General features: G+C 53.3%; 3 protein-coding genes across 3 annotated transcripts; 1 reads left to right on the forward strand and 2 right to left on the reverse strand.

Annotated features, from left to right (window-relative positions):
* Positions 1 to 461: 461 nt before the first annotated feature.
* Positions 462 to 26,613, forward strand: CDHR2 (cadherin related family member 2). The gene is made up of 31 exons (XM_065873749.1): positions 462 to 513; positions 748 to 819; positions 4,598 to 4,737; positions 4,849 to 4,886; positions 6,892 to 6,994; positions 8,847 to 8,936; positions 9,574 to 9,699; positions 9,776 to 9,922; positions 10,003 to 10,078; positions 10,178 to 10,293; positions 10,415 to 10,648; positions 11,577 to 11,732; positions 11,816 to 11,977; positions 12,264 to 12,325; positions 12,596 to 12,839; positions 15,208 to 15,447; positions 17,178 to 17,247; positions 17,377 to 17,982; positions 18,781 to 18,852; positions 19,280 to 19,329; positions 20,699 to 20,850; positions 21,000 to 21,108; positions 21,200 to 21,288; positions 21,908 to 21,976; positions 22,088 to 22,165; positions 22,266 to 22,326; positions 22,415 to 22,539; positions 23,076 to 23,189; positions 23,271 to 23,351; positions 23,739 to 23,796; positions 26,473 to 26,613. The coding sequence occupies exons 1-31, from the start codon at positions 462 to 464 to the stop codon at positions 26,611 to 26,613; spliced, it is 3,933 nt and encodes a 1,310-aa protein (XP_065729821.1).
* Positions 26,614 to 27,731: 1,118 nt separating this feature from the next.
* GPRIN1 (G protein regulated inducer of neurite outgrowth 1) lies at positions 27,732 to 36,864 on the reverse strand. Its single transcript, XM_065873750.1, is given in 4 exon segments — positions 27,732 to 30,460; positions 30,463 to 30,661; positions 31,634 to 31,701; positions 36,693 to 36,864. Coding segments are annotated over 4 exon segments (3,168 nt in total).
* A 10,291-nt stretch (positions 36,865 to 47,155) lies between these two features.
* SNCB (synuclein beta) lies at positions 47,156 to 56,326 on the reverse strand. The gene is made up of 6 exons (XM_065874030.1): positions 56,066 to 56,326; positions 55,314 to 55,443; positions 52,449 to 52,490; positions 52,120 to 52,238; positions 48,146 to 48,235; positions 47,156 to 47,796 (listed from the first exon to the last, which is right to left on the reverse strand). The coding sequence occupies exons 2-6, from the start codon at positions 55,432 to 55,434 to the stop codon at positions 47,764 to 47,766; spliced, it is 405 nt and encodes a 134-aa protein (XP_065730102.1). The 5' UTR covers positions 55,435 to 55,443; positions 56,066 to 56,326; the 3' UTR covers positions 47,156 to 47,763.
* Positions 56,327 to 65,742: the final 9,416 nt, after the last annotated feature.

Below are 65,742 nucleotides of genomic sequence, written 5' to 3' on the forward strand. Positions count from 1 at the left end.
CTATTAGCTTGGACTCTAAACAGGCAGGTTAGTGCAGTGGTTGAGGGAATGAATTCTGGAGTTCAAAAGACCTGTTTTGAGAGCATGGGCTTGCCATTGACTCTCTGTGTGGCCTCAGGCAAGCCCGTTAGCAGCCACCTAGTTGTAAGAATAAAGAGATTATGCACGTAATATACTTGGATCCGTGCCTGCTACACAGTGGGCACTGAACCCTGGGGTCAAGTTCAGGGTCAGTCTCAGGCTGGGGCTCTAGATCAGGCTCAGCTACCCTGCCCCTCCCTGCCATGCCTCCCAACTCCCTATCCCCTGGAACATCTGGCAAATGGGCAGAATTTTTTTTTGTGTGACGGAGGTGAGTTGGCCGGGTTCAGACCCGACTGATCAGGGTCCACCAGAGGAGGGAGGCCTGGGTTCATGTGCCCCTCCCCTGATGCCTCTTCCCCCAGGTCCCTCCAGACGTGATGGTGTGGCCGTGGCTGTCCTGCCTCTTGCTTCCTGCCCTCATGGTGTCTGGTGGGTACCTCCCCTCCCCCACCAGGGCAACACTAACCTGGGGATCCTCAGCAGAACCCTATGGCCCAGCCCCGGGCTTGGCTGCTCTGGGGAGGCCTGGAGAGGAATCCAGTCCTGGGCCGGTGAGCTGGACTGAAAGTTGGCCAGTGGGACTGGTGTGGGCTCCCACAGGGGCAGATGGGGGTCAGTCTTTATGGAGGTGTCCAGATGTTCCAACACTCTGTGTCCCTACAGTGTCAGCCAACGTGGCCCCAAAATTCCTGTCCAACATGTCGTTAGTGAACCTGCCCGAGGACCTACCAGTGGGTGAGTAACTGTCCCTGTGCCCAGACTGCACCAAACGCTTACCCACAAGAGGGCCCCAGGGGCTCCCCTGTGGGCTTGCTCGCCATCCCTGCAGCTCCATGGCTTGTCATGGGGCAAAGGTGGCCTGAAGGAAGTTTGTTCCAGAAGTTTGTTTTCTCCTTTGCAGCTTTTGGGTCGAGGGCCCTCACACAGCACCAAATAATCAAGACTCACCCCAAGAGAACATTCCTCCCATTTCCCATCTCTTTCAGTCTTTCTGATTTCCCAAGGGAGAAAGCATCCATTTGGTACCATTATTTCTCTTCTACCTCTCTCACGTGCTCATCTCTCTTCCTCCTCTGCTATTTTTTTTTTTCAGACAGAAAGAGAGCAGGCTTTAGGCTCAGAGCCTTTCATGCACACATCTCACCAGAAATTGATACTTTTGTTGTCTTCGTTTGTAGAGTTACCTTCCCTCTATGGCGAGTGAGATGAGTTTTCTACGTCCAGTAGCCATCTAGTTTGTTTTTAAAATAAATGTATTTACGTGAAGCAGTAAGTCACTTAAAAGGAGGGTCATAAACAATGAGACGTGGGTGTGGTAATGATCTTGGCAGTGTACAGGAGTGAATGATGTTCATGAAACATTGTTTTGGATGAAGCCACAGGGACTGGATGCCAAATTTCCAGCAGGCAGGATGGGGGTTGAAGAAGCTGAAATGATAGATGACTGTATTCATTGGGATACAGGGTCAGCTGCACATAACAGACCCCAAATAACAGAGCTGTAAACAAGGTGAAAGTTTCCTATTCTCTTACATAGTCATCTAGAGCAGTGAGCCCAGGGCTGTCAGAGGCTCTGTTCCATCAGGCTGTTCCGTGCCCTATGCTTCTGGCATCAGGGACCCTCCTTCCATTTCCAGGTTCTGCCTCCCCTAGGGCCTGGCCCTCATCCACATGGTCCTAGATGGCTCATGTCACGCCCTATTCCAGTGAGAGCTGGGGGCAAGAAAGGGCCAAGAGGGCCCATTTCTTTCTCCTAGGGACAGGGCTTCAGGTTTTACACATGTTACTTCTGCTCACATCTCATTAGCCAGAACTTAGCCACATGCCCTAACTGCAAAGGAACTGGAGAAATGACAGAACTTAGCCACATGCCCTAGCTGCAAAGGAACTGGAGAAATGACAGAACTTAGCCACATGCCCTAGCTGCAAAGGAACTGGAGAAATGACAGAACTTAGCCACATGCCCTAGCTGCAAAGGAACTGGAGAAATGATAGAACTTAGCCACATGCCCTAGCTGCAAAGGAACTGGAGAAATGACAGAACTTAGCCACATGCCCTAGCTGCAAAGGAACTGGAGAAATGACAGAACTTAGCCACATGCCCTAGCTGCAAAGGAACTGGAGAAATGACAGAACTTAGCCACATGCCCTAGCTGCAAAGGAACTGGAGAAATGAGGTCTTTATTTTATTTAGCCATGTGCACAGCTCGAAATCTGGGGTTCTAATTAGTCTGAGAGAAAGAGGGCTGTGAATACTGGGGGACAATTTACAGTCTTTGTTGCAGTGTCAGAATTGGGTCCCCAAATATCTAAATCTACTAGATGAAGCAAGAGACTGCATCAAAGGTGAAATCCAAAGTCTGCCTTGGAATCCAGAAACCCAGGTCTAGATACACGAAGAAAGGTTGTGCGATGGGCTTCAGAGCCACGAAAGCCACATCCATTTGCATGTGGTTGCCAGGACAGCAAAATCTACTAAGGGCTATATTAATAAAGGTTTAGATCCCAGGATGAGGGAGGTGATAGTCTCATTACATTCTGAGTTGGCACAATCCTCCCTGGAGGACTGGGCTGAGGTCAAACTATTTGATATCTGTGAATACAACAGAGAAGTAGTATATACACGTTAATGATATTTTATGTATATTTTCATAGCTGTTTGGTCGTGGATAAACACACACACACCTCCAAACAAATGTTACAAACATATGTAACCCAAATGTCCTCAAGATCTCCATTCTCTTGGGTGACCCTTTAATGTCAAGTCTGATCTCAGGCAGACCAAATGAGAGTCTTTTCTTTGATAACCACAGGGCCCCTCTCTGGGCTTTCTTAATCCGAAGAGCAATTTCTTCCTTTCTGAGATGAATTGTATGGCTCTCTTGGGATGAGAAAGCATTTTCAGTCAGGTTTTTAAAAAATGTTGTTTAGACCTTTTATTTTGAGGTATAATATATATACATGGAAGCACACCGACCCCCTCTCTGCCCTTCTAGTCACTCCCTGTCCTTTCTCTCCTGCAGAAGACCTGTTTTCTTGACACTCACACTGTATAATAGTTTAGTTTTGTCAGGAAGACGTTTTAAAATACGTCAGATTTGAGTTTAAAGACAGACACCTAATATATGTCTTTTATTTCTGTAGCTCTTATTGATTTATTTGTTACAGTTAATTCTTTTTCAGGCAGACTTTTCAAAAAGCTTTTTCTCCCTGATCCTTCTTTCTGTGTCCATGAACACATGTTTACAGAGGATTTACACATCCCCACTCACTTCCCATGGGTATGGGTATAAGGGCCATATCAGTTTACATTTTGACATTTTTGAATCAGGATGTGTCTTATATTTGAGATAGTCAGTTAACACAGAGTGACTCCCCACCCCAGCAGTCATTAAATTGACAGTGTGTCTCACAACAGAGGAAACATACTGTAGATACTAACAGCTTTCTAGCCCGATGGTCTTCCTGGAGGAGGGGGCCTGGGTGGGAAGGGACCAAGCTTTCTAAGGAGTTTCTGGAGGACCCAGAACTATTTGGTCAAAGAAGAGCAGACTCCAGATGTGCTGCCCAGACTGTCCCTGCAAGGCTGTCGTGGGCAAGGGTGGGGGCACGCTGGTTCTCTGAGACTCTTGGGCTGGGTGCTGGGCCCCACCACCATGTCACTGTTCTGGCACTTCTGTTTTTGTAGGCCTCTCCCTCCAGAAAAATACATTAAAAATATACTTTAATATACTGCATTGGCATAAAGACAAATATCCTGAGGGCTAGATTATAATCATTTATTCCTTTTGATTTTTTTTTTTTACCGTTTGAAAAAATGAGGTATAATTGACATACAATATTATATTAGTTTCAGGTGTACAACATAATGATATATTTGTATATATTTCAAAATGATCACCACAGTAAGTCTATTTAACATATGTTACCACACATAGTTACAGATGGCTTTTTTTTTTCCCTTGGGATGAGAGCTTTTAAGACCTAATCTCTTAATAATTTTCAAATACCCAATACAGTATTGTTAACTCTAGTCACCATGCTGTACATTACATCCCCAGGACTTATTTATTTTATAACTGGATATGTGTACCTTTTGACCCTCTTCACCCATTTCTCAGTCCCCCGCACCCCACCTCTGGCAACCACCGATCTTCTCTGTATCTATGATCTTGGTTTTTTGTTTTTAGATTCCACATGTGTAAGTGAGATCATACAGTATTTGTTTTCCTTTGACTTATTTCTCTTAGCAGAATTCCCTCTAGGTCCATCCATGTTGTCACAAATGGAAAGATTTCATTCTTTTTTTAAGGCTGAAAATATTCCATTGTACATGTATACCACATCTTCTTTACCCATTCATCCATTGATAGACATTTAGGTTGTTTCCATGTCTTGGCCCTTCTAATTTTAAAAGAAGTTTGACATTCTTGTGGGCCTCGTGGGCAGCTTGGCCAGGCCAGCATTGAACTAGGTGGCCGTGGACCCTGTGCATTCCCTGTCCCGTCTGCAGGTACTGAGGTCTTCTGGCTGATAGCTCAGGACCCGGACAATGACCCTCTGACCTATAGGATTAGTGGCTCATATGCCTACTTCTTCAATGTCACCCCGAATACTGGGGAAGTGAAGCTGGCCAACCTTCTGGACTATGAGGTAAAGGGAAGCAATCTGAGAAGGCCTCGTGCGGGATTGGGGAGGTAGGGAGGGCTCTGGTGGGCACCCGAACAGGGCTTACCTTGTTTCCCTTCTCTCTGCCCACTGCAGACACTCTACTGGTTTTCCATCAACATCTCTGTGAGCGACGGTCACAATAATCCAGTGAGTCAGAAGTGGGGAGGGAAGGGAGGTCCAGGGATTAGAGAGCAGGGGACTGAGGGCCCACCACTAATTGCCCACCGCAAATAAGCAGAGAGAGCCCCAGCTAACAAAAAATGAATTGAATGTTTATTTTTATTGAAATTATACTTCTCCATTTTTCGTCATACAATATTAACCAAGATTTTAGTATTTATTATAATTTATATTAATTTATACAAATATATTGTTTATCTTTTGTGTATTTTGTATATCTATTGTATATCATTAATTACATTATTATTTTTTAAAAGATTTATGTACTATTTTTTATTTATTTTATTTACTTTTGACTGTGTTGGGTGTTAGTTGCAGCACACAGGATCTTCACTGAGGCATGCGAGCTATTCGTTGTGACGTGTGGGCCTCTCTCTAGTTGTGGCGCATGGGTTACAGAGCACATGTGCGCTGTAGTTTGCAGCAGGCGGGCTCTAGTCGAGGTGCGAGCTCAGTAGTTGTGGCGCATGGGCTTAGTTGCCCCGTGGCATGCGGGATCTTAGTTCCCTGACCAGGGATTGAACCCGCGTCCCCTGCATTGTAAGGCGGATTCTTTACCACTGGGCCACCAGGGAAGTTCCAATTACATTATTAACTTGTATTAATATACTTATTAATAAAAAAACAAGTGCCAAATACCTCCCTACCCTCTCTCCACTGAGGTCATCACTTTCAGCCCCTATGGCTGATGGGTTGGTCTCAGTGTTCATGTTTCTCAGTAACACACTTATACAGCTGTGTCTTGTGTCTGTGAAAGTTGGGGGTTTTGTCTTTATAACCTATTCCCCAAACCCTATCCATTTAAAAAATCATTTTAATGACTTGGATATTCATAAATATTTTCTCTTTGTAAACAGTTTTAAAAGTGCAGATAGAGCTCAAGTCCCCCTGGGCAACCCTTCCCAGCCCACTCCCACCTGAAGTGTCTGCCATCACCGTGTTCTTTTCTATCCATCGCTAAACACTGACATGCATATATGCATCCACGGAAGAGAGATGGTAGTTTTGGGTGCGTTTTCTGAAATCCGAGTGGGATCCTACTGCATATATGGTCTTGAACTGCCTTGATGACTCGACAATCAGCTTTGGAAGACTTCCCTGGTGGTCCAGTGGTTAAGACTCTGTGCTTCCGCTACAGGGAGCCCGGATTTGATCCCTGGTCAGGGACGTTCCGCATGCCACGGGGTGCAGCCAGAAAACAACAATCGGCTTTGGGGTCCCTTCTGTGTCTGCACATGAGTCTTCTGTTTCCTGTATGTCTATAGCCCAGTGTGGGGACTATAAGCTCCATGGCGCTTAGCTGGTCTCCTCAACACTTAGGTTGTTCACAGCTTTACGCTATGGCTAACAAAGCTAAAAGGAACATTCTTGTAATAGGACATTTTAGATTTTTTTTTAATGACCTAATGATTTCTACAACATACTCTCCAAATGGTTCAGTAAATCTGTGGAGAGAAAAACTAAATAAGGGGTAAATCTGGATAAAGAGTATCAGGAATTCTTTGTACCATACTTGCAACTTTTCTGGCCTTTGAAATGGTATCAGATAAACACAGAGGGGAGAGGGGGAAGCTGGGGCAAAGTGAGAGTAGCATCAACATATATACATTACCAAATGTGACATAGATAACTAGTGGGAAGCTGCTGCATAGCACAGGGAGATCAGCTCGGTGCGTTGCGACGACCTAGAAGGGTGGGATAGGGAGGGTGGGAGGGAGGCTCAAGAGAGAGGGGATATGGGAATATATGTCTTCATATGGCTGATTCACTTTGTTGTACAACAGAAACTAACACAGCATTGTGAAGCAATTATACTTCAATAAAGATGTATAAAAAAAAGTTACCCCAGACACCACCTGATTGTTCTCCTGAGAAGCTATACCAACTTGCACTCCCGTCCTGATACTCCTGAATTTGTTTTCTCAAGCTCCCACATTTTCTGGGCTCACCTGGGCTTTCTCACTTGCAGGTGCGGAAGGAAATGGTGGTGATCGTGGAGGACAGAAATGACAACGCACCCATTTTCCAGAACACAGACTTCTCCATCAGAATCAATGAGGTAACATCTGCCTTAACGGGGTGTGTGTGTAGGATGCAGACATCCCACAGATCTGCTCAGAGTGGGAAGGACCAGAGATAGACAGCAGGGCATCCAAGATTGGGAAGTGCACCTCCTAGAAAGGGCAGCTTGATGAACCAAATTCAGGGGGTTGCGTGTAACCCCATGTACCATAGTTACAGCAACATTTTGCAATCTAAATGCAATCTAAGTCTAAAGATTGGAATTCTTTAAGTATGATAGTCAGGGGTGGGGGGGGGAGGAATTGATTTTCTCATGTTTCTGAAAAATTTAACAGTATATCTGACTTCAGGCATGGCTGGATCCAGGTACTCAAGCCATGTCATCAAGAAGAGATCTCTCTCTACCTAGAAGCTCTGCTTCTCGTGTTGCCATCATCCTGGGGTGGGGCGAGCAGTTCCCCCTTATGGTGATAAAAGTGTCCCCCAGCAGCTCCAGGCTCACATCCCACCGGCTTTGCAATTGCAACACAGACTGTCTCTTTCTCAATGGTCCCAGCCAAACCCCCAGGACTGACTCTCATTGGCCCATTTTGGGTCAGGTGCCCATCAGTTGAGGAGTACGGAATGCTCCAGTTGTCTAGATCTGCGTCACGTGCTTTCCCTTCTAGCAAGAGGAGCAGCCCCACTTCAACTGCATAGGCAGGGAGGAGGTTTCCCAGTGGTCCCAGGGCAGCAAACACAACAACACTCCTGAATCTTCATTACCACGTGGCTTCAAAGTCCTGACAGGTGTGGGTCCCCCTCCCCCAGGCCAGACTTGAGGCTGGTGAGGTTCAGACAGCCCTTCAACAGGCTCTGATTGAGCGCCTACTGTGTGTCTGGCACTGTCCTTGGTGCTGAGGATATCCAGTGAAGACAGACTTGGTCGCCACCCTCGCTAGCTCACATTGTAGTGAAGAGCACAGACAACAAAACATTTAATCAACAAAGTATTAAACAAACAGGATTATTTCAGATGGTGATGAGCTCTAGGAAGAGCATAAAACATGACTGGGGAGGGACCTGCTTTAAGTTGAGCCAGTCAGGAAAATCTTCTCTGGGTAGGTGACATCTGAGCAGAACTAAATGTTGAGGAGCCAGCATGGGCTGCTCCAGGAAAAGGATATTCCAGGCAGGGAACGGCAGCTGCAAAGGCTCTGAGGTGGGAATCAGCCTGGAGTGCTGTAGGCATAGCCAGGAAGCTCATGTGTGTGGGGGGAGGAGGCTGAGGAGAAGGTGAGGTCAGAGAATTGGGCAGTGGCCTGAACCTGGAGGGCCATGGAGGCAGTCTGGACCGTATTCTAGGCAGAATGGGGGAACCACTTGTTGGTTTTGAACACGAGACTGATGTGGTCTGGTTCAGGATTTTCAAAGATCTTTCTGGCCACCGTGAAGAAACAGTGAGGGTGTGGACAGGTCCTAGAGGAAAAGCCTCCCAAAAGAAGCTTCCAGCTCTGTGAGGTGCTGTGTGGAACCTATTGCTGGATGCTACAGAGAACACACAGGGCTGTCTAAGCAGAGGAGTGGCACAACCTGAGTTCTGGAATGGTCACTCATGGTGGTCCTGAGGGGCGCTGCAAATCAGAAGCCAACTCAGGTTTCAGGGAGGCTGTGTGGGGAGAGGAGAAGGGGGAACTCTGCTCCCTGCCTCCATCCAGATGCCCCCAGAAGCCCAGCCCAGGTGGGAAGGAAAGGGGGACATCTGTGGAATGCTGGGTTTCAGGTTCTGGAAGGTCCATCGCTATCCCCGTGGTACAGTTGGGGGCACTGAAACTCCAGGAGGGGGCATGATGTGCTTGGGCATGGAGGAGATGTGTTGGAGCTCAGAGGTGACAAAACCCTTGTTACAGACCTTGCCGGTTGGCTCCCTGTTGCTCTCTGTGCTGGCCAAGGACAAAGACACGGGGTCCGGAGGCGCCGTGGTGTACTCCATAGAGAAGGTAAGTGTGTGCGGGTCCACGTGGGAGTGTGGGCGCCACCTCTCCTCATGGCCGCCAGGGGGCAGCATCTCCCACACAACCTGCAGGGACCTTGTGGAGCAGGGGCTCTGCGACGGCCTAGCCCTGGTCCCCACGCCTTCCTCTGGCCCCCCCCCCCCCCCGCCCCCGGACCTCATTTGGCCCAGCCGCCTAAGGAGGGTGCCTGCTGCAGACCGGACGCTCCTTCCCACCGTCTCGCCTGGGGCACTGTCTGTGTCTTTGCGCGGTTAGCGTCACACCACCTGGTGGCTGCGGCAATCCTGGCTTCAAAGAAGAGGAAATCAAGGCTCAGAGAGGTCCAGGGTCTTGTCCAAGGTCACACAGACAGTGGCGGGTGTGACCCCAGTTTCACGAAGACACATTGGCTAGCCACGGCCCCCATCATTGAGCGCCCACTACGTGCCTGGAACCTACCTTATCTCACTTGACCCTGTTTTCGTCCCACTGAGGCGATATCTAGCCCATTTCCCAGGCTCAGAGAGGTTAAGTGACCTGGTGAGGTTGAGAGCAGGGCCAGGATTCGACCCCAGGTCTCTCAGAGCAGGTCCTGGGGGCAGGGCTGTCTGGGTGAGCCTGGCCTGACTGTGCTCTGCCTCAGGTCATCCCTAGCACGGACAGCAGTGAGTACCTCTTTGGGATCCTGCCCAACGGCTCCATCATCCTCAACGGCAGCCTCAGCTACAACAACAAGAGTGCCTTCTATCAGCTGGAGCTGAAGGCCTGTGTGAGTGCAGGCGCAGGCAGGGTCGGGGGCATCGGGACCCGAACCCCCGGCTTCACGGAGACCCATCTCCCGGCAGGACTCAGGCGGCGAGTACAGCAACAGCATCGTCGTCCAGTGCTCCTCGCCTGTCTTCGTGTCCATCTCTGTAATCGATCAGCCGGACCTGGACCCCCAGTTTGTCAGGGAGTTTTACTCGGCCTCTGTGCCTGAGGGTGCACCCCAGGTGTGCCAGGGAACTGGAGGGGTCTGGGTGGAGACAAGAGGTGGGGAAAGGGTCTGGCCACTGACCATGCCTTCTTGCAGGGAACCTCGGTGCTGAAGGTGGAGGCCATGGATGGCGACAGAGGCATCAATGACCCTGTGATCTACAGCATCTCCAGTGAGAATCGGGTGTCTCCAGGCTGGGGCTGAGGCAAGGGAAGGGGTGGGGGCTCCGTCAGAGCCACTGGAAGTAGCTGCTCCTGCTGTCTTTTCCCAGACTCCACAAGGCCTGGCTGGTTCGACATTGGGCCAGACGGGGTGATCAGGGTCAACGGTTCCCTGGACAGAGAGCAGCTGCTGGAGGAGGATGAGGAGGTGCAGGTGCAGGTCACGGTGAGTGAGAGGGCCACTGCCCACTTTGTACCCTGACTTTCTAAACTCTGACCTTTGATCTCAGCTCTCTCTGAATTCTGGTTTTCTGATCTCTGCCTCTCGGCCTCCGCTCTGCTCTCAGGCCACCGAGATGCACCCCAACATCTATGGGCAGGAGGCCAAGGTGAGCATATGGGTCATGTTGAGAGTGACAGACGTCAATGACCACAAACCTGAGTTTTACAGCTGCAGCCTCCCAACCTGCACCTTCACCCCCCAAGAGGCTCAAGTCAACTTCACTGGCTACGTGGACGAGCACGCCTCCACCCGCATCCCCATCGATGACCTCACCATGGTGGTCTACGACCCAGACAAGGCAGGGGCACCCAGACCATGCGCGACAGGGGTTGAAGTGATGGTTGGGAGATCGCGTTGGGGGAGGGAAGTGGGGAGTGACCAGCAGAGTGTGGTACCACAGTGCTCGGTGGGGCCGTGGGCAACAGTGGTGCTGACCATGAGTGGTGGTCAGAGTTGTTGGGTGACGCTTGGAACTGCTGAGTGATGCTGAGCTGGCTGGTAGTCTTGTGTTCAGGGTGGTGCTACGTGGCGGGGAACAGAAAGGCAGCACTGAGTGGAGGTTGGTCCTGGATGCTGGGCAATGTTGAGTGGAATGTAATTTTTGGTGGTGTTGAGTAGAGGGGGTAGTGATGTGTGGATGGTGAAGTTGCGGGGTGCTGGGATAGTACTGGGTATTGGGGGATGTGGGCAGTTTTGAGCACAGTGTGGTCTGGGTGGCTGTCAAGTTGGAGAGTATTCCTAGGTGAAGGTTGATCCTGAGTGGTGGGTGATTTGGGTAGTATCGAACGCTGAATAACTATGGATGGTGTTTGGTAGTATTTGGTGATAATGAGTTGGTACAAAATGTCGACTGGAGGGTGATACTGGGTAGTGGTGGATGGGTGGGTGTGTTGAGATGGTGGTTGGCCTTGACTGGAGAGGGGTGTGGAGTAGAGGGGGTGTGGATAATGGACCGATGCTGGACATTGATGATGTTTGGTGTTGGTATGGGTGGTGGAGGGTGGTGCGTGGTGGCTGGTACGGAAGACTCAAAGGGAGTGAGGGGTGTGTGTCCAGGCGCTGCAGCCCAGGCTGGGGCCTCAGGGAGGTCTTCTTCTGATGAGCTCACATTGACAGGGACTAGTGACTAGCCTATCCTCCTGGGACCTGTGGCCAGGGATTGGGAGAAAGATGCAGGTGGGTACATTGCAGGAGTGGGGTCCCTAATATACAGCCCACGTCTACAGGGCAGCAACGGCACCTTCCTGCTATCCCTCCGGGGCCCTAATGTTGAAGCCTTCAGCGTCTCCCCGGAGCGGGCGGCGGGCTCAGTGGATGTGCAGGTGCTGGTGAGAGCACCGTCGCTGGTGGACTACGAGACACAAACGGTGATGCTGGTGCAGGTGAGGGGTACTCTGGGGCACCACGGAGAGCGGGCCATGGGGTGCTCCAGTCCCAATGTCGCTGCCTCTTCCCCTGTCCTCAGGTCGTGGCCACTGACTCGGTCAGCAGAAGCTCCTCGGTAGCCTTGGTGACCATCCACCTTAGAGACGTTAATGATCACAGGCCCACATTCCCCCACAACCTGTACAACCTCAGTGTCTTCGAGCACAGTGCGGTCGGCTATGTGGTCACCAACAGCATCCAAGTGAGTGATGGGGGACAGGGCTGGGCAGGGCTGGGAGAGATGCGGAGATGGGCAGGCCTGGGGCTGTGGCCCTGCTGGAGTCCCTGTATCATCTGATGTCAGCGGGGGCCAGCAGGTGTGTATGCGCATGCGCATGTGTGTGATGTCTACGTGTCAGTCTGAGTGTGTCAGGGGCTGCTCCCTCTGGGTCAGGGAGCAGGACGGCCCTGTCCTCGTCAACTGCACGGTTGACAGTGCAGGTATGGCTTCTGCTCAGTGTCGCATTATCTATCTCTCTGCCTCACAGGCCTCCGACCCAGACACGGGTGAGGAGGGCCGCATCACCTACAGCCTGCTTCCGGGGAATGGGTAAGTTACCCGGGTGGGCAGCGGGCAGGTGGGTGAGGGGGACCCAGGCTCACCTCTCTGCCTCACAGCAGGGCTAGAGGAGTCAGATAAAATATAGGGTACCCAGTTACATTTCAACTTCAGATAAACGATGAATGGGTTTTCTTTTAGTATAAGTAGGTTGCAAATATTCCATGGGATGTCCTGAAATATTTTTCATTGTTTATCTGAAATGCAAATTGAAGTGGGCATCCTGTATCTTTATTTGCTCCATCTGGCCACCCTGCACAGGGTGGACATCTTTGCGGTGGATCCAGGCTCGGGGACAGTGACGGTGAGAAACAGTGAGCTGCTGGATCAGGAGAAGCAGGCCGTGTACTACCTCACGCTGGTGGCCACGGACGGCGGGAACCTGTCGTCCTCCACCATGCTGCAGATCGTTGTGCTGGACATCAATGACAACAAGCCCGTGGTCAGCGGCTCCTACAACATCTTTGTCCAGGAAGAGGAGGGCAATGTCTCTGTGACCATCCAGGTGTGAGCCGGCCTGTAGCTGATGGGTGGGAGGGGCACAAGGCATCAGGCCTGCCTCTGTAGTCATGCTGGTCCTGGGTTGGAATCTGGGCTCTGCTGTGTAGTCCTGAGAAAGTCACTCAGTCTCTCTGGGCCTCCGTTTCTTCTTTGGGAAATGAAGACCATCTCAGTACTTATTCCCTGGGTCATAACGGATGTAAAGTGCTCGGCACAAGGCCTAGCACAGAGCAAGCCCTCAGAAACATATTGCTCTTTTAAATTCAGACGCCTGCCTCATTCCAAAAAGGATTTGAGGTGGCTTAGATTTAAAAGTGTGATAAAAGAAATAAGGGAAAAGAGAAAATAAGGACGGTATTTTTTTAAAGTGCACGAAGGTAGAAGCCATACAATTGCTAAGAGTGGGCTGAATACTCAGTTCTGAGCTTCCTAATGGCCAAAGCAAAAATGGAAATGAGATCAGTGGTCAGGTTCACAGACTCTGTGAGATAAAAACGCACTACTGGCTCCAGAGGAACACTGGAAAGAAGCTTCTCCCCTGATTCTGAGGCCTTCAGAAGCTTCTCCACTGAGTCATCTGTAAGGGGATCTTGTGAGAATTGAGAAACCAGGTCCTCGGAATGACAATCACATGGCCGTGGAGCCCTCCCGTCTTTCTGGGGCTTGTGGTTTCCGGAGTACATTCCCATCCCTGATCTCTTGACAAACTTATGAAGTAGGTGCTCTAATGCTCCCCATTTCACGGAAGGAGAAAACCGAGGCTCAAAGAGGTTAAGTGACTTTTCTGTGGTTATACGGCCAGTCAGTGGCAGTGCTGAAACCTGGGCCTTCCTTCATGCACCTCAGTGCTCCTCACCCTGGTCTGTGAGCTCTTTGGGGCAGGAGCATTTCAGATCTGCTGCCAGAACCGTGGTGCCCAGTGTGAGCCCTGAGAAGTGCTTGGTGAATTAACCAGCCTGAGTTCAGAGTGCCAAGGAATGAACAGACAGAGTTTTTCATTTCATAAACACGATCCCAACAGATCTGAAACAAGAACCTGAAGGTGGCAGTGGGCAGAGAAGAGGGGAAAGAATTGGATCCAAGTGGGACTAGCCTAGCTCTGTATTCAAAGCCATGTTTGCTGAGCACCTACTATGCACCAGGCCCTTTGCTGGGCCCTGGGTCCTCCGAGATGAACCCACCATAATTCCTGCCTTCAGGAAGGGTGGCGGACCATCATCCAAGGGTGTCACTTGTGCTGTACTGAAGGTAGCACAGGGGTTGTGGAGGACCAGGGGAGGCACCAATCTGACCTGGAGTCAAGCAGACAAGGTGTAGAGGGCATTCATGTGCATGTGCAAAGGCCTGGTGGCAGGGAAGAGCATCTTGTGCTCTCCATGCTGGATCACCCCAAAAGCACACATGTGTTCACGACCTTGGTAGGACAGAAACACACACACACACACACACACACACACACACACAGATTGGATGAAGAATTTCAGCTATTTAAAAAATATAGCACTGAAGTAGTCATCACGGGAAAGTCAGAATCTTGTTGGACTTCACACTTATTTATTTATTTGGCTGTGCCGCATGGCTTGTGGGATTTCAGTTCTCCAACCAGGGCTTGAACCCGGGCTACAGCAGTGTAAGCCCAGAATCCTAACCACTAGGCCACCAGGGAATTCCCCCACACTTTTTTTTTTTTTTTTTTAAATTTATGGCTGCGTTGGGTCTTCACTGCTGCGTGAAGTTTTTCTGTAATTGCGTTGAGCGGGGGCTACTCTTCGCTGCGATGAGCGAGTGGCTTCTCTTGCTGCGGAGCACAGGCTCTAGGCGCGCGGGCTTCAGTAGTTGTGGCTCGCAGGTTCCAGAGCACAAGCTCAGTAGTTGTGGCGCACGGGCTTAGTTGCTCCGTGGCATGTGGGATCTTCCCAGACCGGGGCTCGTACCCGTGTCCCCCGCATTGGCAGGCGGATTCTTAACCACTGCGCCACTAGGGAAGTCCACACACATACACTTATTTGTGTTTATTTTAAACTTCGACTGTCTATATGATACTGCCCCCACTCCTCCCTTGCCATAAGGGAACTGTCTTGATCGTGGCTCTATTCCCAGTACCTAGAACAGGGCTGAGCATGTAGTAGGTAAACATTTGTGGGATGAATGAGTGACCTCAAGGTTTCAGACCTCAAAAGCTCTTGCAAGCTGTTGGTCTGTCCCTCTCAGATGCAAGACTGAGACTGGGAGATTGGGGAGCATCCCTCTGGCTTTAGGCCCAGTTACTGCCCTCATGGGCCAGCGCTGGAGGGAGAGTCCAGACTGCAGGGCAGGGGCCGGGGCCGAGGAGCACCTGATGGCTGACGTCCCAACCCTGCTTACCTGCACAGGCTCACGACGATGACCAGCCAGGCACCAACCACAGCCTTCTGCGCTTCAGCCTGCTGAGCAGCCCCTACAGCCACAACTTCTCAGTGGACCCCGACAAAGGGATCCTCAGAAATCTGGGGCCCTTGGACCGAGAGGCCATCAACCCCACCCTGGGGGGCCGCATCGTGCTGACCGTGCGCGTATCTGATTGTGGCGAGCCTGCCCTCTGGACTGACGTTAATGTCACCGTCACTGTGGAGGTAAGGTCTGGCTCCGCTGGGGACAGGGTCCAGGATGAGCCCTGTACTGGGGGGCCCCTGAGCAGATGGCCAGCTCCCCGTCCTCCCAACTCAAGTCACATTTCTGCCCTTTGCAGTGTGGTGGGTAAAAGAGTTCTGGAGCCAAGCTGATGGGTCAGAATCCTGGCTCATGTGTTGTGTGGTCTTAGGCAATCGCTCAACTTCCCTGTGTTCTCAAGTTCCTCATCTGTAAAATGGGGATGAAAATAATATAAAACGAGTTAAAAAATGGAAAGTGTTTCAAAGAATGCCTGGCCCAGAGAATACACTCAGTGTATACCTGGTCCTGCAAGGGAGGGATTGTTTAGCACCATTTTATTGATCAAGGGACTAAGGCACACAGAGGTTCTGTAGCCTGCCTCGGGTCACAGAATGGGGTTTTGAATCCAGTCTGTCTGGTTCTAAGGCCGCCACTGGGTCACAGGCACCTTCCTCTATGATGTCCACAATGTGGTTGGTGCCCCCTCGGGTTGTGCAGTGCACAGCCTGAACCACCCCACACAGCAGCCCTGTTTCCCACTGGGTTGGGATGTGCCGCTTTCCCACAAGGATCAGAATGAGACCTCAGGGAAAATAGAGAAACAGAAGTCGGATGAGGACTTGCCAGCTGTCTTTGGGGTGGAAGTAGGCCTCAGAGAAGGAAGAAAGCAAAATTGCATTTCCTGAGCGAGAAGAGTCCTTTCACACCCATGAGCTCTGTAAGTAGGGAGGACTACTCCACTTTGCAGATGAAGATATTGAGGCCCAGAGAGGTCAAAGTCACATGTGAGGAAGAGGTGGAGCTGGACTGAACTCAGAGCTGTGCTCTTAGCCCCTCCTGTGAGTTAGGACGACCTTGAGAGTGCAGCTGGCCATGTGCACGGAGGCAGTAATGCCATCGCTGGGAAACTGCCATCAGAAATTGCATCTAGTTAAGGGGGAGAGGGCTCAGTTTTCAAAGATGTTCTCTCTACCATTATTTAGAAAAAGCTGAAAGCAAAAGCAGACACCTCTGGGCCATCCTGGGGAAGGACTGGGAAAGCCAAGGGCGCCCAGCACGCACCAGCGTCAGGGGAGGAAGCACAGGCAGAGTTGGCCTGATGCTGTGACAACAGGGGCAGCACTCTGTCTGGGCGGGGCGACCAGGGCTGGAGAGGGAAGGCAAGAACAGAACACAGCGGACGTCTCAGGACAGGACCAGGTCAAGCCCTGGCAGGTACCCCCAGCCCAGCCCCACCTGAGCACAGAGTGAGTGTCTTGGGGTTGACCGAGGGCTGGAGGGACAGGAGAAAGGAGGGGACCAGGGAAATCTTGGGCCTTTGTGGGATCATGGTGGTATTGGGGCCAACCCAATAAATCCGAGAGATGGGGAGTCAAGCTGGGCCAGACAGGGACACAGGTGGGGACTCAGAACTATCCCTCCCAAGAGCAGGGTCTAAGAAGGCTCTGAGTGGTGCACAGGGAAACAGAGTGTACACCAAACTTCAGAGTGCCGCCACAGACCTCTGAGCCCCGGGGGTGGGGTCTGGGTGAGTTCTGTCTGCTTGAAGCCTGTTCCATCATCTAGGAAGCGGGCGGTGCTGTCTGAGGAGACCTGGACAGAGAGTCTGGGCCTCGGGCCAGGGGAAGTATGGGCTTCTCAGACTGGCTCTGGGGATGCTGAACCTGGGGTCTCCTGAGTTCCCTGGGCTCAGAACTGCCTCTGTCTGCAGGACATCAATGATAATCTTCCCATCTTCAACCAGTCCAGCTATTCCTTCTCAGTGAGGGAGAGGGACCCAGGTAAGTCCTCCCTCGGCCAGGATATGCAACCCCTTCGAGGGCAGGCCTGAAGCCCCCAAGGGGAGTGAGGACAGAGGATGCCCCCAGTGGCCAGGTCAGGGGTCCCTCCACACTGCCCCTCATTCACAGGCGTGGTGGTGGGCGTGGTGGAGGCCTGGGATGCAGACCAGACGGAAGCCAACAACCGCATCAGCTTCAGCCTATCAGGGGGTGGTGCCAACAACTTCTTGATCCGAGGCTTGGTGCTGGGGTCTGGGCTGGCAGAGGGCCACCTCTGGCTGCCCTTGGACGTGAGCCTGGACTACGAGACACAGGACTTCTTCAATCTGACAGTGAGTGCTGAGAGCCCAGACCCCCAGGGGCGTGACGCCACAGCAAAAGTCCTCGTGAATGTGGAGGACGTGAATGACGTGCCACCCACCCTGGACTCAACCTCGCTCCGGGGCATCCGTGTGGCTGAGAATGGCTCGCAGCATGGTATAGTGGCTGAGGTGGTGGCTCAGGACAGGGACACCATGTCCCAGGTGGAGGTACAGCTTGTGAACGTCATCTGTACCAAGGCCGGGGTCGACGTGGGCAGTCTGTGCCATGGCTGGTTCTCTGTGCTGGCCAACGGCTCTGTGTTCATCCATCAGAGTGAGGTCATCGACTATGAGACCTGTGACCTGGTCACGCTGGTTGTGCGGGCCTATGACCTCACAACGGACCCCCGCTTCCAGGCCTACAGTGACAATGGTGAGGCAGCCTGGCCTGCAGGGCTCAGCAGGCTGTAACATAGGGGCTGTGGGAAAGAACTGGCACCTGCAAGGTCTGGGCTCAAATTGTGGCTCCAGCCCTTACCAGCTGTTCCACTGGGAAAGTCATGACACCTCCCCAAGCTTTAGTAGCCCCATCTATCAAGTGGAGCTGGGTAGTAGGTTGGCTGTGAAGATTAAATGAGAATATATATGTAAAGCATTTCATGCAGTGTTTGGCACATAGTAAGCACTTAATTAATGCTATTACGTTGTGAGACAGCATAAAAGAAAGAGCACACTTCAGAGCCAGATGTGCACTCAGATCCCACCTCTGACACCAAGTAGCAATAACAATCATATATTGAATCCTTACTACAGCCAAGAGCTATGCCAGGTACCTTGCAAGCATTTCTTCATTTTATTCCCACACAATCCATGTGGTAGGTGGTCCCTATCCAATTTTATAGATGAGGAAACTGAGGCAGTTCAATAATCTAGATTACACAGCTAGTAAGTGTCAGAATAATGTTATGGTCAGGTGGGACATACCTGGGTTGGACTCAGTCTTGGCCCACTGCTCTTGCTGTGTGACTTTGGACAAGTTGCTTATCCTTTCTGAGGTCTGGGGAGGATGCTCCCTCCTGCGAAGGCCAGAGGAGACTGAGTCAGGAGCAGGGGAGGGGACTGAGCATGGGTGATGCATGGGAGGGAGGCTGCTAGGAGCAAGACTGAGGATGAGGCTTTCTGGGTCAGGTCTTTGCTTAGATACCAAGGCCAGCCAACATCTCCCCCCTAGGAAGCCTCCCCATCACCATCGAGGATGTGAATGACAATGCACCCTACTTTCTGCCTGAGAATAAGACTTTTGGTAAGCAGCAAGCCCCTCCCTCCCCACCCACACTGTACTCTTCCAGGACTACCTTTGGGCAACTCCCACAGATGCTCCTCAGACCCCAGGTGTGCACTGAGAAAGGGAAGAAGGCCTCCAACCCTGCCTCTCCCTCAGGGTTTCAACAGGAGGGGAGACCTGAGTTTTCACCCCAGCTCTGTCCCAACTCACATCTGACCCTGGGCCAGGCCCTCCTTCTCTGGGCCTCAGTTTCCCCATCTGCACAATGAGAGGTGGAGGACCTGCTAACTTAACGGCTTAGGGGTAGTTGTAATGGGGGTCTCTGGTGGTAGAGAGGTTAAGGGCAGGTTTGGTGGGATGAGCCCTGAGCTGGGCTTACGGTCAGCACTTGGCCAATTGGGCACTGGTCCTGACCCCACTGACCTCTTCCTGTCCACACCTGTAGTGATCATCCCAGAACTTGTGATACCCAACCAGCAGGTGGCTTCTGTCCAGGTAAGTCCTTGGCTCCAAACTTTGTCATTCACATTAGCTCCAGGAGACACAGGGCCTAGGCCTTTAGGTCCTTCAGCTGCCCCCAGAATGTTTTAACACTAGAAAGAAAATCTATTGGCTCCGACCTATGAAAAGAAAACCTCAGAATGGAAATGAACACCTGCTTAATTGATATGATTAAACTCCATTAACTGTTAAATGTAGTATTCATAAAAATTTCATGACCGTAAAAATCACTTGCAGTGGTTTTCTCACTACACCAGAATTCTGGAGTATTACAGAGAAATCATAGTAACTGTAAATTAAACAAGTTCCTCGTATTAAATAATTTTCAGAGCAAAATTGTAAAAATACTTTCAATTTTTATGGCATTGTATGTGTTTATTAGAGGGTGGCAGCTATGACGTGCAGGGGGGGCGGGTGGTGCGGCCTCCCACACAGCCCTGGGGCCTGGGCCTGGCTGGGCCTCTTACTGAGCTGGGGAGCTGCCACACCTTTCTGGAACTCACTTTCCCTCCTGGACAAGGAGCTGTCAGTTCTTTGCAGTAACTCCTTAGGGTTAAGAGATGGGTTATATGTGGGCATCGCGCCCTGTGCTGTGGAAAGGGCACAGGTGTGGAGATGGATGGGCCTGGCCCTCCCCACTTAGAGCTGTGTGTGCCTGTGGGCAGGACAGGGTCTCTCTCAGAACCCCGGCATTCTCCCATAAAAGGGGGATAGTGATTCTCCCTCTCTAGGTTCTTTCTAGGCTTAAACATTCAGTTTTCCGGTCTACAGCCAATTGCATTCTAATGTCATGAGTCTGGCCATGGCTTTGAACAATTTTCTTTAAATGGACTGCTTTTTGAAACATAAACACCAGCTTTGGCCTCATCCTGAAAAGTGACGTCAGTGGACTCACAGCTCTGTGTGTTGGTTATATTCTTCTCTAAAAGGCACTAGAATGAATAAAATTGCTTGTGCCCTCTCCCCCCATCATTTTGTGGTCCACTAGGGGAATTCGTACTCATGTTAGCAAGCACTGAAACGAGGGATCTAAGGGAAGGTGACTGGCACACAGTGGGTGCCCAGGAAATCTGAGTGTCCCTGAGCTTGTGTGTGTGTGTGTGGCAGTGGTGGGGGTGGGGGAGAGCAGGGTGGGATTTCCACACGGGAAGGACTTTGGGCAATGACCTGTTGAGCTGGGGCGCCAGAAGCAGGGACTTGTTCAAACACTGTTTGTTTAAAGCATTTGGTCAGTGGCCTGGGGAAGGCTGATAGAGATCATGGGGACCAGCCTCCCAGGCCACCCTGGCCTCAGACTCCTGCTGGGGATGGAGGGGTGCCTGACCTGGCCTGGTCCGCAGTTGTTGTTCGCCCTTGCTCCTAGGCCAGAGACAATGACTCAGGGAACAATGGGGCCATCCTGTTCTCCATCCTCCAAGTGGATTTCATCGCTAAGGATGGTGCCACGATCCCTTTCCAGGGCTTCTTCCGTGTCTCCACTTCCTTGGAGGCCAGCGTGTTCATTGGCAACATTGAGTAACTGTGGGCAGCCCCTGGATGGGGTGGGGGGAGCCAAGCAGGGCCTCAAGGCAGTGAGTTCCTCGTCCTGGGAGGTGTACCGGGAGGTTCCAAGGAGACTTCAGCTTGGGTTTCAAGACTGAGCTCTGCTCTCCTACCTTCCATAGGCTGGTGACCAACCTTGATTCCACTCTCCAAGGAACTTACCAAGTGACGGTCAAGGCCCAGGACAGGCCATCTGAGAGTCCTGCCCAGGAAGCCAAAATCACCCTAAATGTGAGTGTCGGGTTCTGCCTTCAGTTCCTAGTGCCCTCTGCCAACCCCTGGGTCCCCTGTGCCTCATCTTCCCCCTACCCTCTTTCTGTAGCTCTTCACTGTGGACCAGAGTTACCGTGTGAGGCTGCAGTTCTCCACGAGCAAGGAGGAGGTGGGCGCCAACACGCAAGAGATTAAGGCGTAGGTCTGGGGAGCTGGGAGGGACCTGTGGGGAAAAACACGGCCTGGCAGCCTGGTCCCTGACAGAAACCTGGATGGCATATCTCCTAACCCTGTCCCTGACCCACACTTGACCTTGTCCTTGTCTTTTATTTAAAATTAATTTTTACTGGAGTATGGTTGCTTTACAACGTTGTGTTAGCCTCCACTGCACAACAAAATGAATGAGCCATACACATACAGATGTCCCCTCCCTTTTGGACTCCCCTCTCATTTAGGTTACCACAGTACATTAGGTAGTGTCCTTGTCTTTGACCCTGTACCTGTACTTGCACTTCCTTTCTGCCTGTCCCCAGAAGCCTATGGTTGCCTGGGCAAAGACAGGCCTAAATAGGGCTGCCATGTACAGTTGCAAAGGCTGTGCATCGCACAAGGGCACTCTGCTTGCTAAACTGGAAACCCAGTCCCAGAGGAAGGGGCATCCTTGTCTAATTTGCACAGAAGTGCAACTTGCTTAGCCAATGGAGCTGTCCAGAGGTGGTGCCACTCACACAATCCCTAATTCCACTGGCAGAGCCCTGGCCACAGGCCTGGGTAAGGCCCCTACCCCAGCCCTCTGTGACACCTGCCCCCTTTGCAGGGCTCTTGTCCAGGCGACCAGGACTACTGTCTACATTGTGAACATTCAGGACATAGAATCCATGGCTCGGTGAGTGCCCACAGGACCGGTGGTTGGGGCGAAGAAGAGAGGACCAGCAGTAAGAGGGGCCTGCCTGTCTGGTGGTTCTGCGCTGCTGGCTTCACCTCTGCCCCATTCCAGGGCCCGAGGCCGTTCCTACCTCGATGCCTACTTTGTCTTCTCAAATGGGTCAGCCTTGACCCGTGATCAGCTGAGTGTGTGAGTGGGGCTGCCCTTGGGGTGGGCAGGAGGGTAAGCAGGAAGCCTGGGGGATGGGGATGCCAACGTCCCTCGGGCCTGAGTGGGGCTCTGTGGCCAGGACGATCCGGAATGACAAGGACTCCCTGACCAAGCTGCTGCAGCTGGGGCTGGTGGTGCTGGTGAGTGTCGGCAGGGTGGAGGTAACAGGGGGGTGAGGAGGGGGGTGTTGACCCTACATCCTCCCCCATCACAATCCTTCTTCTCCAGGGCCCCCAGGAGAGCCAGGAGTCAGAGTTGCCGGACACGCTCCATAACGCCGTCATAGGATTGGGAGTGGCTTTGCTGCTGGTCATCGTGATCATGACCACGGTCCTCGTGTGTACCCAGAAGAGGTGCTGCTCCCATCACCCCCTGTGTCTTCAACCTCGCCTCTCCCACCACCCAAGATATCTGAGGGGTAGAAAGACCTGGGGTTTAGGTGTCAGGTACATCTGTATTCAATCCCAGGTGACCCATTATGACCTCTTGGGTATGTTAAACTCCCCTCCCCAAGCCCCAGTTTCCTCATTTGCAGAATGGGCATGACACTAGATTCCTCAAAGCATTCAAGGGAACCATGCGCATTTCATACCGAGCAAGGTGTCTGGCACATACTATACATTTAATAAATGCTGCTTCTTTTCACCTTTCCAATACATATGAAGCCAGTAGCCACATCTGGGTCTGATTCTAGGCTTTGCCACTGGTCAGCTGCGTGTTCTTCAGCAAATCATTTCCCTTCTCTGGTTCTTCCTTGTACCCTCTGTTAAATGGAGCTAACACTCCCACCTGCCAGGGTTGTTGTGAAGTCACACTCTCAGGGCCCGCACTGGGCACACAGTAGGTGTGCAGGGAAAATAGTGATGCCCCCCCGCCATGTTCCCCCCAGCTACCACCGGAAACTTCGGGCTATGAAGGCTTCCAAGGAGGCCCGGAAGACAGCGGCGGGGGTGACGCCCCCAGTCTCTGCCATCCCTGGGACTAACGTGTACAACACTGAGCGGTAAGTGGGGGTCGAAGGATGGGTAAGAGGCCCCATGGGGTGGTTGAGGCCCACGGTCGCTTGACTGGGCCTTCTTTCCAGTGCCAATCCCGTGCTGAACCTCCCCACCAAGGACCTGGGCTTCGAGTCCCAGTCTTCCTCCAGTGACTTGGACCACGTCAGGTGAGCAGTGCTGGTTGTAGTGGTAGTTATGGTGGTGGTAATGGTGATGGTGACAGTGATGGTAGTGATGGTGATGATGGTGATGGCGATGGTGCTGATGGTGATGGTGGTAGTGGTGATGGTGATGGTGGTGGTGGTGATGATGGTGGTGATGGCAGTGGTGGTAATGGTGATGGTGGTAGTGGTGACAGTGATGGTGGTGGTAATGGTGGTGGTGATGATGGTGGTGATGGCAATGGTGGTAATGGTGGTGGTGATGGTAGTGGTGGTGAGGTGGTAGTCGAGGTAGTGATGGTGATGGTGGTGGTGATGGCAGGGGTAGCTGTTGGCCAGAGATAGGGAGGGCTGGGCCTGCCAACTCTCTGAGCTCCATTACCTCCCTTTCAGCCTCAACTCCCTGGATGACAACTCTGTGGATCTGGAAAAGAGCAGGCAGGAAATCAAGGCAAGATGGGGGATGAGCTGGTGCCTGGGGCTTCTGACCTGGGGCTCTTCTCTGAAGGGGTGGGTTTCAGGACAGAGCTCGAGGGACCTCCTGCTGCCATGGGTGTGTCTGCATCCGGCCCTGGGAAACCCCACGGCTTTGGAATGGGGCCTGATCCTTGCTCCCCTACTCATTAACTGTGACCCTGGGTGGGTGAATTCTTCCCTCTGGTTCTCAGTTTTCTCATCTATAAATGGGGATCAGAACACCAAATATGCAGGACTGCTGTGAGGATGAAATAAGAGTGGGTATGAAAACGATCTGGCATACAACGAGTGGTCAGGAATCTGGTTCCCTCCCTTTATATCCTTTATATAAAAGCTGGTGGGGCGGGGGGAGGAGATCCAGAGATGAACATAATCTAGCCAGGGAGCAAAGGTAGGCTCAGATGAACAACAATACCATCATTTATTCAATAGGTTAGTTGGTTCAGTTAGACCAAGCATTTGTGCAGCCTGGGCTGCTGACTAGAATCACGTGGGGAGCTCTTTAGACCTGAGGATGCCAGGTCACAGCTCAGAGATTCTGATCAGATAGCTGGGGTGGGCCTGGGCAGGAAGGTGCTGCTAAAGCTTCTGGGGTTCTAATGTGCAGGCAGGAGTGAGAACCACGAAAGTAGGAGAGTAGGTCAGAGAGCTGAATGGGGGATGGGACGCCAGAACCAGAAGGAACTACCCTCTCCTTCCCACTCTGAAAACCACCACTGGAGTAGAAGCTCTAAGACCCACTGAGCTTTTATAGTCTGCGGTTCTCTCTCTCTGTGTGCGGTTCTCTGTGTGTGTGTGTGTGTGTGTGTGTGTGTGTGTTTGCGCGCACGCGTGCGTAGGGGTGGATATCCACCCACCATTCACCTTATCCACCCTACTTTGGGTCCTGCCCTCAGCCGGGCCCTGCCCTTCCAGGGGGTCCCTTGCTGTTCCTCATGATTCAGGACTTATTTTCCCTTGAGGACCCCTTACTTGGAAAGATTTGGTCAACCAAAGCCTCTCGTGGGTGTTAAAATATCAGAATGCTGCCCAGGGACCTGGCTGTAACATGGAGGCCTCCAAATGGACCCCCAAGGATGGGGGTCATCAATGGTGGTCCAGGCTGCCAGGCAGTGCAGGAGGCCTCTGGGTGGATGGCTCATCTCTGGTTCAAGATGGTTTGGGGCAAAAACTCCAATAAACATATCTGGGGGGAACTGAGGCAGAAAGGAGCAGTCTTGTGGGCTGGAGCTTGTGACCCAGCAGGTAGGCCCTGGTGGAGGCCAAAGCTGACCCCCAGAGGGGAGTGGAGTCAGAGACCCCAGCAGTGGGGCTGGACCTGTGGGCTGAGGAGGTTCAGGGAGCTCTGAGTCTGGAAAGGGAGAGGGGGCCAGGCCGCTAAGAGTCTTCAAAGCCAAGAAAGAGCCAATCCTGCAATGGCAGGGGGTTGTTCAGTTTCTGAGAAGCTGCCCGAGGCTCCACCCCAACTCCTGCAGTGGTAGGTGGGCCTTGGGGTCTCTGGGTGGGGAACGCAGGTGGGGCTTCCTTCCACAGATCCCTTGGTGCCCTGACTCACCTACGACTTCCGTAAATGTTTGTGTGGAAGGTCTGTGAGATCTGAGGGCCCATCCAATCCAAACTTTTCAAGCAACCAAGGCCAGGGAGGGGTGCTGAGCTGCCCAAGGTCAGAAAGCTTGCAAGGCCAGGGCAGCCCAGAACCCAGGTATCCTGTCTCCCGGGCCAGGCTGCACTTCCTGGGCTGTACTGCACCAACTGCTCCCACTGGGGATCTGTGTAGAGGGCTCTGGGAAGCTCAGGCACAACGTTTAGTCCCTCCTGGGGCCCCTCAGGTGTTCCACTGTCTACCGGGGACTGGAACAGTCCCAGTCTGGAAAAAGCCCTTCGTGTGCCCTGGGGAGGATGGAGGTGGTGGAGGCTCTGTCCCCGTAGGTGTCTATGTGGTGGAGTAGCTGAGCCTTGGGGCCTGGCTGGTCCGCAGGAGGGATTCTTGTGAGGGTGTGACACATCACATGGGGAGGGGTAAGAGGAAAGGCAGGAGACGAGAGAGTGTGTGCCATGACGGCCTGCAGGTGGGATCCTGGGTGTGACATGTCCCTCTGGGGTGGCGGAAGGACCTGCCAAACTCAGCCAGGAGCAGCGCTGAGCCATGGACAGGCTTTAGAGCCAGCAAGACCAGCGGTCCAAACACCGCTCTGTCCCTTCCTGGCCAGAGAGCACTCCGAGCCTCAATTTCCGCATCTGTAAAGTGGGGGACATGATCCCTCCCTTGGGGTCTTGTGGGTACCTCAGGTGATGGATGGTTGTGCCCAGCACGGTGCCTGCCATGAGGTACAGGTGACAGGAACTGTGCTGGACTGGCTCCTTGGCACAGGACACAGGGCCTGGCATCATTCAGGACTGGGCAGAACACCCAAATGCCACCATGTCCATGGGTGGGCAAAGGCCAGAGTAGACCCCCTAGGCCCTCCCCTTCACCTGAGCCCATCTGTACCACCAGTATCCATGGCCCCCTCTGGGACAGTCAGGAAACTGAGGCCCCAGCCAAGGAGCCATCTGGTCGTGGGCTTGAAGGGCCACCCACTCTCCTAAGGACTGGGGAGATCACCCCATCTTGGCCCTGGCCTCACACCTCCCCTCCCTCTTCCCACAGAAGGAGCCCCTGCACAGTCTGATGGGGCCGGATCCAGAGCCCCTGAACAGAGTGCTGTCAGGAATGAAGGTGGGCACACGTGGACAGCAGAAGGAGGAGCTGGCCTTCACCAACACTGGCCTGAATACCACAGACCTGTGATGGGGGCCCTGCCACAGGACCCTGGCCACAGAGCCCCACATGGGCCCCCACTCTTCTGGGTCACCTTGGAAGAGGCCTTGTTACCCCCAAATTATACCTACCCCTCCCTGAACATAATAAGATATCATGTTGCTCCACCCCCGTCTGCTTGTAGCCAATCACAGCTGACAAGAGTTGGGGGAGTATTTTATTACCAATGTATATATTGTGACAGTTTGTAGCCAAAAACCGCGGCTGGAGGGGTGGGACACGGGAACTGAGTTGTCACAAGGGACTTGTGGGGCTCACAGCACTGGGGGACCGAGGGCTGGAGAGGGTGGTCTTTCAGGGACTACTGTGGTTGTAGAATGAGTTCTCCATCCTGCCCCCAATACCCAAGACCAGTTGCCACCCAGGCTGTCTGTGAGCCTCTGACTCTGATCCCCGGACCGGTCTGAGCCCTCTCCCCTTTCTGTGACTCAGCTGCGCCCCCAGGGCACTCCTGCAGCTGCCTTTGGCCTGTCTGGGAATTGTGGACCAGTGTCCAGTGGGGGTGGGGATAGGGTTGGGGATTGGGCCAGGTGAGGGGGAGACAGGAACTGGGGACAACTACCAGCATGCAAGAGATGCCCAGGCCATGGGGCCAGCCCGCTGCATGGACATGCACTCGCATACACCCGGGGCCTTGCACATCGGGGGTCTCACATGTCAATCCTCGCACACTTGGGGTTTTTGTACACAGTCTCTCCCGTTCTGGGGACCTGGCCGCCGCTGGAGACCACAGTGCACCAGTCTGGACATCTCAGGAGCCTGCCTCAGCTCTCAGGGCTGGGAGCGTGGGTGCTGAGCAGGTCCCCAGAGGTCGCCCAGTGTGACCGGGAGGGGGTGGAACTGAGGGCTGTGAGGGGACAGTGGGGTGTCAGGGCTGGGTTCGTGGGCTCATGACCACGAGGGAGCCGGGTAGAGGGCGTTCATTTGTGTGTTTAGGAGGGGAGGGGGCTGGAAAGACAGGATAAGACCCTAGAGGCTGCCCGCCCCTCGGAGGACTGTCACGCGTCGAGGGGATCCCTTCTAGGGGTCTGGGGTCAAGAAGGGAGCCTGAGAAGGTTGGAAACCCGGGCGTACAAAAGGGGAGCAGATCACTCGGCCGTGGGCCCGGCCCGTGAGCAGCACCGCGGCCGGCGCACACTCTGCAGCAGCGCGCGGAAGAGGCCGGGTGGGCGCTTCGCTGCGCCCTCTGGGGGCGCGGTGCGCACGGAGCCCGTACGGCCCGGGCCCTGACGCGCAGCGGGCGGCGCCGCGGGCGCCCCTTGGCGGCCGTGCTCCTCGATCTGTCGCTCCAGATGCTTCTGGATGGCCATGCCCAGTACCTCCACCTCCATGGCGGCGCCGTACACCTCCCACGTCATGCCCTTTTCGTCCCAGCTCACGTCGCGCACCGGCTCAGCGGCCTCTGGGGGCGCCACGGCGACTGCCAGTGCGGAGCCCGGCCGCACCCGCACTTCGGGGAAGGCGGGCGGCGCGGCGGCCTGCGGCGTCATGGGCTCCGTGGCCACGGAGCGCGTCTCGGCGGCGCCCAGTGACACCTGTAGGCCCGCGTCCCGGCGAGAGGGCGGCCTGGGCGCGGGGCTGGGTGCGCGCGGCGCCGCCTGAAAGCTGAAGGCCGAGCCGCCCCCGCCGTCCTGCGGAGACATGGGGCTCACGGCCACCGACACACAGGCCTGCGAGCCCGCCTGCGTGCCCGCGTCCTCGCGTGGCGGCGTGGCGCTCGCCTCCCACGACGGCGCCTTGGTGAAGTTGTCGCGAGTTCGCGGCCCCGGCGACGGCGCTACGGCCTCCAGGCCCGGGTTTCTCTCGGCCCTAGCGGCCGCCGGGTCCTTCTGGCCAAGGCTGCAGGCCTCGGAGCTGGGCAGTGGCGCTGGCTCCACGCGACCCCCGCTATCCGCGGGGTAAGAAGCGGAGCCGCAGGGTTTGTCATCCGCCTGCCTGGAGGAGGAGGCCTCTGCCTTCTCCAGGGTCAGGTGGGCCTGCTTCCCCGAGGATGGGGGTTCCCCTTTTCCCTGAGGCGCAGAGTCAGTCTTCCCCAGGGCTACAGGCTCCAACTTCCCAGAGACAATAGAGGATCCAGGATCCCCCTTCTCCGAGGCCAGCGGCTTCTCCTGGAAAGATTCAGCCTCTGCTTTTCCTGATGAGGCGGTGCCCTCCTGCCCAGAGGGCCTTGTTTCTGCTTTGCCCTCAGACTTGGGTTCTGCTTTCCCTGAAGCCCTGGGATCCACCTTCGTGGAGTTCATAGGATTGCCCTTCTCTAGAGGCAGAGGATCCATCTTTCCCTCTGGGACAGCTTCTGCTTTTCCCGAGGATGCCTGGACTGTTTTTCCTAGGGTCGTGGGGGCCACCTTTCCTGCAGACTCGGAGTTCATGTCTCCAGGGGGAGCAGTTTCTGCCTTTCCCTTGCATACAGGGTCCACTTTACCCAAGGTGGGGGGATCAGCCTTCCCTGAGGCCATGAGACCCACCTTTCCAGGGGCCACAGGACCTGACGTTTCTGAAGATAGTGGATCTGCTTTTCTCCCAGTCACTGCCTCAGTTTTTACAGAGGATGGGGGACCCGCTGGGCCTGAGGACACAGGGTCTGTCTTTCCTGATGATTCAGGATTCACTTTTCCAGAAGATGATGTTTTTGTATTTCCCACAGAAATGGGATCCCCCTTTCTGGAGGACACTGGGTCCTCCTTTCTTGAGGATGCAGTTTCTGTCTTTCCCACAGACATCAGTTCTGCCTGTCCAGGAGAAAAGGGCTCTGGCTTTCCTGAGGACACAGGATCCACTTTTCCCAAAGAAACTGGACCCGTCTTGCCTGAAGACACAGGGTCCATGTTTTTCAAAGATGTAGGATCCATCCTTCCTGAAAACATGGGATCCACCTGTCCAGTAGACATGGTTTTTGTCATTCTCATAGACATGGACTCTTGCTTTCCTGAGGAGGCAGGATCCATCTTTCCCAGGAACTGAGGGTCCTCTTTTGTAGAGGACACGGTTTCTGCATTAACCATAGATGCAGGCTCTGTCATCCCTAAGTGAGTAGGATCCACCCTTCCAGATGACCCCAGAGCCACTGTTCCAGGGGATACAGGCTGGATTTTGCCTGATGACCCTGGAGTCAGCATTCCCAAGGACCCGGGATCTGTCTTTCCTACAGATGCAGAATCCGTGTTTTCCAAGGACATGGGATCCACCTTTTCAGATAGCTCAGGATCTCTCTTTCCCAAGGATACAAGATCTGTCTTTCCTGTAGATGCAGGACCCACCTCTTCCGAGGACACTTGAAGGTCTTTTCCTGAATACCTGGGCTCCTCCTTTTCTGGGAATGCAGGATCCACTTTGCCCAAGGATACAGGATACTCCTTCCTTGCAGACATTGTATCCACCTTGCTGGAGCACTCAGGATCTACCTTTCCCAATGATCCAGGATCCTCCTTTCTTGGGGTCACAGGATCCATCCTTCCAGAAGCCACAGGCTCCGTCTTTCCTGTAAACATGGGATCTGCCTTCCTCAAGGACCCGGCATCTTCTTTTCCTATGGAAATGGAATCTGCCTGCTTTGAAGACTTGGAATCCATCTTCTGAAATAACATAGGATTTCTGTTTTCTGAGGATGAAGGGTCAGTTTTCACTGAGGACACAGGCTCTGGCTTCCCAGAGAAGGTGGTTTCTGGTGTCCCTGAGATCAAGGCTCCATGTGTCCCTAATGTCTCCTTGGCGGCTGCCTCTTGGGGAGGGATGCAGGTCAGGGAGGGGAAGGCCAAACTCCTGCCAGGGCCCTCAGAGCAGGATGCCCTTTCCCCAGCCCCAGTGGGGTTGCTGTGTCCATGCCTGGGCTTTGGGCAGGGGTGTGCCTTGGGGGTGCAGGGCTGGCCTTTTGCTGGGAGGGGCAGCAGTCCCTCATGGCCGGGCTCCCAGCCCCCAGGCTCCCATCCTGTGGGCAGCAGAGGGCTGTGGGCTGGGGTCCTGGGGGGCTGGAGTCCTTTCGAAGCAGCTGGAGCCAGGCTGGGTCTTCAGCGCTGCCCAGCTGCCCTCATGACCGTGCTTGGGCCCCAGGTTTCTGTCTGGTTCTGAAACACAGAGAGAGCAGACTCAGACTCAGAGGGGATCCAGTGGGGAGGAGCCTCCATCTGGGCCTCGTCCTTCTCACTCTCTTTCTAGCAGGCGGGGCTTCTCACCACGTTCTCTGCCTTTGTCTGGTCCCCTCCTGCCCCATAGGGTCTGGGCTAAAAACATGAACCCAACTATGTCATTCCCCTGCTTCACTGCTCCCAGTGGCCCTCTGGATAAAGGTCAGGCTTCCTAAAATGGCATTCAAGGCCCTTCACAACTTGGCCACAGTCTAACTTTTCCAGTCCATCTACCATCACCCCTCCCTTATCAGCCCACCCCATGCAACATGCTACCTAGAAGTTATGCTTTTCTCCTTTAGGCCATGGGTCACAAATTCTGATGTCATAGGAGCCAGGTAGGTAATTTAATTGAGGGAAACAGACTGGGTACAGAACAGTAGGGAGTGGTGGGGACTAAGGCAAAGTGGAGAGCACATGCCCTGTCTAAAGAGGGAGCCATACTCCATCAGCCAAGTACTGCCCTGGAGAAATGCATCTTAGTAGTATCAGTCAGAAGTGGGAAATATAGAAGTTTACTGTAAAATATCCCAATTAATTCAAGATTAAAAAAAAAAAAACTAGTATGTGGCCCAAACAAAATATGTCTGCTGATCACCAGTTTATGTCTGTGTAGGCCCTGGGGAGATGGGAATGGTTTACAGTCAAGGAAAGGACACAGTCTGAAATGTGTGTTTTCAAAGGTTGCTCAGGGATGGTGTGGAGGCTGGAGGGGAGGGGCTGGCCAATCATTTATTCAATCTCTCATTCATCTAATTCTTCATTCGTTTACCCAGCCCCTTCTCTGCGACAGTCTAGATGAGAGATGGTACAGCGAAGGTTGTGGGAATGAAGAGTTGGCAGGATGGAGAGGTCTGAGGGAAACTAACAGGAACCAGCTGGCGGTAAGAGGTGATGGTGGGGGTGGCCTGCAGGATGCTGGCTAGGGTGGCGGGTGCTGGACGACAGATCCGGGAAAAGGGGGAGTTGCATTTTGGACAAGCTGAGTGTGTGGTGCCTGGGGGATATCCAGGGAGAGGGTCTGGCAGGCAGCTGGATCTGCATGCAACTCTGTTTTATTATACACTCAGCGGCCAAAGCAAGCAGAGTTCCCAATTCCCCCCAGACCTCTTCCTCCTGCCATCTTCTCCAAAGCCATATTGCTGGTGCTCAGGCCAATATCCCTTGACTTTTTCTCACACCCGGCATCCCATCATCAGCAAAACATAATGGATCTACCTTCAAAATATATCGAGAATTTGGCCACTACCCTGAGCCAAACCTGCACCTTCTCCCACCTGGATTATCCTTGCTTTTTCCTTCACCCCATATAGTTTTTTCTCAACACAGGAACCAGAGGGATCTTAGTAAAACTCAAGGTAGATCACGTTCCCTCCTTTGCCCAGAACCATGCAATGTCTTGCCATCTCATGCAATGTAGAAGTAAACTCCTTACCATAGCCCACAAGTTCCTGCCATTTTCTGGCCCCGTCACCGCTCTTGGCCTTGTCTCCTACTGCTCTCCTGTGATTACCCTGCTTCAGTCACCCTGGCTGCCCCGCTGATCCTTGAACCCACTGCCTTGGGGCCTTTGCACTCGCTGTCTCCTCTGCCTGAAATGCTTTCCTTCCCAACATCTGCATCTCCCTGAAGCTTTCCCTGACCCAACCTGTGTAAAATAGCCTCCTTCACAACACTGGCTGACGCTTTCCATCCCCCTTGCCCCGATCAGTTTTTCTTCATGGTACCTGTCTCCAGCCACCATATTGCATATGTTTGTTTATTGCTCGTGATTTGTCTCTCCCATCAGAATGTCATCTCTGGAAGTGTGGGGACTTTGCTGTGTTCACTGATGTGGTCTCAGGGTTGAGAACAATGGCTGGCACATAGTAAGCAAGCGGCTCCCAATAAGTATTCGTTAAATGAATGACTGAATGACCTGTCTATGATGTTAGTCCAACCATGCCACTCCTTGGCTCAAAACCCTCCTTGCTTTTTCGGGGGAAGTAAATTGGTTGTAATGTTTTTGGAAGGACATTTATCGATTCATGTCAGTTTACAATGCATACAGCATTTGGCCCAGCAAGCCCACCTCCGGGGTGGTCTTGAAGACAGACAAATGATGCATTGAGAACATGGCTGGTGATGAGAAGAAAACCAGGAAGTGGGCTTGTAAAATGTGGGACAAGCACAGAGGACCTCCCCTCCCCCACAGCTGTTAGAATGTGTGGAGTGATGAGGAAAGATGCCCAAGATAAATTAAGTGAAAAAAAGCCAGAGGATAGCATGGCTAGTGGGATCCCATGTGGGTAGGCAAGGACAAGGACAAATACACATCTGTAGGTTTATTTATAAAGAGAAAATTTCTGGAAGGAAACCCATGAAACTTTTAGCAGTGATTGCCTTTGTGAAGCGAGACCAGGGATCTGGAGGTGGAAGGGACTTTTTATGAATGCCCCTTTGCGACACTTGAATTTTGGTTGTGTGCACATATTTTTTTAAAAACAGGAAAAAAAAATAAACTTTTAATGACTCCCTGTTACTTATAGGGTCAAGTTCCAACTCTTCAATGTGCTTCTAAGCCCCTGTGTATTTACTCACCTGCTGGGCTTTATCTTTCATTATGCACTCCATCCCCCAAAGCATGTGTACACACACACACACACACACACACACACACACACACACACACACACGAAAGCTCTTTGGGTTCAACCATGGGTTCACACTCTTTCCAATCTTGGCCTCTACACACCTTCCCGCTTGGCTCTTATTAAACCTTCAGTCCTCAGTTTAAATGCCTCCTCCTCCAGTGAGCCTTCTTTGCCCACCAGCTTCCTCAGGGTCCCTGTGGCCTCTTGTTCTGCCCCTAACCAGACTCTTGTCATTCTGCTTGTAGCCCTTTACACCTCTGAGTCCCCGCCTAGCCCTCAGGTCCCTGGATGGGGACTCAGCTGGTATTGTTCACGACCGGGTCCCCCAAGCTTTGGGCATATGAGACTTGGGGGGATAAGGGTTATCACCAAAATGGGGGCATGGGGGGGAGGGGCAGTTTGCAGAGGATGGCGCGGGACTGGGTTTTGGGAAGTTGAACTGGGGTGCCTGGGGGACTTATAGGGGAGATATCCAGGAGGCTGCTGGGAGACGGGTTTGAAACACAGGAGAGGCTGCTGCAATTCTTCGGATCTGGTTTTCGTCAGCATAAAAATGGCAGGTGTATGGGGAGCTTGGGCTGGAACTGGAAGGAGTCACCAAGGGCTATAGGAGGTGTGCTCTGAGTCTTCACCACCCTTCCTTTCACCCCTGGTAGCTCAGCCCTGGGGTCCTCTCACACCAGCCCCTCCAACAGGCTCCCTACCCCTTGGTGAGGCATGGGTAGTAAGTTGGGACAGCTCCCTGATTTACCAGCTCTGTGACCTCAGGCCAGTCCCATCTCCTCACTGGGGACCCTAACAAACCTACCCCCTGCTCCCACAGGGCTGCAGGGAGAATTAAAGATGAGGGGTGTGCACGTCTCTGCTACTTTAGGGCTGGGCTGTGTACATGCAAGGCCTGTTTTTATCTACCCAGCCTGTCAGAGCCCAGCTGTGCTCCCAGGAGGGGGCAGGGGAGGGAGGGCCAGCAGCACAGGCCCAAACTGGCAAAACCTCACCCTTGGACATGCTTGATTAACTCGGAGTGCTTAAAAAAATTTTTTTAAGGAATTTAGTCATCAACATTTAAAAATTAGAAGGTTTCATGTAAAAATAAGATTTCTAGCTTCTCTTGGAAAACTAAAACTTGGCAATCTGAGCGTGATTCCTGCACGGCAGCAGTCAGCTGGAGCCAAGCAGTGGCTACTTCCTTAGTTGGGGGTACACTCTCCAATTAGCCACCATCTCTACCCCTCCCAGTGGTGTCCTGGACACTGAGGTTGACTGCCCGCTGCCACTGATTTGCACCATCCTTCTTACGGCAGCCCTTCATGCATGCTGCCCACCTGGCCAGTAGTCACCTGAGTTTTGACCCTTGACCTAGATGCCAAGAAAGGTGGGAGGTGACCTCAAGCCCTCACTATGCTTATTATGTGCAGATCCCATACACTTTCCAGGCAGATGTTGTGTTCTCATTTTCCAGAGAAGGAAACTAAGGTTCCAAGAGGCAGGCATGGCCCAGCTGGTAACATACCCCTTCCGAAAGTCCTCCTGGAAGAGGCCGGCTGCTTAGTTCTCAGGTCACAATTCTCTGATATGGGATAAGGTCCCGGATTGGGATGGAGAGCCTGGCCAGGGAGTTAGAAAGATGTGGGGTCAAGCCCCAGCTTAATCATTGACTTGCTACATGACTTTGGGTGAGTTTTTCCACACCCTGAACCTCCATTTCCCAATCTGTGAAATGGGGGAGAGGATGTAGCTATATTTAGTAGAGCTGGCAGAGCCCTGGCTTTAAGAGCTGCCAAGATACCATTCCCAGAGGCTCTGCTGCTCACAGTTCTGCTAGACTTTTCCTGGTTCTCAAAGAAGCCTCGGTATCGGCCAGCCTCTTCTCCAAAAGGCAACTCAGGCCTGGGGCCCTACCTCCTCACCTCCCATCTCCTACTGGAACCCAGCTCCATCACTCCCCCACTGCGCGCTCAGCCCCGGACGCAGCATTCTCAGGCTCATTTTAGCCCCTGGACTCCACAACAATCTCACGAGGGGGGCATTATCATCCCATTTCACAGATGACACTGAGGTCAGAGGGAGAAAAGACTTGACCAAGGGCACACAGCTGGGATGGGGGGCTCTAATTCAAAGCCTGTTTTGTCTGAATCCAAAGCCTGGCTCTTCCCACTCGTATCAGCTGAGATCCTGGACACCGATGCTTGGCTCTTAAGACCCCTTTCTGCTCTTCAGGGTCATGCCAAGGGTCCTCCCAATCCCCTGGACCTAACAGGCAACAGTGTGAGGGATCGTCTAGGAAAGGAAGCAAGAGTGTCCTCCGTGCGGGAACCCACCTTCGGGAACACCCTATGAGCAGATGAGCCTGCGCACTTCTCCCGCCTGGTTGAGGTAAAAGATTGAAATGACCCCCGGTTGTATGGGCTGGCTCACCCAGCACGCAGGAGAGCACCTAGGTGGCTTGTGGACATCTGCACCAGCTTAGGCCAGCCTGGGGAGCCAGGGCCTGGCTCCTACCTTCTGCTCAAGAACTTGGTGTGCACATGTGCAACACATGTGCAGAATGCCCTGTGTCTCATGGCGGCCACTTGGACCCTGTGGGTATGCACATGTGTGGCCACATGGCCTCAGAGCCTCACTCATAGGAGAGGTGGCCTGGGTATGTGCACAAGTGATTGTGCCCTGCCCCCAGGCAGAGAAGCCCCTGTGAGTGCTCACTCAGGCCCAGAGACCTGACCAGCCAGTTATTTTCCTTTTAGGATTTCTTCCCTAATTGGAGCCAGGGTGCCAGGCACCTGCAAACACCTCCTCCCATGGTGATAAGATTGACAAAGGCTTGTGGTACTTCAGCAGGTGTGTGAGAAAGAGTGTGTGTGTGTGTTACAATCCTGGTGTGCTGTACTTCACCCTCTCATCCCCTTGTCTCCTACAACCCTCAGAGCAGCAAAGCTTCCTCCCTGGGGCTGGAGGGGAGATGGAGTCTAGCAAAGGGTGATAACCAGTCTTCCTTCCAGAAATGGCCTCCAGACCATCCGTCCATCTATCCACAGGAGAGCAAGACTAGACATGCAGGAGTGGGTGTGTGTGTGTGTGTGGAGAGCAAGCTAAAAGTGTGTGACGGAGTGTGTGACACGCCTGCTCCGGGGTCCGGGGGTACATGAGGGATACCATGACGTGCAGCTGTGAATAGGCGCAAGCAGGCCAGAGCAGGATGGCTGCGAGTGCTTTGTGATCTGGGAGTATTGCTGAGTTGAGTGTGCTGTGATAGGCAATGGCTGGTGTGAATGTGTAGCTATGCCTGGGTGTGTACCAAAGGTGTACGGGGTGGGTGCACAGGTGACCATGTGTATGAGTCTGATGGAATGATCAAGGGACACAGTGGGTGTAGACCTGTGGCCTCGAGCGGTGAGTGTGTGACAGTGTGTGTGATGGAGCCCCAGCGTGTAGTCCACACTGAGCGTGCGACAGCGAATGTGCTCCATGGTGCCAATAGAGCCACTCGAGCGCCGAGCTCGCTCCAGGGGGAAAATGAATCAACGCGGGCGGACCCCTCCCCGCGGTGGCGGGAAGCGTCCCCTCCCGCACCACCGCGCCAAACAAAGCGGCAGTCAGCGGCGAGGCCAGGAGCGGGGCCGGGGTCTTACAGGGTGGGCTGGCCCGCAGGGCCCCTCGGGTGCTCGGCCAGGACTGCGGACCCACCCCCGCCCCGCCCCTGAGTGGAACCTGGAAATGGACACCCGTCGCCCCGGCCGCGCGCGTACATTCACCCGGGCGCACGCCAGACACACGCTGCGCACGGTGCCCAAACCCCGCCACCCAGGAGGTTCGAGGACCCTGGACAGCGGCTCTGGGGCGGCCGCGAGCCGAAGAAGGCGGTCGACACCGCCCGCCTGGAGCGGGCAGCAGGTGCAGGCGCGGCGCTTACCCGGCTGTGCCGCCGTTCCGTCTCCCCGGCGCGCTGCGCTCCGACTCCCGTCACCGCCACCGCTACCGCTACCGCCACCGCCACCGCCGCCGCCCGAGCTGCCTCGGTTGCCTCCGGCAGGGCTGGCGGGCGGACCCGCGGACTCCGCTACGCCGTCCTCCGCGCCGGCTCCGCGCTCCAGACCCGCGCCCCGCCCCGGGCATGCGCACTGGCCGACTCGCGGCCTCAGAACCCGGGAGGGGGCGGTGCCCGCAGAGAAGCAGGGGCCCAAAGGAGGGAGGGGCGCCCCTCGCCCGCCGCCCCTCACCACGGCCGCTGGGCTCCTGGGTTCCCCGCCCTCCTCGACCCGGTTTCCATTTCACAGACAGGAGACTAAGGAGTGGAGAGGCTGCCTATTTTCTGCGCCCCTGTTGAGGGAGGGGCGCGCTGTCAGATCTCACTCAATCCAGCCCGGTGAACGCTCTCTGCTTGTTTCACCGAGGAGGAAATTGGGGCCCAGAGAGGGGAAGCCGCTTGTCCGCGGATACTCGGCCCCTGGAGCGGGACCCAGGTCTGCGCGATCTCCGAGCTCCCCCTGCGCGGAATTTCCCGCCTCCGCCTTGGCCGTACTTCCGGCCTTCTCCCCCTCACCTCGCCCCGCCTCCGCCCCCTTTGTCTCGCCTCCACCCACGCTCCCGGGAGTGGAGGGACCTGCGTGGTCGGGGGAGCGCCTTCGATTTCCCCGCTACCGGCCTCCCTAGCCGGGGTGCCCGCCCACCTTCTAGTCTGTGCAAGCCGGGTTCTCCTCCTCCTGGGTACCTTCAAGCAAATCATTTCACCTCTCCGAGTCTCAATTTCCTGATCTGTAAGGTGGGACTAACATTAATCACCTCACAGTAAGTGGTCTCGGAAGGATGAAGGAGCCTGAAGTAGGTGTTAAGGGCCTTCCAGCTGAATCTGAATTGCCAAGGACATGAGGACTTACTGCCCACTCTGCCTTAACTTTTCTCAGCAGAGAAATTGTCCCCTCCCCTTTGACTTCCCAGAGAAGAAAAAATGTCTGTAATTGCCAAGAGGTGATAAAGCCCTCTCGCTTGTACTGTGAAACCACCTACTAAAAATGGTAACAACTAACATTAATACAATGCTTATTTAGGGGCAGTGTTTTTATGGTAAAGCCCGCAAGTTAACCTAACAACTAACGTTACCTTAATTTTGTTTTCCGGTTTCATCTAATTTCAATTTCCAATCACTTGTAAGCAAGTTAATATTAATGTATTATATCCCCGTTTTTCAGATAAGAAAACTGAGATACTGATGATAAATCACTTGTCTGCGTTAGTAGTGAAGCTAACTCCTGAAACTTCAAGCTTCACCCTTACTTTCTATTCCTCTCACTTACCTGGTGAACCATAAGTCACCGTGATCGTTAAAAAAAATTTTTTTTTTTTTTTAATCTAGATGGCAACTGAAGGAAAAAAAAAAAAAAAAATCTAACAGATGACGTCTTTAGCCAGCATCCCAGGGAAGCCAATAACGGGAGCACAGAACCAATTTTCAGCACCACGGACAACACTCATGCAAGGGCGGCTTCCCCACGTCTCTGGCCCTGAAAATTGCTCATTCATTGCCACAATGGCACTTCGCTTCACAGTTTACAAACCCTATTCTACGCTCATCGTTTCATTTTACTTTCCCTACAGTCCTTCAAGGTAAACATCATTGGCTCCATGACACAGATGAAGACATCGAGGCCTGGGCAGGTTCACAAGACATGAAAAGTAGCAAGAACGTGGCTGTGATCTAAAAAGCCCCCCACACCCCCACCCCGGGGCAGGGCAAGTGCGGATGGGAGCAGGATCAGGGCATGAGTGAGGAGGCCGTAGCAGCTGCCCAGGTGAGAGGTAATGACGCCTGAACCATTGGGATGGAGAGGAGGGGCCAGATCTGATAACTATTTAGGGGTAAAGTCAACACGTCTACGTCATGGGGTGGATGTGAGTGTGAGTGGAGCGAGGATTATGCTGCCCCTCTGAGGTTCTGTCTTGGGGAGCCAAATGGTTGGAGGACAGATACCTGATGAACCCTGGGGAAAGAAGGGACTTGTGAAACAGCCGCACTGAGACATCCGAGTCCAAAACTGAGCTCTGAAGTGGCGAGGCCTGGCGACAGACCAGGGAGCTGGTGATGGAGGTCAGGAGAGGTGTGTTGGTACATGAGGGGAGAGTATAGGCCAAAATAGGGTGAGACAAGGGCCCATCCTGAGGAACATCAACATTAAGGGAAAAGGAGGCTGCAAAGGAAGAATAAGTGGTCTGAGAAACCAGAAGAAACCCAGGAGAGTGTGATGTCTCAGAAGCCAAGGGGAGAGAACATTCCAGAAGGAGGTCAGGGTAAACTGCATCAGGAAGACAAGATACAGCCTGAGAGTTGTCCTCTGGACTTGAAAAAAAGATAATGGAAATTTGATGAAAGCATGGTTACTGAAGTGGTGGGGGTGGAAGCCAGACTGGGGTGGGGTGGGGCAGGGACTGATGAGTTAATGGGAGCAAGGAGGTGGAGAGGGCAAGTAGATGACTCTCAAGTTTGGGCTTGGAGGGAGAAAGGGGATCTGATAATCTCTACAGGGGCATTGGAGGCATTCAAGTCCTGATGGGAGGGGGACAGTAGAGAGGGAAAGGGAGACGCCAAGAAAGGAGATCATAATGGCTGGGCCCAGATGCTCAGCGTGGAAGGATAGGGTGGGATCCAGCACCCTGGGGCAGCTCACAGACCCTGAAATGAAGATTCAGGGAATATGGTTTATTTGGGAGGTGCAGGGACACCAGCAGGGGAGTGGGAAGGTGACCCAGGAAGGGAAGGCATCCAGTAAGAGGTGGTTATCAAGCCAGCTACCACAGTGGGTGAGTGAGGCTTAATCTTGCAGGAAGTCTTGGGAAATGGGGTAAATGCACATCTCAGAATTTCCCTGGCTGAGGGCAAGGGAGCTGGTGTATTTATATCCCAGCATCTGGCAGACATTGGTGAAGAGCCAGCCCATGGGGCTGTGTGTTAATTCCTAAGCACTTCTAGCCCACAGTGCATGTGGACAAAGTGGGTTCCATAGCCCGAGGACAGCTCTTCGATAATGATGCGGGTACTGGCTGTTGGGAGTCCTACTGGTGGGCACAGAAATAGTATGGTCATCTGAGGGGATGTAGTCAGAGCTCTGGCCATGTCTGCTACATGCGCACAGTCAGGGCCTTTTTCCATCGGTGCCCTTTGCCACACTCCAACCACTCTTGTTCCACGGTGACTTGTTGATAAAAAACACGTTTAAAAATGAAAATTTTCAGACAACAAAACAAAACACCTGCCAAGGCGGAGCAGGAGCTCAAAAAGGGCACGGAGGTAGGCAGCGTGGGTTCACATTCTGACTTTGGCAGTTGCTAGCTGTGTGGCCTTGACTGAGGTCTCTCTAGGCCTCAACTTCATCATTTGTAATTCTTAGCTCTCGGAGCTCTGAGGAGGATGTAGGGAGAAAAAAATCCCCAGGGACCAAGCACAGTGTAACACTTGTGGTGGATGCCAGGGTATGGCAAGCCCAGCACTGTGTACCCTTGTCTGACCACAGGACCTCCATTTTCCTTGAGGAACCGCGTCCTCACTCCAGTCCATGTGGTGGAGTGGGACGGACCCACTGCCATTTTTAGGGATGGGCAGTGACCTAGGCCTGGCCAATCACTGTGCAGTGATTAGTTCCAGGGGTAGAAGTAGAGCAAAGGACCACAGCCAGGGCAACTGGCTCTCCCACTGCCTTGGAGCTTTAGGGGGTGCTAAATTAGTGGTGTGCCTGCCTGGAGCTGTTGAGGGTCATCTTTGTCCCCACGTGGAGCGAGTCTGCCTGGGCCCGGACCATGGCTCATCGGGTTCAGGCTCATCCTGTGACAACCAACATGATTGCCCGCACCGGTGTGAGTGTGTGTGCGTGCATATCTCTGGTTGGTCTGCCTCCGTGAAGCCATATACACTCATACACACCAGAAGATAAACAAATGCCTGCAGCTCCTTGGCTGGCGCCCAGGCTGGGGGTGGAATAAACAATCCCAGTGACTTTCTGAAAAGCAAGCGTGTGTGGCAACAGGCACCATGGAGACAGGCAGACTGTACCAGAGCAGAGACAGCAGTCACCCCCCATTGCCACCCCGGCCCCACCGCCACACACATGCAAATACACACGCACATCTCATGTTCATATCTACACATGGTTCCGCTTTCAAATCCAGGCACATCACCCTTGGGATCTGGCCCCCATTCCAGCTTTGCTTGAGACTAAAGGCCTTTGAGAAGGTCTGAGATTTCCAGTACAGTGGCATTCACAGTTCCTCACCCCTGGCGTGGACACTGGTCCTGGTCTAGGCCAAATTTCAGCAAATCATAGCTTCTAGGAAAGGTGTGTGTATGTGTGTGTGTGTGTGAGAGAGAGAGAGATAGAGAGGAGAGAGAGAGAGAAGGGGAGAGAGAGAGGGAGGGCGAGAAGAAGAAAGAGGTGGGAGGGTGGGCAGGATCACATGGCAGGCAATGCCATATAAACCCAACTTTCTGGAAAGTTCTCTTTGCTTCAGAGGTGCACACACAACACACATTCATCTGCTTCTTCAAGAAACACTCACCCAGACCCCTCACCCCCTGAGGCTTGTATGGACACAGCCCTGGATACAAACACTCAGATATGTATCCATCCTCATGCATGCAGGGCATAACCCAGTATCCCCTAGATGGTGGTGGTGGTGGTGTACCATTTACTGACTGCCCAGGTGTTTTACAGTCATCTCTTTATATTTAACCCTTAAGAAAAACCACCTGAGATTGATATTATTATTGTTCCCATTTCACAGATAAGGCAACAAAAGTTCATAGAGGTTAAGTAACTTGCCAGGGTCACACAGAAAGTGACAAAGCTGGCAGCCAAACTCCTGCCCACACTATTAGCCCCTCTTCGTTTAGTCAGATATACATGCAACAGCCATGCGTGCACAGGTGTGCGTGTGTACACAGACACACACACACACAAACCCTGCCTCCTCCGTCAGTGCAGGTAACTGATGTCCATGGAGTCATTTTCCTCACCCTGACCTCCTCATATGCACCACTCCCAGACCCACGCAGCACTGCCCTGATATTCATGAGAGCCCCTCGTCCCGGCACCTATGAGCACAGCCTGCTGCCCACAAAGGTCCCCTCCCCACAGCAGCTGTAGGCTCCGGCCCAGCTGGAGGCCACCCTGGCATCTGGATGGGTGACTCCGGCTGAATCATGGCCCAGCTGCTCCTTGGCAGCCCTCTCCCCCACTCTGCCCAGAAAGCCTATTTTGAAGGCAGAGATGGGCCTTGGGTAGTGGACAGGGAGCGGGGCAGTCGGGGATGGGGACAGGGAGCATGGGCGCTTGAGCAGGAGGGTCTGTCTCTGTGCCCTCCTCTACTCCTCAGTGGTCTGCAGGTGCTCTCAGGCAGCCCCCGACCACGCCCCTCATTCTGCCAGGGAAGTGGACCCTTCTGCCTGGACACAGGCAAGGGGCTCCCTCTCTGATCCCAGGGCCCACTTTGGCTGCCCTGCCCCACCTTTTGGCCCTAATAACAACAATAATAACAATATTTACTATTCTAATTGATCACTCACATGTTACAGTATCCTACAGTTTCAAAGCACTTTCTCATCAGTATTGCATTTAATTCTCTTATTAGTCCTCGAGTGGACTAATAGCATCCTTAGGAGTGCAAATTATCATCCTTACGTTTGAGCTGAAGAAACGGAAGCTCAAAGAGATTATGTGAACTATCTAAGGTCACACAGTCGAAGTGACAGAGCCAGGAACCAAACTTAGGCTTCTTGGTCCAATCTGTGGAAGGTAAGCATTAGGGCTGGAGTTAAGCTGCAGTTGGGCACGGCAGGGCCATGGTGGGGCCACGGTTGGGGCATTGGAAGTGGCATGGGGGAGTGGCAAGGTAGGGGGCCTGCCTAGTGGCTTGGTGTGTGGCAGGATCGTGACAAAATTTTTCTCTTTACCCTTCTACAACTAACAGATTATGGAATCATTTATGCTTTTAAATCTTCTTTTCCACGTTTCAGGCCAATGTCCTATGGCTAACAAGTGCAGAGCCATGGAGTTTCTACTGAGAAGTCTTGACCCACAGGACCTTTGCTTTCCAAAGCCTTAGTTTCCTCATCTGAAAAAATGGGTCTGGGCGTCCAGTGGGGCAGGGTGTTGAGAGGCGTGAGTGCAATCGTGTGCATCATGCCCTTTAGAAGCCATGAAGGACTTCACAAAAAATGCTGTTTTTCACATTTTGTTTTATCTTTAAAAAACACCTGTGGGTACTGGGCAGAGGGCAGGTGGGCTTCTGGGAACCTGGGGGCAGTACCGAGAAGGGGAGTGGGTGACAGCTCTTCCTTCCCCCTGCCTGGTCTCGGCCTGGCCTTCCCCCACCCTCAGCCCAGAGCTGGTTTCTAGGCAACAGGATGGATGCAGGGATGGTTTGGAGGGGAGAGAGCTATAAATAGGGAAGGGAGAAAACAAAAATAAAGTTCCAGAGAAGGCTGTGGAGCCACATTACTAAGGGTGGGGGTGGGAAGACAGGGAGGGAGATGGGTGAATGGTGGGGTACAGGGACAGCCCCCATCCCTTCTTCAGGAGAGAGGGCAGTTTCAGGTTACCCAGGCGGCAAAGGTCCACAGAATGCTGACATGTGTGAGGAGGGGGTCTCCGTGTGCACAGCTGAGCGGATGGTGGTGACAAGGAGGAGTCAGTTCTGGTTAGAGAACTAGGGGAAGCTCAGAAGAGGGAAGGATTTCAACAGGCAGAGTTGCAGGCAGATGTCCAGGTGAAGGAAAGAAGCAGGCTAAGGAAAGGAAGGTGTGAACCAGGTGGGGTGGGGCTGGACCCACAGATCTCAGAGGCCTGGCCAGGCGTGGCCTCGCCAACCACACACACCGTGTCCACAAAGACGCAGCAGGGCTCTTCCTGTACTGTGATGCTCGCCCTCCCCAGATTTCCCAGGCCACTTGCTTTTCATTCAGGTTTCAGCTCTACCTCGCCTCCTTAGACGCTTGACCTGACCACGCAATTGAATGCTGGTCACCACCCTTACTGTGTCACATTCTATCACATTGCTCTGGTTTTTTTTTTTTTTTTTTTTTGCGGTACACGGGCCTCTCACCGCCGTGGCCTCTCCCGTTGCGGAGCACAGGCTCTGGACACGCAGGCTCAGCGGCCATGGCTCACGGGCCCAGCCGCTCCGCGGCACGTGGGATCCTCCAGGACCGGGGCACGAACCCGCCTCCCCCGCATCGGCAGGTGGACTCTCAACCACTGCGCCACCAGGGAAGCCCTGCTCTGTTTTATGTTCTCCATAAAACCCAAAATTATCTTGATCCATATATTTGCTGATCCATGGACATGAGTTCTGCCAGGGCAGTGACCTGCAGGGCTGTTCCCTGCAGCCCCTTACTTCTAAGAACAGAGCAGGTGAGCAACACACACTGTCGAATGACTAAATGCACACAACGTGTGGGCAACCTCCATGTACACGTGTGAACATACACCTGCATCCATATGTAAGTGTGCACACTCAACACACACACCCCACACACACACAGCCTCACTTGCAGTCTCCATGAAATTGCGCAAGCATCTGTTATCTACACTCTGCTGCCTCCACATTTTCCTGTCGGTGGTGGGTTTTGTTTGTCTCCCCTCAGAGCAAGTCCCTTTTGGAAAATTCCAAAGGAACTGGGCTTCGGAGTCAGGCTCGGGGCTGGATGTGGCCTTTGCCACTTCCCAGCAATGTGACCTAGGGCAGGTAACTCTGCCTCTCTGGCCTCCATTCTCTCATCCATAAATTGGGGCTAATAAGGAATCCTTGAGGACAGTTTCAAGTGAAATGAATGGAGGCAAGTGCTGGATGCCTGGGAGATACTGGGCACTGGGGAAATGGCTCTGTCCCTGTCCTGAGGGTGGAGCCCATGAGCTGTGTGCGCTCACGCAGGCACTCACAGTAAGGAATTCGGTCTGACACAGGGCTGGCATCTTCCGTTGTCACTTCTGGGCTTGTGCCTGGAATGCATTTAAAGTGACCTCTGCAGATGAGAACACTGGTCTCTGAGCAGAAAATCAAGCTCAGAAAACCAGGTGTGCGGCTTGGCACCCGGGAACGAGGAATAAACCTCTTCACAAGCCAGATGGTGAACCTGGTTTGGGCATCTAAAAATGGATATCAGGTGCTGGTAGCTGGCAAGGGGTTGGCAAACTCAAATTCCTCAGAGGTCAGGCAGTTCATGAAAATGAGTGAAGTGGATGGGAGGCACACAACAGGGAGGGAAAGGGACTGTCGCCAGCTGGAATCAAATGAAAAATATTTAAACCTTGTGCTAGAAAATTAAACATCTCTACAGGCCAAATTCAACCTAAGGGCCACGAGTTTGCAATCCCTGCTGACTGTGGGTTGTAAATAATGTCTTAATTCAGCCAAAAAGGATCTGGCCATCCTGGAACCCGCCACGTTGAGCCAGAGAATTGGAGTCCACCGGTTTGTTCTCCCTACACACACGTCTGCCATAAGCCTCCTACTTCCAGAAGTAAAGGCTCGTACACTGCAGGCCAAGGTGACCCGAGTGGACCCCGGTCTCCCCCAGCGTGCAAGGCCTTCTCGAGCCAGGCACCACCCCCCCCCACCCCCCGCCTCGAACAACTCAGGGAAGGAGGAGGCGCTAAACACCTGGCGGTTGACTGAATACAGCAAAGCTCCTTCCAGCCCTTGGGGCTGGAGGGGCGAAGCAAGGTTTGAGTCGGAAAGGAGGTCGGACCTGGCAGAGAAGGGGCTGGGTCTTCCTCAGGCAAGAATGGGGGTTATTGCGGCAAAGCAGAGCCGGGCTTCCGCATGGGTGAGTCAAGTTAGCCCGCGGCTGCGGCAAAAGAGAGCAAGAGCACTGCATCGTCGGGGGCGGGGCCTATCACAGGTTGGGGCGGGGGAACTTCTGTGCCAATCAGAGCAGTGCCTTCGCCTTGATGGAGGCGGGGCCGCTGCGCAGCAAGGCGGCATCTCCGCCCCCCTACTTCCCTGCACCGCGGCGGCGTTGGGGGCCCTCTAGTGCCGATACTCATCCGCTTAAGGCGCCTGGTCGGCTTCCCAGATTTCTGCATACCCTTGCTCACCTCAGCCGAGGTCGCAAACTTTCGGACTCCTTTCCGGGAAGGGTGGAGCACTGGTTGCCCGAACTCTGCTTTTTTCCGTGGCAACTGCCCATTTCCCCTCCCCTGGGATGAGTTTTTCTGCGGTGAGCAGGTGTGCGCAGGGGTATGTGCGTATCAGCGTTCTCGCGGGGAAAGGTTTGAGCGAAGCAGCTTCTTCCAGTGACCGCGCTGCTGTTTTCCCAGAGCTTCATCGCGGCGCGTGTGCAACTCTGAGTGCGCGCGCTGGTCTGCACGTGTCGGCCAGCGTGCGTGCACGCTGGTCCGCGCGGGCGTGATCATCGAGGCGCCTGCGCTGCATGCGCCTTGAGCCCGTCGGCCCTGCGCCTTGGCTGCAGCGGACTTCCCTCCGCCCAGCCCGCCCAGTAGGAGCTTTACTGTCCAATAGGTGGCGCCCGAGGCCACCTTCCCGCCTCCCAGCCCGCAGCGTGGCCCAACCTGGGGGGAACCCCTCCATCCAGGTCGTCCCCCGGGGGTGCGGGGCGGGAAGGAGCTGAGGCCAGATGTGGTCAGTCTTGTACCTGGGCTGAGTGTGCCGGGCCCCAAAGAGGGGCGTGGGGCAGGCTGGGACGTGGAAGCCTGTCGGTCGTCCCCATCCGGCGCCCAGCCCAGCCCAGCCCAGCCCTGCCCGTGCGGCGCCTGCTACAGACAGATTGGCTTTATTCACGGACACCCGGGGGGCGGCCGGGCCCGCCCGCCCGGGACACGCTCACACGGGGGTGGGGGACTCTCCATGCCACAATCACGACACACGACGCCCGCGCTCGGACCGGGCCGGCTGGGGGAGGGGCATGGCACAGCCTGGCTCCTGGTTTTGGTTAAAAAAAAAAAAAGGTTCTTGGGGTCGATGTGGGAATGCGGGTGTGGGGGGGTTCTGGGGCTGCCCGGGGCCCCTCAGAGAGCCTCTGTCGGGGGTGGAGGGGAGCCGCTGCTTTCCGACTCGTTTAAAAACACATCGAACATGCTACATCCGCGCAGACACTGGATGGGATGGGATGGGGTGGGGAGGGGGCAACATAGGTGGGGCGAGGCTACCAGCCGTGGCCGCATCCCCGGCCCTGTCCACGCCCCAGGGTTGGTCGCGGGCAGGTGAGACAGACAGACTCTAACACAGGCTCCGAGGGGGCGCCTCGGAGCGAAGGAAGATCTCGTGTTTTAAGGGGAAGGGGTAGAAGGACAACCCTGGCTCTGGGGGGCGGGGCACGGGACAGGGAAGGGATTGTGCTGCTGGTGGGGGGCCGTCCTGGGCCCTTACGCCTCTGGCTCATACTCCCGATACTCCTCCTGCATCAGAGGGATGGGGGTGGAGTGGAGAAGAGCAAAAGAGGAAGGGGTTGGAGACCAAGTGGCCAGGCCCGGCCCAGAGACCCCTACCCCTCAAGGAGGAATAGTGCATGTCCCTCTCCCTGGGCAGAAGAGAAACCTGGAAGTTGGGGACATCTGGGATGGTCTGGGCAGGGGTGCCTGGCGCCCAGTGCTGGGCCCCATCTGTCCTCCCTCCCTGCTCCCACCTCTGGTGTCTGGGTTCTAGAAAAGGGGGGCTTGAAGCTCCCAGGCCTAACCTTATCCTGCCAGGAACCTCCCACCCCAGCTGGGGATGCCCAAAGCCCCACCCAGCCTTGACACCCCTCACCTGGGGCGGTTCCTCATAACTCTCCCCTTCTGGCTCCATCAGGGGCTCAATAAGCGGCTCCTCTGCAGCTTCCTGGGCCACTTCCTCTGGCTGCAGGCAGAGAAGAGACAGTGCCCATGAGGCCAGCTGGTGATGCCCCTCAAATTCCTACCTTGGGAAGCTTTTGGTTGATTGGGGGAAAGCTAGGCTTTGTTGGCAATGCAACCAGAATTTTAAATTAAATTGTTTATTTGGAGTGCCTTGGAAGTGGGATGGAGGAGTGAAATTCCTCCAATTATGGCTTGAAGCTGGGGGTGGCGAGGGGGAGAGGGCTCTCCATACCCCTCTCCCCAGCACGTGGCAGCCTCCTGTGCTCCCATCATATGGACTGGGTGGGATGGGGAGATAGATGGCACACTCAGTCACCCATTTAACCCTACCCTCTTTGTGTCAGCTCTGTGAGGGGGTGCGTATCAGGTCCCCAGAGATAACCCTGGAGGGAGATGGAGGCTCAGGGACAGGGCTGAGCAGGGGCTCTGAGCCATTCCCCTGCCACTTTCCACCCATCCCTCCCCCAGGGCCCTGTGTGGCCTGGTTTCTTCAGCTGTTGCTATTTTAAGATAAGCTGGAAGCGACAGCTCATGGTGTTGCTTGGATGTGTGAGCTAAGACTCTCCCCTCCCCACTGCATCTGCTGTCCAGACCGGTGCAGACCAGCAGGCACGCAAATAGGGGGCTGCCAGACACATGGCCAGTCCCCCTGTGGGCGAGCACATGTATGTGCACAAACATGGGACTGAGCTGACTGCACACGTGGGCACTCACAGTAACCTGAGGTCCAGGCACAGCTGCACAAGGCCACGTGTGGGGGAACCTGTAGGCAAGGGGCACCCCACCTCCCCCACTTCCACATGTAACCACTGTCCCTCCCTACTGGACAGAGGTGAGAATCTTGGGACCCTGGTCCAGAGGGCTGGCACCTCTACACTCTAGTTGCTCCGGCTCCATCCAGGTAGCTTCAGCTCCTTCACATTACCTGTCATGGGCCCTGTGGGCACATGAGGTTACGCTCCTGGCCTGGCTCACTTTCCCCAGTTACAGGTGGGTCCATCAAGGCCCAGGAGGGGGGAAATGTTAGTTTGCCCAAAGTCACCCAGCTATGACCAGAACCCAGGAAAGAAACAGACTATTAAGAATCCCAGCTCTGCACATTATTGGGAAACAAATGTCCAACAACAGTAGAATGGATGTGTGCTCTGTCATCCTATCACACAGTGGTTACTTCACCTCAAGGATGGGGAACCACAGTGCACACCACAGCATGGTTGACTCTCACGCTTACTGATGAATGAAAGAAGCCAGGTACAGAAGAGCATGTGCTCTAGGATAACATTCCTGTGAAGCTGAAAAACACCCAACTTATTTGTGGTGATAGAAGTCAGGACGCAATTAGCTGTGCGGGGGGAGACAGGGCCAGGACAAAGGTGAGGAGAGTCAGGTGCCTGGGGTGCGAAGGAGACCCTGGAATAAGCATCCTCCCTTAAATTTTGTGCCCCGATACCTCACTTCTCTCACCCTAGTCTTGGCCCCGGGAGTAGGGACTGGGAAGAGGTGTAAGGGAGGCTTCCAAGGGGCTGATGTTCTGTGTCTTGATCTGGGTGCTGGTTACTTGGGGAGAGTTGAATTTGTGAAAATTTCATGGAGCTGCGTGCTTTCTGCATGAATGCTGTACTTCAATAAAAAGTTCACTTAAAAACCATCCTAGCCTGGCCATTCACTACCTCTTTGGCATTAGGTAAGTCGTTTTACCTCTGATCTCAGCTGCCTCGGGTGGGAAATGGGATGGTGTCTCTGCTTTGTATGCATATGGGGAGGCTTCTATGATAACGTATGTGAGCAAACTGGGAGGTAGAGACAGAAACTTGCGCCCTCAGCTTGCATGGGTTCTCCATGGGCCAGTGGCCCCAAAGGCCTGGCTTTGGATTGTAAGTCTATGATCTTGAGCTCCCTTAAGAGAGGAGGCTTGAAGTGTCAACAAGTGCTGGTAAGAGGAAGGCAGCCTGAGAGAAATGGTTCTTTGCAAGGCCCCCGCCAAGCCTTGAGCTGAGAGCTCAGGCCCAGACCTGCCTTCTCTGCATCCCAGCTCTCAGCGCTGGGCCTGGCCCCATGTTGGCACCAAGGGACTACAGTGACATGAACCTGAGCTTATCCTCCCAACCACCTTCTCAGGGGGGCAGGCAGGATTTGTGATCTTGGGCAAGTCATTTTACCTCTCTGAGCCTCAGTTCCTTCATCTGTAAAATGGGCTAATTGTGATGCCTTCTTTACAGGGATGTTGTGAAGATTCAATGAGAGACTCCATGTACAATATCTAGAACAGTGCCTGCCCACACAAGAGATCAGTGAATGGGAGCAATCACTGGAAACATAAGGATAAGAAATGGGAAGCCACACAGCTGATAAAATGCAGAGACAGGACTTGAACCAGAACTTCTGAGTCAAGTCCCAGCTTTCAGACAGGGGAAGGAACCAACTGTGCAAAATGTCTGGAGTGGAGGGTGCTGTGGGATCTCCTCAGCCTGGACACCCTCATGCTGAATGCACACTGATCTCCTGATCACGCTGAAGAAAGCCCCACCCCCACAGAGGCGGAGTCTGCACTTACACGTGGACAACACAGAGCACCCCATGGGAGGCGTGTCTCTACAGACATCATATAGACCCACAGAGTGCACTGTCCTAGCACACCTATGGAGACACAAGACCTTGGGGGTGCACACAGGCTGACCATGTGATCGTGGGGCCATCATCTCTTACTGAGCACTCACTATGCCATCGAGGGTTTTTACATCAGTAGTTCTCAAAGTGTGATCCCTGGACCTGCAGCATCAATATCACCCAGGTACTTGTTAAACATGCAAATTCTCAAGCCCCACAGACCTGCTGAATCAGAAATTCTAGGGATGGGACCAACAGTCTGTATTTTAACCTGGCCTCCTGGTGATCTAATGCACAGTTAAGTTTTTGAGAACCTCTGAGCTACATTATCTCTAATCTACCTAAAAGTCCTCTTGTGCTCATCTCCAGTCTTAGAGGCAAAGAATCAGGCTCAGAGACATGATGGGACCTGCTCAGGGTCACACAGGAAGTAGTGGAGTTAGGATTCAGATCCAGCTCTGTGGGGCTCCAGAGCTCACAGCTCTCACCCTACAGCGTGTCCTAATGAGGTATCTGACTTCCTGCACACGTGGGTAGCCGCCACCACTTGCCTGGGGTAACATGTCTGCACACATGTGTGACACACAGTTCACCCCTCCCCATGGCCCACTTCTGCTCATGCCTGCCTCAGGGCCTTTGCACGTGTTCTTCCTACTGCCTGAAATATACTTTCCACATGGCTTGCCTCATCCCTTGGGTGTCAGCTCTAAGGTCACCTCCTCAGAGAAGCCTTCCCAACTTAAAGTAGCCCCTTCACCCCTTGACTGTCTCTCTCCTCACCCTTGTTGTCTTTTCTTCATAGCACATACCCCTGTCTGAAACCATCTTGCTTACTGGTTAGCTTTTTACTGTATCTTCTCCCACTAGAGTGTCAGCTCCATGAATGTAGGAACCTATTCTGTCATAACCCCTAGAACAATCCCTCTCTAGCATGAATACTTGTTGACTGAAAAGACATGAGTGAACAATCAGTGACATATGCGGATGAGGCCAAAAGTAGTCCAGATGACTCTCACAATCAGGATACATGTATCCAGCCAGATCTGGGTCACAGTCACGGGGAGTGCCATGCCCGTACACAGCTTCATGCAGACTCATTCTGAGCTGCGTCTAGCAGGGTCCTGCAGAACGTGAGGCAAGGTGGCTTGTGCCCCAGGCTGGCTGGGGGAGCAGGGAACCTGGTGGCAGGTTTATGGGTGTGCCTGGCACGTGTGTGTGTGTGCGTGTGTGTGTGTGCGTGTGTGTGTGTGTTGTGTGTGTGTTGGAAGGATAGCTCACCTTCAGATCGGTGGGAAATTCCTCCTTCTTCACCAGGCCTGTGGCTGCTGCGATATTCCCAGCCCCAGAGAACACAGCTCCTCCCAGATGAGATGCCTGCTCCTTGGTTTTCTCAGCCACTGCGTCAGGGAGGGGGTTGGGGGCCAGGGTGAAGCAGGCATAGATGCCACCCTCCTCCATAGTGTCCCAGGGCCTGCCTTCCCATGGAGCACACCCCCAGGAAGCCTTAGGGGTGCCCTCTTCCACCACCCCTCCCCCGCAGTCTCTGGGGGCCAGCCAGATCCCAGGCCAGGGTGAGGACACAGGGCTGAGCAGGGCTGGGCCGGTACCTGAGGCCACTCCTTGTACAACCCCCTCTCGGGTCTTGCTTCCTATGGGGACAAAAATGAGCACACATAAGGGCTCTGAGCCAAGGGAACAGACTCCAGCAAGCACAGCGGTTACAGAGTGGGCAGAGGGACCCAGTCAGCAGTGGGCATCCTGGCCCTTCACTGCCTCCTTGGGCTCCCAAATCCCACAAGTGCCCCCCCATGCCTATATCCTCAGGACTTCCAGTTCTCCCCACTCTCTGTCCCCTATCACCCCCACCTGATATGATACCCAACACCTCTGGTGGATGTTGCCTGAGCGCCAGCACTGGGAAAGCACTCTACCTGCGCCGGTTCATTTAATCCTCTGCCCAGGATGGGAGCAGATGGGGGTGGAAGGGGGCTGGAACTGGGGGCGGGGAAAAAAGGCTCTGTATTTGGAAAGGTGCCCCTGGTGCCCCTGATGCATAGCTGCCCACATCCTACCCGAGGACACTCACATCCCAACATTCCTCGCTCCATTTCTTCTAAAGACCCTCTTCTAACTAGAGTGCAAATCCCTCCTTCTGGCCAAAGTTGGGAGAGTCTTAGATGCAGAATGGGTGTATAAGGGTGACTTGAAGATGGTAACTGACACCCATGGCATTGGCTGGGTCTTTCCAGGAGGGTAGCAACTGGGAAAGGCAAGAGATCCTAACCTGAGGTGGTGGGGGGGTGGATGCCCTCAGAGGAGTGGGCTGTCTCCCATCCTGAGGATTTGGCAACCCAGACAACAACTGACAGAGCCAGAAACGGGTGCCTGGGCCAGCTGAGGCTGGCAGGAGGAGGGTGCAAGAAGACAGGATTCTCAGGGCTAAGTCCAGTTAGACCCAGAGACTCGCAGGGATCAGGGGCTGTGCATGCACATCCATTTATTCCTCCCACAAATGCTTGTTGGCACCCGCTCTGATTCAGGTTCCAGGCCAATGGCTCACTGTCAGATGGAGGAAAGAGAAGAGCAGAGTTGGTGCCCTGGACCTCAAGCAGTGGGGAGAGGACTTCCAGCCTCCAGGGGGTGCATGATGGGGGAGGGGGCACTGCCTGGGTCTTGACAAATGGGGAGCAGGTGGATATGCAGAAAGCAGGCTGAGGAGGGTGTTCCAGGCACAGGGAACCATGTGGGCAAGGCATAGAGAGGTGTGTTTTCAGGGCCTGAGTGGAGCACATCGATGGGGTCTGTGTGCTCGAAGCAATGGAAACTGAGGCAGGGCCACAAAGCACATTGAATGCTAGGCTACAGGGAGCTGAGGCTTTGATGAGTAAGAACTGGGGGCCATCAGGAGTTCCTGGTCAGGGGGAGGAGTAGGAGGTGCCCATCTAGGGGGAAAGGGAGGGGCCGAGTCTGTTAGCAAGGACACAGTGTCAGGGGTGCCAGGGGTCCACAGGAGTGAAAGGGCTGAGGGAGGAGGGAAGAGGGAGGCCAGAGCTGGGGTCCAGCAGGTGTGGGCTCAAGCCTTCTCCCAGTCTCCATCACCTCTGCCCTAGCTCCAACCACCCTCATCTGGCAACTATGTTACCACCCAGCGGGCCTCCCTGCAATTTGTTCTGTCCCCAGAGGCCTGAGGGACTTTTCATTCTGAAGTCAGATCCTGTCGGTCCCTGGCTTACAGTCTATCATGGCAATTATAATAATGCTTTGCCTGGGCCTGCAGGGGCCACTCATGAACTGGCTCTTGCCCATCTTTCTGATCTCATTTCCTACCACTGCTTTCTGCCCTCTGCTCTCGAATCCAGTATCCTTCAGCCCATTCCAGGGCCTTTGCACCTGCTTTTCTGCACCCCCTTCCCAACCTCCTTATTCTTCGGGCTCAGCTCAGATGTTACCCTCTTTGTTTACCTTACCAAAGTGGCCCCCACCCCAGCCCCTGGATGTCAAATCCCACTACTGGAATACTTGGCATCGCTATCAGGAGAGCCGGCACCTACCAGCACATAGTAGGTGGTCAATAAGTATTTTTCGAATTATCACAACTCCAAGTCTGCCAAAACCCTGGGCAAGTTAACCAGCCCTCTACAGCCTAAATAGGAGATAATTCTACGGACCGCACAAGTTAAGCCCTGAATCAGCAGACAGAATTCAATCAGTCTCTTGCCTCCCTTTATGCAAATGATCCTGCAGGCTCCCTCTTTTTTTCCCACTTAGGGTGAGACATTTTAACCACTTGGCCTTTCTCCTGATGACAGCTGTCAGCTGCAAGGAGGGTGCACCCAGAGGAGAGATGCCAGTGGTGGAACTGCTGGGAGGAGGGAGACCCAGAGAGCGATTCAGAGGTGGAAGTAGCTGGAGAGGAGGGCTGGGAGGGAGCCCCAACAATACTGGGGGGATCACAGCAAGGGGAGGGGGCATTTTGGAGTCCATAAAGCTTGGCTCAGACTCCAGCTTCGCGTTTTATCAGCTGTGACCTTGACCAAGATAGTTAAACCTCTGGGAAGCCCCAGTTTCCCTGGTCTGTGGATGGGCAGGGAGCATTAAATGAGGTAATAGATGCTATGGATGTATTTCACAGGGTACTTGGCAGAGAGTAAGGGCTCAGCACCAGGTAACTATTAATAATGGGAAGAATAAGGAAAAGAAGGCTGTCTCCTTTGATCCCCGCATTGGTCCCTGGACTTTCAGCTGAACCCCACCCTCACCAGTCTTTCCCCCATTCCCCCTCCAGTCAGTCTCATCACTGGCCCAGGTTCCATCACTGGCTATGCCTTCAGTGACCCCTGCTGACCCGGCCCCGTCTGCTGACTCATATTCTCCTGCCCAGACCCCCCCATTCCCTCCTTCTAAGGACCTCGGCTCCACTCCCTCGGAGGACACCAAACCCCTGCACCCCGGAAGCCCCGCCCCTCGCCCACCAACGTAGAGGACACCCTCCTTGGTCTTCTCCGCGGCCTCGGTGACCCCCTGCTTGGTTTTCTCCGCGGCGGCCACGACGCCCTCCTTGGCCATGGACAGGCCCTTCATGAACACGTCCATCCTGGCGGCCTGAGGAGGGCGAACACACGGGCACGGATGTGCTGGCCCCGCATTCTCATCCCAGCCCTTCCGGAGGGACGCTGGTGTCCCCTCCCCTCCCTCCAGAGACCGAAGGCGCCCTTCCGGGCCCGGAACTCCCTCCCGCCTTACCCCCTCCCCAGCGCTAGGCCACAGGGCCGCAGCGAGTCCTAGCGTCCTTGAAACCGGGGACGCAGGAGAGGCCACCGCCTCGGTTTTCCGGGGCCCTGCAACCTGCAGCCCCGCGGAACCGGAGTGCTGGGCAAGGCGCGAAGCCCCGGGGCCTGTCTGTACACACACGACAAAGTCACACGGCCATGCACACAAACACACTCCATGGACACGCTCACGTACACACACAGGACATGCAGGCGTTCAAAAGCGCACGGACACTCTGACACACAGGGGGCACACGGCCGCGGACGCACGTCCACACGGCCACCCAGGCAGTTGCAGACACCGAGCAACAGAGACACATACCCCGGGGCGCACACTGACAGGCACCCACCGGCGTCCTCTTTCCGTTCTCCAGCCCCTTCCCCATCCCATCCAGTTCCCCTCTCCATTCCCAGACCTTTCCTCAGCCCGGGTGCCCGGAGCGCGGCCGCCTCACCTGGATGCGGGTTCCGGGCTGGGGATGGAGCTGCGGCTGCGGCTGCGGCTGCAGCAGCGGCAGGCGGATGCAGGGGCTCGGCTAGGATGGGCTGGGGTGGGCTCGGGGCCGATGGGGTATCGGGCCGTGGCCAGGCGCTCAGTTTGGTCTGCAGCAGGCGGGGCGTGAGCCCTGAGCCGGGGAGCAGTAGTGCCCTGGCCTTGGGTGCGTCGCCAGCCACCGCTCGCTCCTAGCGCCCTGCTCGCTCGCGCGCTTCTGCTCTGGCTGGGGCGCTGCGGCAGCTCTGAGCTCAGCGCCCCCACTGGCGGCCGCGCCACCCCTCGGCCTGACTGACGGGGGGGGGGGGGCGGGGAGGGTGACATCTCCGCGGAGCCCGCTAGCCTCACGGGGCGGGCCCGGGACACGCCGCTGGGGAACCCGGAGCGTCGTCAGACTCAAGTCCTGCTCCCAAGAGTCTAGTCTGGTGAGGGAGAAAATGCGGCGTGCTGAGTAGGGACGTGCAGTTGGTTTTAGAGTTCAGACCTGTTTGGATCTCAGCTGTGGTTTTATTAACTGTGGGACCTTGGGCTACTCAGCTCTCCTTTCTGAATGTCAATTTCCTCTTCTGTAAAATACGGATGGTTCATTCAACGAACGATTATTGAGCGCTTAGGTGCCAGGCAGGTTTGAGGCTGGAGACAGGGGAAAAGGAAAACAAGGTCCCTTGCTCTTCGAAGTTTACAGTGGTGAGTTTCTGTGTGTGCAGAGATGGGTCACAGGACAGAAAATAAACGTCAACACTTAAACCAAGCAAGGTTATTTCAGCTTCTGAGAAGTGTCATGAAGATGATGGAATGGAGATGAACCAGAGTTACTAGAGGAGGGGCACTTGAGACCAACTGGTCAGGGGAGGCCTTTGTGAGAAGGTGAATGGGAGCAGAGACCCCAGAGAGGCGCCAAGGCCAGGATGCTTGAGAGCAAGATCCATAGAGAGGGAACTGCAAGTGCAAAGGCCCTGAGGCAGGACCGTGCTTGGGAACAGATAAAAGACTGAAGAACCAGGAGGGAGGGAGAAGGAGGTGGACATGATCCTTTTTAGTGTGGTTATGGTCTGGATTGTCAAAATGGCCATAGAGTGCCAGGCACACATAGGTCCTTAGTTGGTATATGACAGAATTATGGCCAAAAAGCTGTGGGATCCCAGAGGAAGGGGACTCTGACAGCTCAAGGGAGTCATGGAAGGCTGTACAGAGGAGGTGACATCAGAGCTGGGCCTTGTGTGATTTTATCTGGCAGACAAGGGAGGAAGGGAATATTAGGCTGTGGACATAGCATGGGCAAAGGCACTGTGGTTGGAAATGCAGGGCGTGTGAGAGGGCAATCAGGAACCAGACTACGCAGGGCCTGGAAAAAAAAAATGTTCCCAGATTGCTGGTAGAGCTGCAAATTGTTACATGCTTTTTGGAAGGTGATTTGGAAACATTTACCAAAGACATAAATGCATGATCCTTTGGAGCCAACAGTTCCTCTTCCAGGAATTCATCCCTTGGATCTCTACTCATACAAGCACACAAAGACATTTGTGCAAGAATGTTCACTGCAGCCTGGTTTATTGTAGCAAAAAACTGAAAATAATCTAAATGTCCCTCTGTAGAGGACTGGCTAGTTAATTGTGATTCATCCACTCAGTGTGACGCTGTGCTGCCATTAGAAAGGATGGGCTAGACCCATGTGTACTGATATGGGAGTGTGACAAGACATGGTGTGAGGTGAGAGAAGCAAGGTGCCAAACTGTAATGTGTGGAGCTAGGCAATTAAAAAAATTATTTTATTGAAGTATAGTTGATTTACAACGTGTTAATTTCCATTGCACAGCAAAGTGATTCACTTATACATATATATATATATATATATATATACACACACATTCTTCTTCATATTCTTTTTCATTATGGTTTATCACAGGATATTGAATATAGTTCCCTGTGCTATACAGTAGGACCTTGTTGTTTATCCATTCTATATATAATAGTTTGCATCTGCTAACCCCAAACTCCCAATCCATCCCTCCCTCACCCCCTGCCCCCTTGGCAACCACAAGTCTGTTCTCTATGTCTGTGAGTCTGTTTCTTTTTCATAGATAAGTTCATTTGTGTTATATTTTAGGTTCCACACGTGAGTGATATCATATGGTATTTGTCTTTCTCTTTCTGACTTTACTTCGCACGATAATCTCCTGGCCCATCCATGTTGTTGCAAACAGCACTATTTCATTCTTTTTTATGGCTGAGTAATATTCCACTGTATACATGTACTACATCTTCTTTGTCCATTCATCTGTCAATGGACATTTAGGTTGTTTCCATGTCTTGTATATTGTAAATAGTGCTGCTATGAACATTGGGGTGCATGTATATTTTCGAATTATAGTTTTCTCCCACTATATGCCTAGGAATGGAATTGCTGGATCATATGGCAACCCTATTTTTAGTTTTTTGAGGAAGATCCATACTGTTTTCCATAGTGGCTGCACCAGTTTACATTCCCACTGACAGTGTAGGAGGGTTCCCTTTTCTTGTGGAGCTAGTCAATTTTAATACAAGGAAAATACATATACTCACACAGTTATATATAGACACCTTATATATAAATATAGACATCTGGATATACAAAGAACACACCTGCAAGGACTTCCAAAACACTGTTAACAGTAGTTGCCCCTGGCAAATGGGATTGAGAGAACTCAGGGAGAGAAGCTTGTACACTTCATTACCTTCCTTCTTGTGCTGTTTGATTACTTTACCTTGAATAGTATTTTACTTGTGTAATTTTAAAAGCTGGCATGGGGAACAGCATGGCCTCTCATCATTGAAACTGTCTCCTTCCTATGTCTGGGGGATCCCGCACCTTATGAGACAGAGCCCATCTCCCCACTCCAGGAGCTGACGATGCTTTCCCAGTTTTCCTTGCTGCCAGGACGTGTGACCTCAGCCCCAGACTTGGAACATGAACCTAGTGCCAGGAAGAAGCAGGGAAGGAGGAGAGTCTGCTCTGGTGAAGACAGGTGGTGGTGATGGTGGTGGCAGTTCCTGCCAGGGACCAGGGGCAGCACTGCTTTTGGAAGCATCAGTCACCAATAGGGCAAGCTGTACTGTCTGTACTCAGCTGTAGCAGCTGGGGAGTCTTCCTGGGACTGCCTGACAATGTGATTTGGCCATCATTCCAGGCTGCATGGTCTCCAAGGGGACTCTGGCTTTCCAGGAGAGTTTCTGAGCTGCCCACTAATGAATAATAAACTCCTTCTCTGTTTAAATAAGCCAGAAGTGATGTTTATGACTCTTGACTAAGATCCCCTGAATGTCAGATGAGGAAGGACCAAGCAGTAGGGAGGAGAGAGGAGGAAGAGAGAAAGAAGACCATACGAAGGGTGTCTGTACTCCTTATTCTAGGAATTGGGAAGTCACTGAAGGATTTTAAGTACAAAAGAGACCTAAATGAGACTTGCATTTTATGGGGCCCAAATGGAGGTGGGTTGGAGGGGGACACTGCTAGAATCAGCAAGAGCAGTGAGGAGGCTGGGTCAGAAGCCACTGGAGGAATGATGAAGCCTGAACCAGGGAAGCCTCGGTGAGGCTGGAACGGGACTGGAGGGGAGACATGAGCATCACTGAGGACATAGCTTATTAGATGTTGGGGAGGAGGGAGTGAGACGAGTTCGGGAAGATTGCCAGGTTTCTGGCTTGGACAATGGGGTGAGTGATGCTGCTGCAAAATGAAATAGGCATTGAGGAGGTGGGGCAGCTTTGGGGGGTGATGGTGAGTTTGTCTGGGGCACACCGAACGTGCAGGACGAGGAGTCCAGCTGAGAGTTGGATATCTGAGCCCGGAGCTCAGGAAGTCACTCCAGGCTGGCTTCAGGTATCGATTTGGGCCATGGTATAGTGGGAAATCTTAAATACGTGGCTTTCCAAGCAGGGAAGCACCTTGATTTGTAGAGTTTGCCCATACCTGTGGTGTAAATTCTCCTGCTGTGGTTGATTTCAAGCTGTCACTGTGATGTCTCTGAGCATTTCCACCATTCAGGTAAAAAATAATCTTGAAAGCATAGATAATAGTAAAATAACTAGGAATTTATGTTTTGAGTGTTTATTATCTTTGTTTTGAACATATTTATATAATCATAAATTTATATAACTTAATTTTTAATAATGGCCTTAACACCTGGCTCACAAAATTCCTGAAACTTTGTTCTCAGGAGCTGGTCCAAGCCAGCCCAGTACACCATTGGATTTGTAGTCATTTGCATAGAGGTGGTGGCTGGAGGATGCAATTGCCCAGGGGAGCAGGTAGAGTGAAAAGAATGGAGGGGCCAGAACAGAATCCTGATTTACTGCACGCTTCCTGAGTTCCAGAGCCCAGGGAAAGCCTGAGAAGGAGCAGCACAGGGAGGAGGAGAAACTGGAGAGAGCGGTGACAGGGAAACCGAGGGATTAGGGGACAAAATGTTACAGGGAAGCCAAAGCAATGAGTAGTAAAGAATCCTCGGATGGTCAGCAAGCAGTCTGTGGGGGAGTTTAACAGCAGCAGTAGGAGGTGCTGGGAGTCCACGAGGGAAGAGGTACCTAGGGAAAGCCTCCAGAAGAAAGTGACATTCAAGCTGGGTTTTGAAAGATGAGAAAGACCTTACAAGTGGTGGTGAGCTTTCCCAGCAGATGATCCAGCAGGTGGAAAAGTCCAGAGTGTAGAGGGAACAGAAAACAGGTTGAAATCTGAATCAGGTGGGAAGTTCATTTGGCTGCTAATCAGAAGCTTAGGCAAAGCAGGTGTTTGTTCTTTCACTTAAAGAAGTCGTGCTACTGCAGTAGGCAGTCCATAGTTGGTGTGATGACTTCACAGTCCTCTGGGACCCAGAATCCTACCTTCATGTTCTACCATTCTTAGTACCTGGATTCCACCTTCAAGGCCCCTTCAACGCCCAGGGTGGCTGCTTCAGTTGCAGCCATCATGTCTATGTAGAAAGCAGGAGGAAGGGAAGTAGGGTAAAAAGAGTACCTGCCAGTTTTCTGTCTCTTTCTTAAGGAGTTTTCCCAGAAGCCAACAACTTCTGCCTACTTCTCGTTGGCTACACCTAGCTGCAGGGAGGCTGGAAAACTCTGGTCATCTCGCTGGGCTTATGACTTCCTAGAATCAAAGTATGAGAAGGGGAGAATGGTTACTGGTGAGCCACTAGCAGCTCTGTCCCCCCTCCCAAAGTTTTGCCCCCAACTTATTATTTTTAAAAACTTCAAGCATAGAGAAAAGTTGCAAACATAATACAATGAACAAAACCTTCAGAAAAGTTGCGATGTTAGCACAGTGAATACCCAAATATCCTCACCTACATTTGCTACATCTTTGTTTCCCTCTCTGCATATGTGCTGTCTCCAGAAGAAGGTGGCATGGTTACTGGGCCACTACTTTCTAGCACAGTGGATTCTTTGCCCCATGTCACATGGCCAGCCCCCCTTTAGGGCATAGGATGGCAGAGCACAGGCCCCTGGGTCTCTTTCTGGCCAGGCCCTAAACTTGTGAGTTCTCGGGGCCCTCTCTTTGTTTCTGTTCTCTCTCCCCACTGGAAAATGGGCCGCTCCACTCCTCTCTTTTCTCTCCCCTTCTTAAGAGTGTACCAAGGAGCACAGCTATTGAAGCTTCTGGAGAGGAAAGGCTGGGAGAGTGTGAAGAAGGGCTTGGGAGAAAATCCCAGCTGGAGCAGCAGGTGCTCTCTTAAGAGAATCCTAGGGATCCTAGCTTTGCCTGGGTTCTGCAAAAATCCAGAAGTGTCTTTGTAACTCTGAGTGTGGTGCCTGACAGTGTGATTGAACATTTACCAACATTATTGCTGTCCGGGCCTCAGGATGGGGAGGAAGACAGGCAGGCGGGATTGGGGTGCTAAGAACAGAGCGGGGGTGGGTGGGTGATATTGAGTGAACACCTGTGTGCCAGGCACTACATCATTAAGCCCTAAAATCAATCCCTTAAAGCAGGCACTTTCATTCCCACTTTACTGATGAAAGAACTGACACCCAGAGAGGGAAAGTCATGTAACTGGTCATTGGCCTCTATTCTTTTCAGTCGGTTTTTCCTGAGTGCCTACTGTGTTCCAGGTACTGTTCTAGGTACTGGAGATTCAGCAGAAAACAAGATGCATGAAGTCCTTGCTCTTCTAGAACTTACTATTCTAGAAGGAGGCGGCAGACAATTAACAAATGAACTAGTGACCAAAGAAAATGCCTTAGATTGTGTCCCTTTCGTCAAAATCAGTGACATTCACCTCGCTAAATCTAATGGTCAATTCTCCCACGTGACTCTGATTTCTGGGTACTTGCTCTGAGCCAGGCCCTGCTCCAGGAACTGGAGAACAGAGTCGTGAGTAAAAGAGGCCCTGGGGACCTTATATTCTAGTACCAGAAAGCAGATGATGAGTAAAATAAATAAGTAAAATATAGGGTGTGTCAGGAGGTGATAAGTGCTTGGAGGGAAAGCGAAGAAGAGAAAGAGCATGGGGGTGCTGGGGTGAGGCTGAGGGTTTGACCAGTTAAATGCAGTGGGCAGGGAAGGCCTGGCTTGAGGTAGGAATTGAGGGAGTGGCCAGAGTAAAGTCCTAAGGCAGGCGTGGGCCTGGCACGTTTGAAGGCCTGCAAGGTGGCCAGTGTGGTGGAGTGAGTGAGGGGTGGAGAGTAGCGGGGAGGGAAGGCTGAGAGCTGGTGGGACCTTACAGACCCTTGTAGTGTGAGCTCAGGAGTGATGTGATCTAACTTTCCTTTTTAAAGATTGCTGTGTAGCGAGTAGATTGTCCTTGGGCCAGGGTGGAAGCTGGGACCGGTTTGGATGCCATCACAATAGTACAGGGAAGATGACAGTCCACTTGGGCTAGGGTGGTGGCAATGGAGATGGAGAGAAGCGGCTGGATCCTGGATATTTTGAAGGTATAGCTGAAGATGGGTTACAAGAGAGGAGTCAGGACCAGTCCAGAATTTTTGGCTGAGCAGGTGGAAGGATGGAGAAGATTGTGGCAGGAGCAGGTCCGGGGACAGGGGAAAGTCAGGAATTCAGCTTTGGATGCAATAAGCCTGAGCCAGATGCACATGAGATACCCAGGTGGAGCTGTGAGCAGGCAGCTGGATGTGCTCTTTGGGATTTCAGATTGGGGCCACAGGTGCACCATACTTGTCACATTCAATGCCCGAGACTGGGTGAGACCGTGAAAGAGCAAGTGTTGACAGATCAACACTTTGTCAACACTTAGTCCTGGGGCCTTCCAGAGCAAAGAGGAGGAACCATCAACTTTGTTCACATCTTTACCCCCCCATTGCCTAAAACAGTGCCTGGCACAAAGTAACTGCTAGGTCAGTATTTTTTGAATGAATGAATGAATGAAGAGTGGTGCTAAGTGCTAAGAAGGAAATAAAATGGATGCTGAGTTAAAGAGTATATGGGGGACTTCCCTGGTGGTGCAGTGGTTAAGAATCCACCTGCCAGTGCAGCGGACATGGGTTCGATCCCTGGTCCAGAAGATCCCACATGCCATGGAGCAACTAAGCCCATGCGCCACAACTACTAAGCCTGCGCTCTGCAGCCCGCGAGTCACAACTACTGAAGCCCGCGTGCCCTAAAGCCCGTGCGCAACTACTGAGCCCATGTGCCGCAACTACTGAAGCTCGCGCACCTAGAACCCATGCTCCGCAACAAGAGAAGCCACCACAATGAGAAGCCTGTGCGCCACAACAAAGAGTAGCCCCCGCTCGCCACAACTAGAGAAAGCTTGCACGCAGCAATGAAGACTCAATGCAGGCAAAAAAAAAAAAAAAACAAAGTACATGGGGGAGAGTGGTCTACTTTAGATAGAGTGGTCAGGGAAGATCTCTTTGAGAAGGTGGAATGAGTCAAGCCCTGAAGGACAGGGAGAAGTCAGTCATATAAAGAGCTGGGGAGAGATGTCAAGTGCAAAGTCCCTGAGGCAGGAATGAGACTGGCCTCTTGGAGGATCAGCCCTGTAAGCCTGGATCGTGCAGGAACTTGCAGTCCCAGAACCTAGACTTTGGATCACATCCTGGGTATCCTGGAGAGGTTTAAAGAGAGGAGTTAAGTGATCAGACTGATTGTTTAAATAATCCCTCTGAGCCACGTGGAGGATGTTTTGTAGGGAAGCAGGAGTGGAAGCAAGGAGAGTGTTAGGAGAGAAAAGGCAGTGGCCCAGGCCAGAGATGGCGATGTTTGCTGAGGTGAGGGAGGGAGAGTAATGGGCAGATTCGAGATATTTTAGGAACAGAATGGCAGGATTGGGATTCAAGAGCCCCTGCTTGTTCAACCCCACTGTGAAAATGTCCTCCACAGACAGACTTGGGAGGGCCTGGGGTAGGGACCAGAACCCCATAGGGCTGGGGGGGTTTCCTCCTGGGGTCTCTTCATAGTCACCCAACCCCAGACTCCAGGGGCTGCCCCACGCTGGAAGACGTGGAAGATGGTGGGAAGGGCTGCTGTGGCTGCTAGGATCATCCCATGCCAGGTTCTGGGCCAGGACTCTAAGGCAGCTAAAACCATGTCCGGCACTTGGAGAGGATCCTTTCCCCCTTTTTCTCCATCAGACCTGGATTCGTGATCTCTCCCCAAGCCTGTCCCTCCTCCAATGCTTCTCCTGTCCAAAATTCTCCAACATTCCTCCCATTGAGAGGTGGGATTATGTCCCTGTTGTTGAATGTGGGCCCTGGGACTCAAAAAGAGTACACTGGACATAAAGCTGTGCCAGGTTTCAGGCTGAGGCCTTAAGAAACTGGCAGCTTCTGCCTCTCATCTCTTGGGACATTGGTTATGAGAACCCAGCCACAATGCTGTGAGGAAGCCAAGTGGTCACATGGAGAGGCTACATAGAACTGTCCCAGCTGACACCCCAGTTGAGGTTCCATCTGTCAGCCAGCAAAGACCGTCCCACTGTGAGTGAGCAGATAGCCTCAGCCCCAGCCTGTAAGCCACTCCAATCGATAGGGCTTTGGAGCAGAGATGGGCCATCCCTATCGAGTGCTACCCAAATTGCAGTTCTGTGAGCAAAATAAATGATTATTGTAGTTTTAGGCCACTCTGTTTGGGGTGGCTTGTTATGCAGCAACAGGTAGCTGGGACTTCATGCCCACCTCTCCAGAGCCTATCCACAGCCAAGCACTACTGAGTCTTCCTTCTAAATACATGTTCTCTTCATCTTCCCTGCCACCCCATTTGTGACCGGGACAGCTACGTCAGCATCCAAGTAGCTCTCCTCCCACTCGCTCTTAATTGCACAGGGTCTGTGTCCTACACAGCAGCCAGGGAACTTGCTAGAAAGCCCATCTGATTACCTCCCCAGCCCCTCTGTACCCACTTGAAGCACCCAATGGCTCTCCTAAGATCAAGACTCACCATCCTTGCCCCCTTTAGGCACCAGCGACAGTGGTGATCTTTCTCCTCTTCCTCCAGGACCTCGCGGGCCCTTTGCCCCAGAGCCTCTGCACGTGCTGCTTCCACTCCCCGAGCTGCCCTCCTCCACCTACCTAGTTAACGCTTGCTCACATGTCACCTCTTCTGTGAACTGCCTCTGAGTCGGTGGTTCTTGAAACGGGGTCTCTGACCAGCATCATCAGGGAACTTGTTAGAAATGCCAATTCTCAGGCCCAAGCCCTGTGCTAAGG

This window comes from Phocoena phocoena, chromosome 3 (assembly GCF_963924675.1).
Source record: "Phocoena phocoena chromosome 3, mPhoPho1.1, whole genome shotgun sequence".
NCBI classification, from domain to species: domain Eukaryota; kingdom Metazoa; phylum Chordata; class Mammalia; order Artiodactyla; family Phocoenidae; genus Phocoena; species Phocoena phocoena.

Excerpts from the sequence above, each read along its gene's own strand:
- SNCB (XM_065874030.1), bottom strand. The coding sequence starts at position 55,434 with ATGGACGTGTTCATGAAGGGCCTGTCCATGGCCAAGGAGGGCGTCGTG. Across the intron at positions 52,491-55,313 it reads GGAGGGTGTCCTCTACGTTG|GAAGCAAGACCCGAGAGGGG; the intron begins GTGGGCGAGGGG and ends TTGTCCCCATAG. Across the intron at positions 48,236-52,119 it reads AATTTCCCACCGATCTGAAG|CCAGAGGAAGTGGCCCAGGA; the intron begins GTGAGCTATCCT and ends CTCTGCCTGCAG.
- CDHR2 (XM_065873749.1), top strand. The coding sequence starts at position 462 with ATGGTGTGGCCGTGGCTGTCCTGCCTCTTGCTTCCTGCCCTCATGGTG. Across the intron at positions 17,983-18,780 it reads CCAGGCCTACAGTGACAATG|GAAGCCTCCCCATCACCATC; the intron begins GTGAGGCAGCCT and ends TCTCCCCCCTAG. Across the intron at positions 18,853-19,279 it reads GCCTGAGAATAAGACTTTTG|TGATCATCCCAGAACTTGTG; the intron begins GTAAGCAGCAAG and ends CCACACCTGTAG.